Source organism: Eulemur rufifrons, chromosome 7 (assembly GCF_041146395.1).
Source record: "Eulemur rufifrons isolate Redbay chromosome 7, OSU_ERuf_1, whole genome shotgun sequence".
NCBI classification, from domain to species: Eukaryota; Metazoa; Chordata; class Mammalia; order Primates; family Lemuridae; genus Eulemur; species Eulemur rufifrons.
The window spans coordinates 212,854,002-212,926,090 of record NC_090989.1 but is presented as its reverse complement, the minus strand read 5'-3'; positions in this window follow the sequence as shown (position 1 = coordinate 212,926,090).

The following is a 72,089-nucleotide window of genomic DNA, read 5'->3' as shown; positions in this document are numbered from 1 at the left end:
ATGAGAGAAAAGACAAGTGTCTTAAGGTTTATATCCCCTGGAAGTTACCCAAGGATCCTAGTTTCCTGCCTCTTTGAAATATAGAGACATGTTAAAACAAACAAAGATATCATCAGGTAAAATTTGGACTGAAATAAGACTTCCATATACACATGAAAACGTAGTGTTTTATCTACATTCCACAACCTAAAATAAAAAGAGAAACTTGCTGCTAGGCATAGATTGGCACAGGCACAAAATTAAATTATAAAGAAAAATGAGAAATCTCCTGTGCAACAAGAACAAAACAAAGGTTAGAAAAAGTTAACCATTGGTACAACCAATGTTTTCACAGTGGCTACAACATCTCAGACTTTTGACGTTAAGTACGTGGTGCTTGCCTTCAGGAAATTTATTCAGATTTTGGATTCAGACGGTTATAACAATGACAAGACAATGAGTAAGTGCTAGGGGAAAAAGTACAAGGGGCAGCAATCTCAGTACAGGCTTGGAAAACAGTCTGGGATTGGTGACTCTGGAAGGATGAGTCTTACGAAGACCAGGAAAGAATGTTCCAGCAGGGCGTGGAGGCAGGCACGTTTGGTTTGATGGGAGAGGGTTGTGCTGACAAATGAAGGCAGAGCCCTAAGAATGAGAAAGAATTATGGTATGCTTCAGTGTAAAATAAGTTCATTGTTGTTGAATTACAGAGTTTAATCAAGACAGGCTAAGGATATAATGCTGGAGACATAAATGTGGTCAAGATCCTGCTAATGCTGATATGAATGGTAAGGAATTTGTATTTTATCCTTATAGCAAGAATTGCTTTTGATAGATTTTAAGCAGAAGAGTGATCTGTGAGAAATTTCCATTTCCGTCCTTCTATGGTTCAAATCCTAGGCTTACCATTTGATCATGGGCAGGATATATATTTCCTGTAGGTCTCAGTTTCCTTATCTGTAGAACAGAAATAATAACAATACTTAAACAATTATATTGTTGTGAGGATTAAATGAGAATTCTTTGAAAAGTGTGTTACACATAGTAAATACAAATGACTGTTATTATTAAGGAGTTTTAAACAGAGCAATAACATGATTGAATTTTAAAGCAGTCTCTCTGGCTGCATTGTGGAGGCGGATTCCGAAATGCAAAACCGGAGGTAGAAACAACAGTTAAGAAGCTGTTGCACAAGAATTCAGAAAAGAGACGAAGATTCTCTGAGGCAGATGGAGGTAGACACATACAAGCTATATTTAGGAGGAAGAATCGATAGAGTGATTAAATGAATATAAATATAAGGATTGAGTTATTGTGCCCGATATTTCTCTATAGCATTGAAAATTGTAATTAAATAAACATTTGACAATAATTTATTGTTTATGATTGATTAATTGATTGCTTTTTAGCTTTCCCCATTGGATCCACTGGGGATTTTTTTTGTTATTATTGTATTACAGTGCACAAAAATAGTTGACACTTTTTAAATATTTTGAGTTTTTTGTGTGTAGGATGATCAGTTCAGCCCTGGGCATATAAATATAAATGTAAATATGATTTTGAAGTGCAAGATAGCAGTCTGGACAGGGGGCTGATACGAAAATTTAAGCTGTTGGAGAGAGTGTAGTTGCCAAAGAGAGAGTGTGCAGCAAAAAGAGGGCAGGATTGGAGAGAGAACCCTGAAGAATGAAGAACATGGACAGGTAAAGGAAGAAGCAGCTCAAAAGGATTCTAAGAAAGAATGTCTGAGAAGTGGAAGAAAAGCAAGGAATTTGTGGTGTCAAAAAAAAAAGTGGAAAATGGTGTCTTAAGAAGGAGCAGCGATATGAAATATTCTTTTAAGCAATTCAATAGTAGCAAATATTGTTAAGAGATCAAGTATATATATATATACAATAAATAATAAAATACTAGCTAGAGAAGTTCATATGAAGTAGCTTGAAATACAGTAGCTAAGTAATTAGAAAGAAAAATTGTGTTGTGCAGATATGTTTAAAACTGCCTCGGCCAGGCACAGTGGCTTGCACCTGTAATCCTAGCACTCTGGGTGGACAAGGCGGGAGGATGGCTTGAGCTCAGGAGTTTGAGACCAGCCTGAGCAAGAGGAAGACCCCTTCTCTACTAAAAATAGAAAAAATTAGCCGGGCATGGTGGTGCATGCCTGTAGTCCCAGCTGCTCAGGAGGTTGAGGAGGCAGAAGGATTGCTTGAGCCCAGGAATTTGATGTTGCTGTGAGCTAGGCTGATGCCTGCGGGACAGAGCAAGACTGTCTCAAAAAAAAAAAAAAAAAAAAAAAACCACCAAAACAAACAATCAAAAGCAATAACAAAAACGTGCCCCAATGCTTGTTTACTATTTTAAGCTACCTGAATGTTGTTGACAGGCTAATTACTAGAGTAAAGATCCTGAGGTCAGGATTGGAGTTGGCATATGGAAAAATTAGCACTGGACAGGAGGAGGAGTCCTTCGTCCATACAAGAAGAAAAAGGAGAAAGGGGAAAGGATGGGCAGTATGTTCTGAGGTCCAGAGGCAGAAGTTTGAGAGACATATTTCTCCACACGTTAGAAGGTGGGCCAGAAGGGGTGCAATGAGAATCCTAAGGACAGTGGATAACTCTTGAAATAGATACTGTAGAGAACGGAAGCACGAAACTTGAAGAAACAAAGATTGCTAGGCAGCACTGAAGTTGGAAACCATTGTGTGGTTTTCTCCAGTAGTGCTCAGAAACCCAGGAATAGGGAAAAAGAAGATGGACTGCCGGACTGCTGCCGGGTGTGTCTCCAGGCAATTTGTGACAGGTGGACAATGGGAAAATCAACTTAAGGATATTGGCAAGAAGAAAATGATTAATGTCACTAGTTTTCATGGGGAGCAATTTTGCCCTCACCCTCCCCCCCCCAGGGAACATTTGACAATGTCTGGAGACCTTTTTCCTTGTCACAACTTGGGAGGGGTCTACTAATGGAATCTAATGAGCAAAGGTCAGGGATGCTTCTAAAACACCCTACCATTCACAAAACAACCACTCACAACAAAGAATGATCCTGGGTTAGCAAATCTAAATTGATTTGGGAATAAGGAGAGGTAGAAGACAGGATTGAAGCACAAAGCATCTTCTGCGGTTAAAAAGCAGAATTATAGCAAGTGGAGAGAGAGGAAAGGAGGGAGGGATGGAGAGAAAGAGTAAGAGGAAATATGAATGAGAAGGAGAGAAGAAGGTCATGGTCTGAGAGTGGTTTGTCATTGCTATTGTTTCCTTATATAACATTTCAGAGCTTCTATGTGACCATAGAAGTGAATGGCTAAAGCAGAGTAGAGGCGGAAATCACTAGAGATGAGTAATTCAAGGATCATTTACATCACTCAGAATAATGGCTAATCTAGAGGGAATGAGAAAGACAATATTAATAGTATCAACGCTAAAATCTTTAGTGAATGAGGTCTTAAAGAAAAGACTGTGATGCAGCAAAACTATTTTTATGTATAAAATCCACAAAAATATAATACAGTTTATCTATAGAAAAAAATATTTGTTAAAGGAGAAGAAAATAGTGATTTTTCACTGGGTGGCATTTTCCTATACTTTCTGAAATGAATATTTTATTTATGATAAGGATAAAAATCAGTAAACATGAGAGAAAAATAAAATACTTGAAAAATAAAAGAAAGAGTGAAACATGGGTATGTAATTACTTCATATAGTCCATGAGCTGGAACCAGAATAGTGCCTGCATTTAAAAAATTGTGCCTGCATTTAAAAGTTTTATTTCAAATCATGTGAAAAGTTTGGTGTCAACTAGCTTATCAGAACTGATATCATAAATGACTTCTAATCTAAAAAGATAAGAATGTAGGAAATAAAATAATACAGGATACTGAAAAAAAATTGTACCATATGTCTGAAAGGCCAAATGTGTTATACAATTATCTTTAAACACTCACCAAACATAAAATTAAGATTTTGATGAGACTTTATGATTATTAGGGGAAAAAGAAACATTGCTGACTAGCTCGAAATACACTGTTTAGAGATGAAATTTTATAAGAAATTTGTTATCCTTGTGTAGTAGAGTTATCCCATCTATTGGTAATATTCCTCTGTTGTGGAATTCTAGCGACCAATCTGATAATCTTGAATAAATAGTTGAAGATGAAGCCCTCCACTGATGTCCCTCAATTCTACTATATTTGCCATTCATTGTTTTCCCCCCAAAGCCACCTAGTACGAGAACAATGACTATGTGGCTCAAAAATTGAGGGAAAAGTTTTCTAATTATAATTATCCATGTAACATTGGCTCTTATCAATGAGTCAGAAGAATGTCATATATATATTCTCTGTCCTCTCTTCATTTCAGTATAGAATTCTCAACTCCTTGCACTACAGATTAGAAAATGCAGAGTGAAGATTCAAGAGCATGCCAACTTGAGTCCTTTGTAATGAAGCCCAGAAACATCTTGCGGTACTGATTACCTAATAGCAAAATTACTTATATCATATTAAGACAGTTTTGGGATGGATGCCTCTGTGTTCCGCCGTATTTTATAGTTAGCATACATGACCTTGGCCTTTTATACCATAGTTTTCTGTATTGTAACAATAATCAACAAATGTATGTTTCACAACATTTTCTTTTTATCTAAACACATTCCTAAAATTGTCAATTTCCCAGAATTGAGATGGCATGATTGGAAGCCTCACTATGAGTGAGGAACATGGTTCATTCACAGAAGTGTCTATTCACTCTTACCAAGTGGGACATGAAAGGTTTTTGGTAAGATATTAACCTACCATTAGACTAGTCCAGCCAGAGTAATGTGTTGACTAAATCACTGAGATACTCTCCAAGAAACCAGAGCTTATACATACCCAGTTGCTGCCTCATTTTACCCTAAAGAGAGCAATGTACATATTGCTTTAAAATCAATAAGGAAATATAAAGAGGTTCAACAACTATTTATATAAGATTACCTTGAATTAGTTATAATACTAAGGGGGATTAAAGGATTTTTTGAAAATTGTTGTAGAGAATAAGATCAAACAGTGAATAAATGTGGTTGTCATTTATTTAAATTGCATGAAGCCAGGCAGTGTCCTCGATGACTGAAAGGGGCCTGCTTTGATTTTTCTGTTTTTAAATATAGCTCCTGACCACAAATGTTTTTAAACTCAAGGGAGATAAATAAATATCCCAACAGGACATAAAAATCATATTTAGTACTTAGAATCTATCAACTCCTTGCTGTTTCTGTGGGGAAACTGTGTTCGTAAAACTTGACCTGGACTAAGCTTATCAACAGGAGGTTGCTATAATAACACTAAAGAACCCCAAATAATCATAACTCATGCTAAAGCATCTGTTTCTTGGAGACTTTATTTTCTACTGTTAAAAATAGGTATTTACCAGAGATAATTTTAGATATATCATTAATGCCACCAAAAGGGAATATATTTGTTAGAATTTATTTTACATCCAGAAAATAAATTCACTTGTGAGCAATCTCTTTAAAAATACTTTTTTTTTTTTTTTTTTGAGACAGAGTCTCACTCTGTTGCCCGGGCTAGAGTGAGTGCCGTGGTGTCAGTCTAGCTCACAGCAACCTCAAACTCCTGGGCTTAAGCGATCCTACTGCCTCAGCCTCCCGAGTAGCTGGGACTACAGGCATGCGCCACCATGCTCGGCTAATTTTTTGTATATATATATATATATATATATATATATATTTTAGTTGTCCATATAATTTCTTTCTATTTTTAGTAGAGACGGGGTCTCACTCTTGCTCAGCCTGGTCTCGAACTCCTGACCTCGAGTGATCCACCCTCCTCGGCCTCCCAGAGTGCTAGGATTACAGGCGTGAGCCTGTAAAAATACTTTGAGCCTGTTAAAAATACTTTGACATTTTATTTCATAATTATTTACATCACACTGATTTCCATATATTATTATTTGGGACGATAAATTTAAATTTAGCTCACTTAATTTAAGAATCTTATAAGATGTACATCTTCTGCTTCATAAATCTTGTGAAGACCAGGTTGAACAGACAGCATCATGGATTAACATTGTTCTGAAGCTGATAATCGCAACATCCAGATTTGCCAAATATCTCAAAAGTTAAACATTCTAAATGGAGAGTCAAGTACTATCCTTAACCATACCATGTAGACTTAATGGAATAACTTCAAAACAAATAAAATATTTCCAATTACAACTTAATGTGCCTTATTTACTGTTTGTTTATGTATATCTCACAGTAAAATATCACATTTTGGTCTCTCGAGGAAATTATTGCAAACCAAAGTCTTTAGTCTTGCTAATAATGAAGGTGTTATATACAAGGACCAGAATGTGGATAGGTAATACAATATCCTCAGGCTCATAGGCAGTGAGGGGTCCTACAGTGTGATGTGACAACTACAGAACATTTAGATGCATCTTTTATGGAGCTGACTGGATATGAGTACTCCATAATATCTCAGGCGATTCATCTGAATGACAATATAACAAAAACAATAATTCTTTTTTTTTTTTTTTTTGAGACAGTGTCTCACTCTGTTGCCCAGGCTAGAGTGAGTGCCGTGGCGTCAGCCTAGCTCACAGCAACCTCAAACTCTTGAGCTCAAGCGATCCTCCTGTCTCAGCCTCCCGAGTAGCTGGGACTACAGGCATGCACCACCATGCCCGGCTAATTTTTTCTATATATATTTTTTAGCTGTCCATATAATTTCTTTCTATTTTTAGTAGAGATGGGGTCTCATTCTTGCTCAGGCTGGTCTCGAACTCCTGAGCTCAAACAATCCGCCCACCTCGGCCTCCCAGAGTGCTAGGATTACAGGCGTGAGCCACCGCGCCCGGCCCGACAATAATTCTTTAATGTCCAACACAACTGGCGATATGCAATCATTTGCTATTCTTACAAAATATATAAATTCACCAAAATTAGATAAACACATACTTTAAAAATGGTACATGATTGCTGATTAAAGGTATATTAGCTAAGAAAGGAGGGGTTTTATGCATGTCAAGGGCAGTGTAGGTTTGCAAGTTTTTATCCATGTGTTTACCTTTTAAACATAACTGAGGAAATTAACAAGAGTTGTTTTATTGAAATAAATAATTCATTAGAAGTCTTCCTCTTCTCTTCCTTTGCACTCCTACATAATTTTATACATATGCTTTTTTGTGCAAAATTTAAAAAGAATGTGTATTTGAATTATATAAGTGAATGTTATTTTGTACTGACCAATGGGATGTTACTTACTATGGAAGAAGACTAAAAAGTAAATAATAAATTATGAGAATCAAACTCCATGTATTTCAAAGCAACAGATTGGTAACAATTATAATGAAATATGACTAGACATAGTCAATATAATAAATTCTAAACCAGAGTATATCTGGTCACCTTTGTATTTTTCCCTTAGCACATTACTAAGGAATGCTTAATAAATGCTTGTTGGAGCAGATTAATTATGGATATTTCAAGTCAAGCTATGAAGAGAGTAAATGAAAATAATTTAAGCCAATTTCTTCATTAGAACACATTGTATTTTAATAGGAGACATATTTTTGAAGAGCTCTAGATCATTGTAGGCAATGATTCATTAGGAGTGTTCTTTCCTTTAAGAGGCAATTAGGTGAAAATCTAGTGTCACTATAGACATCATCTTAAATGAAGGAAAGGTATGGAGTGAGGGTGAATAGCTTGCAAAGCTGATGCTTATGAAAGTTCCCACAAATATTCTGAGACAATGACATTTTAAATTATAGGAAATTAAAACCTTTGCAATCTCTTTTAATCTCTGTTTCAGAGATAGAAGAATACATCAGGGACTCTAATATCCCAAGATTTCAAAAGTTCTCTTTCAACAGGTAAGACAATAAGCTTAAAGTAGATATAATTATGATTGCCCTCAATCCAACTTTAGGAAAAATCAAGGCAAATTTAGGCAAATTAAAACCACAATAAGATATCATGTAAGTAACATCTGTCAGAATAGCTATAAAATTATGAAAAAGATGAAAGATAACAAATGTTGGCAAAGATGTGGAGAAAAGGGAGCCCTTGTACACACTTGGAGGTAATGTAAATTAGTACAGTCATTATGGAAAACTCTTATGAAGGTTCCTCAAAAAACTAAAAGTAAAATTACTATATGATCCAGCAATTCCACTCCTGGGTATTTACCGAAAAGATTTGAAATCAGTTTGTTGAAGAGACATCTGCACTCCCGTGTTTATGGCAACACCACTCACAGTAGCCAAGTTATGCAATCAATCCAGCGTCCATCAACAGATGAGTGAATAAAGAAAATGTGGTGTATATATACAATGGAATACAATTCAGCCTTAAAAAGGAAGGAAATTCTGAAAGTTGTGACAACGTGAATGAAATTGGAGAACATTATGGTAAATGAAATAAGCCAGGCACAGAAAGACAAATACTACATGTTGTCACTTATGTGAAATTGAACTCATAAAAGCAGAGAGTAGAATGGTGGTTACAGAAGTTGGGGGTGGGGGGAATGGGGAGATGATAGTCAAAATGTACAAAATCTCAGACAAAAGGAATGCTTTTTGAGTTCTAGCACGCAGCATGATGAATGTAGTTAATAATAAGCTATTGTACATTTTAAAATTACTAAGAAAGTAAATTTCAAATGTTCTCATCACAAAAAATGTTAAGTATTTGAAGTGATGAATATGTTAACTGGCTTGATTTAATTATTTTACCTCGTATTCATAAATCATAACATCACTTGGTTCTCCATAAGTTTTTACAATTATATACTGTCAATTTTCAATAAAAAGAGAAAAAAACACAAAAATAAAAATAAGCCTACAAAGTAAGTAGAAGGAAAGATGAACCCACTTATAGATATGGTTCCCCCACTCTTCTGAACCTCTCTCTTCTGATTATGCTCTTTGTAGAAAGACCTGCACTTCCATACACCAGTGGAATTTTTGATACATTTATTTACCACCAAAGACCATAATTTTCTGTTGCTTTTGCAGATAAAATGTCACAGATCATTTCTGTCGGATGAACCTCTTTGTTATAGCTTCTGAAAAGTTTTGAAAAAAACAATAACATATTCATCTAAAGACAGAAAAAGAACTAGCATTCAACTTGATTCAACCATGATCGTTATTTCTAAGGTAGAATTAAAATAGCATAATTTCAGCAATTTTCCTTTTTACACTAATACCATAGTTCATTACTTTATACACTGAGGAACTTTAGAATCTCTCATATGCTTTTAATCTATCACTTACTAGTTGGCAATTACTACTTCATCTTCGGTTTTTATGCTCTTAAGAATTTTAACTCATAAAACAACATTGTTCTTACAACTGTGTAAAAACCACAGGAAAAAAAAAAAATTCCCTGTCTTTATCAAGCCCACTTGTGAACATTTTTACATTCATTATACTTATTATACTGTAATGTGTTTTAAAATTAAGATAGATTTGCATGCTCTCTTTGGAGGAAAGGGAAGAACTCAAGAAATCATTCTCACTGGACTATGTGGGGGAAGTATATCTAAAGGGGTTTCAAGGAAATTGTAGTAACTGGCCATGTTGCAAAGTAAAGTTTAAAAAAATGCCTGAACTAAAAGTTAATGCCATCTGGGGTCCATGCCCAGATGGAATGGAGTGACCCTTCATCATGTTTGCCTGGGGTGCCCAAGGGAAGAATTCATGTGTGAAGAATCCAGGGACATAATAGCACCTGTGAGGAGCCCTTATAAACCAAGTCAGTGAACAGTTCAAATAAAATTGATAGGAGAGAGAGAAAGCCCAGGAAACACAAGGCAATATCCAGTGAAACAGGTATTGATATGTAAGAAACCATGACAGATTAAAGAGTATTGATGACTGAAAATGTTTAAGAAGACATCAGAAACAGTCTTCTCAAAAGCAAGCTGGTCATCACTAAAAGTGGAATTTTTATAAGATACATTTTATTAATGCTGACTTTCTGCAAAGACTTCCTTTTCAGTGGATCACGTACATACTTCCCTCCAGATCAGGAGCACAGTCTTAAAAGGGCCACAGTCCACTAGGAAAATCTCACAGATAGCGCAAATCTTAATATTATGTTAAGACTATGTAGGCAGAGCACACTGTTGAGAACAGCAAATTTTGTAATGTAATTTTTAAAAGACTATATTTATTTTTAGTACTATGGAATTTTGTCTTAAGAGTTTGAAAAATTCAGCATCCATCCATGTAAGCGTCAACAAATAATTGTTAATTTCCTATTTGATGGACTTTGAGTAAAGGTCCAGAAAACATAAGGACAAAATGGGCATGGCAATGTTTTCATGTATCATACTAACAAGTGAGAAAAGCAGATATTAAACAAATGGTAAAACAGGTAACTATTACATTACAAGTGTAATCATTGTTACTAAGAAAAAGCAGTTTACTTCACCTAACTTAGAATTATCAGTATGCTGCACATTATTTAGGACTATGTGCACCTTTCCATATTTTAGTTTCTTTAACAAAATAATTTCCTTAATAAATTCTTTGATTCCAAATAGTAATACTGCTAGATAAGTACACCACCCTTTTCTTCTCAAAATGTTCTGTTTCAAACAGCAAATAGTGTGAAGTTTGAGAAACTTATTTAAGAATCAGGAAAAAAAATCATAAGAGAGTATCTTTTGCCCTTTGTTTCCCCCAATAAAAAAAATAATAATGCTATTAATATACTTCAAGGTAGTAATGGCAGTGAAAAGCATATGTTGGCCATTTTTCACTCAGAGGAAGTTTATAGGATATAGTCTTTACTTTGTGGTTTATTATCCTTACTTGAAATGAAACATAGAAAGGTCCAACAATAATCAGGCAGCGTGCCATTGAGCCTGCAGCATTTCAAGAACCACAAAGGAAGAATGAATCATTCCCATACACCCTCAAACCACCATTTCATATCTACCAATGATTTTTATAGCACTTGGGATTTGTTAATAGCTCATTAAAGTGATTTCAGCATTCAAATCTCCCATTTACAAATGTTGATACTTCATACCCCAGAATGACTGGTTAGTCTAGCCAAATCTTGATTCACATCCTCCCACAAAGGATCTCTATTCCCACTAACTTTTGCTGGTTTGCTTTATTCTTACTGATCGTTGCATTAACAAGTCCAATTTTCATCTTTACTGGTCCTGATTTAGTCAATAAAAATACTTAGCTAAGACAGTGAACTTGGCAAGAGAGCTGTTTTCTAGGATCTGGACAACCTGGGAAGATTCCAGGGATGTGTTAAATTACATACAAGACCATGAAGACCATGGCCATTGCTTGTCTGAGATTCAGACAGATAGGAAAATTGAGACCAAACACAGTAGGGCTGCATTTCAAATTAAATGATTTCAAGTCATGCTAATGTCTGGCATCAATTTGAAATTCCTTAAATATAACCACATGATCTCAGTTTTAAACAAGGTCTATCACTTTTAATGATCCAAAAGAAACCTTTGATTAAAGCTCCACAGAGCAATCCAGTGAAAGTCTTACAGTACTATTTTTTTCGTCTAAAACCAAGAATTAGGCAGCAATTAATGATAATCAAGTGCAGATGCTATTAATTCCTTATGTATCAATTATATTTTAAAGTAGAGTGTTTTTTAAGATTAGATAGTCATAGGAAGTCTTCAGGAAGAATGGAAAGACCTAAAAATCAAATTAGTTTGAGACTTATTTTTCCAATGTGGAAAAAAAGAAAACAAATATATATGTAGATGTGTGAAATTGACATTATTATTGTACACAGTGTCTGGGTTATACAGTACCTTCAATAACAATAACATCTTGGATTTATGTGGTGATATGCCTCCAGAGAGTCCAAAATTCCTTTTTTACATTAAGGAATACATTATTACTATCGGTGGCAATCATGTTTATAGATGAAGATTTTAATGCCAAAAAAAAACCCCATAATTTATTCAAGGTCACAAGTTCATCAACATTAAAGTCAGATAAGAATCTAAGTTTGCTGATTTATAATCAAAGGTTCCATTCATTTGAGTAAGAGTTCTTAACCTGGAGCCAAGAGTTTCAGGGATCTTTGAACATCTTGAAATTAAATGCAAAATATCATATATATGTATGTTTTTCTCTCTTAGGGAAAGAATCAGATTATCACAAGGGTCATGATGCAAAATATATTAAATACTACCTATTTGACTAAGCCACTTATGTATTAGATTTCAGTAAAAAGGGATATTTATATCCATAATAAATTTAAACCACCCAAAATTTTTAAATCATATGCTAATAGTTGGAGCAAATTAATGTAGCTTAGTAAATAACCTCACAGTGAACAACTTAGGTGATGAGGGCTTGAATTCTTAGTTAACTTTCACACCACTTGACGTTTAGTCTTATTGCATTGCATCATTCACATAGGCAAATGCTATACTTAAACCATTAAATGTGTTTGAACTATCATTCCTGATTTATAACTTTTGGTACATAATGAAAACTTCATCTTTTGCACGAAAATTGTTCAAGCAGGGTGCAATATTTTTCTCCACAGATGTGTAACATCAGATCAGCTGTTTTTTATTTTTGAGAACACAATCTAATTTGTTTTCTTTATCTTTCAGAAATTTTACATACAAATACACATACACATACATGCAAATACTCTAATTCAGAACATAATAAAATATTAAGTATATTTTATTAAATTTTCAGAGTGGAAATATCACAGTTAATTTTTAATACTAAAATGTAAGAGTTAAAAGTAATTTAAATGTTGATTTTCATGTGTGCCTATAGGCAATCTGGATTTGGCTCTAAGATGACTATATTTACCATTGTTCCATTAGAAATAAAAAGGTATAGCCTTTATATGAAATCTTCATATCCTTTTAAATGGGGTTGTATCAATAAAGAACATCCAGACTGAGAGTTCTGGCTGAGTCATTCAATTAGTTCAATAAAACAGCTTGTTTAATGATCACTACCCAGCCCTAATAAAACCTTTTAGATTCATCTTAAATATTATGGAAGCCTTGCCATGACATTCAAGACAAGAAAGTCACCAGCATCCAATTATGCTTGGTCTGGCCTGTGAACCACACATTTCAGGCCTTCCAAGAGCTTCTCAGACTTGGATATAATCTCAAAACCAACTGATTTTTAAGTCAATATCCTAGAATCCATAGGCTCTCCATAGCTTATGTGTCAGAGATCTCTAATATGTTTCTTCTTGAGACATAGGTAGTGTTCTGATGGCCATAATCAGGCTCTCAGGAGAAGAGTAGTACAGATACTACTAGAAAGAGTAGATGTCTACTAGAGCAGATATCCACTAGGACACATCGAAGATGTGAATCAAGAAGTTCTTGTTCAGTGGAGCACAGGGTTTTCTTCTCAGCAGCTAGCTGAGGGGTAAAGTTTCACTCCTGTCCACAGTTCATGACTAAGGTAAAAATTCCCAGAGGTGCACAGTTTCTGTGTACTGGCTTGTGGTTGACAGAGAAGAGGGTTATTTCCCTCCACTCAAGACCATGTAGATCAGTTTTTTCCCCACTGGATATTTATAAAAATAAAAAAAAAAAATCACCTCCATCCCCTTTTACTGAGTGGTGGGGGTGGGGGAGTAGGGAATATTCACTTAAACAAAAGGCTGAAATTCAACATCAAATCAATCCTTAAGTATAAAAATGATCAAGGCTGCCTTCTTCCTTGAGTCTTATGAGCCATGTTAGTTCTGCTCCAATATTTTCTATGCTTTGAGAAAGAAGAAATATACTGGGCCTGCTGTCTAGCTGGAAGTTCTAACTGCCCCATTTCGGTTTCTGAAATCTGTTACTGACTGAGCAGCACACAGGCCAGTGTTCCTTGACTCTGTAATCAGTGACTGTACTGTAGACATGGATAGATAGAATAATGAGAGTGAATGTGCATGGTCAATGTCAGGAGTGGGGAAGAAATAAAAACAGCAGCTAGAAATCATAGGCTTACCTATTGTTTGATCAAGGGGTGCCTCACTCAAAACAAGAAATTCAGGAAACCAAGAATGGAGGCGGGAAAACTTTATTGGTGAAGCTAGTTGAAAGGAGGCTTCAGAAACGGAAGGCAACTTCATTGGTGCATTCTCAACAGCTGGACTTGTTCTTTTACATCTTTATTTCAGAGATGAGAAAAATTGATTTCTCTAGATAAAGACCATCTCTCTAGAACTAAAAAAAAAAAAAAACCAAAACACAAAATATATCTGCTATTGTACAGGTGGTTGCAGAAAAGGAAAACTCTCCTTCAATGTGGGAGTCTATTTAGAAAGCAAATAGTCCCAAAAAGACCAAAAGCTACTAAACCAATACAAATAAATTTTCTTTTGCTGTAGATGACCTCACCAGGATATCCAGTCTGTTAACACTAGTTGTCAGCTATGTTTGAACAATTAAAATCAGATTGAATATCTAAGTCATTCCTGAACTACAATTAGGCTCATCTTTGAAAAGCAATATATTTTCCAATCTATTAAAATTCATGGCCATAATTTCTACTGCATTTCTCATCTTTATCCTTACGAAACCTCCATTTCATCAAACATGTATATTTGTTTTCTCGTAAAGACATCTGGAAAGTCTGTGATCCTCTTGTTTATGCCATTCTTCACTCACGGAATACCCTTGATTGTTTCCCTGTTGATTTCAATTCTTCCCATTTCTAGTCTCAGTGAAGCCTTCCTAGAACGCTTCAGCCCTCTCTGATTTCTTCTTTGCTCTACAATCCTATATATTTCTACATTTGGTGGTGGTGGGGTGTGTGTGTGTGTGTGTATCCTACTTTGTTGGACATTTACTAATTCCTCCTGCATTGTTATGGGAAGGGCTCCATATTAGAGTCAGATTATAGTATTTCTTTTTTAAAAGCTGTATTTCTAGTCTCTAATTTGCCACATAGTATTTCTATTTTATTGAGCAAGTCAATTAACATTTCCAACTTTTACTCTCCTTGCTTATATGATTTTTTTTTTTTTTTTTTTTGAGACAGAGTCTCACTCTGTTGCCCAGGCTAGAGTGAGTGCCGTGGCGTCAGCCTAGCTCACAGCAACCTCAAACTCCCGAGCTCAAGCGATCCTCCTGTCTCAGCCTCCCGAGTAGCTGGGACTACAGGCATGTGCCACCATGCCCGGCTAATTTTTTCTATATATATTTTTAGCTGTCCATATAATTTCTTTCTATTTTTAGTAGAGGTGGGGTCTCGCTCTTGCTCAGGCTGGTCTCGAACTCCTGAGCTCAAACGATCCGCCCACCTCGGCCTCCCAGAGTGCTGGGATTACAGGCGTGAGCCACCGCGCCCGGCCAGCTTACATGATTAAAAGAAAAATACTTTCTTTCCTTTCCTTGGGGAACTGTTAGAAGTACAAGTTAAACTAGGAACAAATGGAGTTTATCATCATGATCAACAACATTGCATTTTTGGTGTTTTAGCTATTTTCCATCTGTATTATTAGCACTTTTGGAATAACATTCTGTAATAATTAACCTTCCTCTGTGCTTTTCTAACACCTTTATTAAAGTTTATTTTTGCACTTATGACAATTTAAAACACCACTTCTGTATCTATCTCACTCACTAAACTAAGCTCCCAAAGCTGAATCTACATTATTTTCCATGAATCTCCATCTCAAGCACTTACTACCTGGCAAATAATATATCTCAAAACATGTGATAAACTGAACCAAATTACTGTCTATACCACAATGCTTTGCATGTAATAGGTGTAAGACGTTTTTATTTTATTTTATTTTATTTTTGCTGACTGATTAAACTAGAAATCATCCATTACCCCAGTTTATCTTAGAACTTATTCTTGCTCTAGATCAGTTCATTGACATATGTGGTAGGTGACAAAACAACTCTTTTTTTTTTTTTAATAACAAATCAAGTATTTTAAAAACAATGAGAAAACTCTTTCCCATATAATTATAAAACAATTGTTTATAATTATGCAACACATCATTATAAAACAATTATAAAATATTTCAAATGACATGCTAATGCAAATCATCAATATGTAAAAGAAAGCAAATACCTAGTAGTTCAACCTCATGGGCAATATTTAAGTTACAGGAATATAAAAGTTGCATTATGACTACTTTGCTGAGAGTTTGCGTCTTTAAATTATGCAAAAGCAATCTATTACAGCATGTAACAAGAATCCATTCTCCAGCTCCTTTCTTATCACTCTTGTTATCTCCCTAAATCACCCTCATACCTCATGCCTCAGTGTTATATGATCTGAGAAATAAACATAGTAATGCCTGCACAAAGTCCTAAATCTTACTTTGGTTTAAAAAATAAAAAGGAACAATTTCTGGCGGAAGGGAAATATCTGACTCCAGCATGCTCTAGACTCCTAACCTGGAAAAGGAGAAATAGTCAACTTCAGCCCCCTCTAACCCTCCATGTGGAACAAGAGAAATATTCAACACCTACTTCATCTAGCCTTTTGTCTCACCTAAAGGGGGTAAAAGTCACTGAGAACTACTTGTAAGGATTCACTAAAAGACTGAGACTAAATCATGGATCTGTAGAATACTATCCTTTGTTCACACCTTATCAGCATATTAAATGCTAAAAAGTCTACACATAGGCATATCACATTCAAATTACAGAAAATCAAAGACAGAGAAAAAGTCTTTAATGAAGCCAGAAGGAGGAAAAGGAACCTTACTTACGGAAGATAAAGAGTAAGGATTATATCATTTTTCTCTTCAGAAACCACGCAAGTAAGAAGAAAGTGGATGAAAGATTTAAAGTGTTGAAGAAAACCCCATCAAACTAGAATTCTTTAACCATAGAAATTATCCTTCAAAAGTAAAGTATAAATAAAGAATTTCTCAGACAAACAAAAATTGAAGAAATTCATCACCAGTTGATCTGTCTTAAAAGAATGTCAAAAGACGTTATTTAGAAAGAAGAAAAATTAAAAAAGGAAGAGCAATAGAGAAAGAATAAGTGAAAGTAAAATGAAAACTTTTATATTTCTTATTCTTAATTGACATAAAAGTTAACAGTTTGTTAAAAAATATGCTCAATCCATAATTATAGCTATGGATAAATGGAATGAATGAAAGCATTGATATAAGGGACAAGAGAAAGAAATTAGTAATGTTTTGTTACTAGTTACTTACACTCCCCATATAGTGATAGATATAATGATATCTGAAAGTAGAATTACATTAGCTGGAAATATATATTACAAACTCTAGAGCAACCACTGAATGGGTAAAAGTAAAAGTATAATTGATATCCTAAGAAAAGAAAGAAAACAGAATTAGATGAAATGTTCAATTAAAACCAAAGAATGCACAAAAATAGTGGAATACACAAATACAGACAAAGAACAAGGCCAACAAACAGGAAATGGCAACAAATACATTAAATATAAATCCAATACATCACTAACTCCTTTAAATGTGAATGGTCCAAACATAGCAATTTAAAGAGAGAAACTGTCAGAGTCAATGTCAAAAGACACAATTGTATGTAGTCTAGAAGAAACTCACTTTAAATGTAATGATATGTACAGATTAAAAGTAAAGGGATGAAGAAAATATACCATGCTTGTAAACATTAATCAAAAGAAAGTTGGACTAGCTTTTTATTATTTTCTGACAAAGGTAACTTAAGAACAAGAAAATTAGTGGGGATAAAGAGAGTTATTACATAAGGATAAAGGAGTTAATTCTCTAAGAAGACATAGCAATCCTTAATGTGTATGCACCTAACAACAGAACATCAAAATATGTGAGGCAAAATTGATAGAACTGCAAGGAGAAATAGATGACTCCACTATTATAGTTGAAGACATCAACATTTCTCTATCGGTGATTGACAGATCCAACAGGCAGAAAGAAGTAAGGACATGGTTGAACTCAATAGCACCATCAATCAACTAAGTATAATTGACATTTATAGAATGCTTTACCCAACAATAGCATAATACACATTCTTCTCATGCTCACATTGAACATTCACCAAGATAGACCACATTCTGGGATATACAACACATCATAACAAATGTTAAAGAATAAAAATCACACAATGTATGCTTTAGATTACTAGGAAATTAAATTAGAGACTTATAATGTAAATATAGCTGCAAAATCCCAAAATACTTGGAAATTAAGCTGCACAGTACTACACAAAACATAGGTCAAAGAAGTCTCAAGAGAAATAAACATATGTTTAAATAAAAGTGAAGATAAAACTTATCAAAATTTGTGGGCTGCAGCAAAAAGCAGTGGTTAGAGGAATATTTATAGTATTGAATTCATATATTTTAAAAAAGAGAAACATCTAAGATCAATTATCCAAACTTCCACCTGAAGAAACTTGGAAGAATGAGTTAAATCCAAAGCAAGTTGAAAAAAATAATAAAAATTAGAGCAGAAATTAATGAACCTAAAAACAGAAAAGTAATAGAGACAATTTATAACTGCAAAGATGTGGAATCAACATAAGTACCCATCAATGGATTAACAAAATGTAATATGTGTATACCATGGAATACTACTCAGCCATGAAGAAGATGAATTAAGGCCTTTTTACAACAATTTAGATGGAACTGGAGACCATTATCCCAAGTAAAGTATGTAAAGAATGAAAAAACAAATACCACATGTACTTGCTATTAAATTGGAACTAACCAATGAGCACACATGTACACAGAGGGTAGTAAAATTCAGTGGAAATCAAGCATGGGGGAGGGGGGAGGAAGCCTACCTAATAGGTACAATGAACACTATCTGGGTGATGGGCACACTTATAACCCTGACTCAAGCATTACAAAAACAATCCATGTAACTAAAAACATTTGTACCCCCATAGTATTTTGAAATGCATAAATAAATAAATAAATAAATAATTAAGAGAAAACTTTCTCTGGTCCCCTATATGGTAATAAAATTCTGTACTTGTTTTACACTTTTTTTTGTTTGTTTGTTTGTTTCCATCACTTCAGCTTCTTTTCCATCCCTTCCTATCTCCTTCCTGATTTTCTGCTCATAATTTTCTTTGGCCTAGAAAACCAGATAAAAGTACAGCTTGTTAAGACATATGTGTCATATATGAATTAAAAAGATTCTGCCAGATTAGAATCTCAGAGGCCTTTTTAGATTATTAAAAATTATCTTATTAATTTAAAAAAAGAAAAGAAAAGTAATAAAGTTGACAAAACCAAAAGCTTGTTTATTGAAAACAACAATAAACTGATAAACATCTAGCTAGGCTAAGAGAAAAAGAGAGAAGACAAAAATAGTAAGTTTCCAAAACAAACATGGGCCATCAATACTGATCCCATGTACATTAAACAGATACTACAGGAATATTATAAACAACTCTTTGTCCACAAAGCTAATAACTTGGATTAAACTGACAGATTCTTTGAAAGATAAAATCTACAAAACTTAACAAAAACATAAATACATCATGTGAATAGGTCAAAATCTATTGAAGAAATTGGATCAACTATAAATAACCTAAAAAGCAATAAACATCAGGCCTACATGGGTTCACTGATGAATTCTACCAAACACGTAAGGAAGAAATTTCACTAATTTTCTGCAATTTCTTCCAGAAAACAGAAACAGAGAGCATATTAACTAACACACTCTATGAAGCCATCAATACCTTAATGCCAAAATCGAAGACATCCCAAAAAAGGAAACAAACAGACCAATATCTCTCATGAACATAGATGTAAAATCTTCAACAAAATAATAACAAATAGAATTCAACAATGTATAAAAAGAACTACACACCATAACCAAATGGGATTTGTTCTAGTTATTTTATACAGGTTCAAAATTTGAAAATCAATTAAAATAATCTTTTAAATCAATAGGCTACAAAGAAAAATCATGTGATGATATCATAGCTACAGAAGAAGCATTGACAAAGATCCAACATCCTTTCACAATCACCTAAATACAAATCTGGGAATGACACCAATTGGACATCAGACTGAGGTGGGGGGTGGGGGAGGGGATGGGGGTATGCCTACACAATGAGTGCATTGCACACCGTTTGGGGAGTGGTAACACTTGAAGGTGCTGACTCGGGAAAGGGGGGGTGGGGAAAAAATATGAAACTATTGTTTTTAACTTGCACTGTTCACTTAATAATTTATCATGAATATTTCCCATATTATTTCATATCATTGTACAAGAAATAATGTATACATTATGAGGACATACTGTATCTAACAAGATATACTGTTAGACTCTTTGATTCTGTAAAATTAAATTGAAAAAAAAAAAAAATAAAAAATAAAAAAAAAAAACTGAGAAAACTAATACTAAAGTGAAACCACCTCAACTAGATAAAAAACATCTACAAAAAGCCTGCAGCTAATATCATATTCAATAGCGAGAACCTAGAAACTTTCCCTCTCAAATTAAAAACAAGACAAGGACGTTCCATCTCATCACTCCTTTTTAGCATTGTAATTGAAGTCATAGCTAATGCAATAAGGCAAAAATTAAATAAAAGGGATAAAGATCGGGAAGGAAGAGAGTAACTGTCTTTGTTTGCAGATGATGTAATTGTCTACATAGAAAATTTCAAAGAATGAACAAATAATTTCCTGGAACTAATAATTGACTATAGTGAGGTTGAGGTATACAAGGTCAGTATACAAAAATCAGTTGCTTTGCTATATACTAGCAATGAACAAGTAGAATTTAACATTTAAAACATTATACTATTGGACAGAGGGGAGAGAAGATGGCTAACTGGAGACATGATTGTCAGATCATCTTAGAAGAAGGAAAAGTTTTAAATGAAAAAATAATACCTAGGTGTAATTCTGAGGGAAAAGTAGCCATAACCTATCAGAGATTCCACAGAAAGAAGTCACAGAACAGAAGAAGAAGAAGCAAGATTTTAGCAGAGATCAACCTCTGAGGAATTTGAAGCTCCATGGAAAGGATGGGTGAGGGTATTTTTTTTTACTCCCCTTACACTGCAAACTGCAGTTTCCCAAACTGTTAAAAAGCTTCTTTATACTCACAAGGCCAAAATCTGCTGCTACCAGTGAACTGTGAGCTTCTTGAGAATAGAGCACTAGGCTGCCAGCCCCCATTGGGTTGCTCTCCCTGACCACAGACTGGACTGAGGTGTTGGGTGCCATGTTGCTTTTCTACTCATTGTGTGCCTTTGTCCTGCCCAGGGGTCTTCAGTCCTTCAGTTTTCTTATCACTGGTGCCCACATAAACATTTCCCCACAATTGCCCAGACTGCAGTGGCCAAGGAGGGCTGGTGAGCCCCAAGCAAATTGTGTGATTCCAGAGCTTGGACATTCAGGGCAGGCTACCTTCAGGGCAGAGGAGAGTTCAGCAATCCAGGGGGCCACCTCAGGACAAATCAGACCAGAGTGCCAGCTCTCCTCCATTCAGACACTTCTCCTACCTTCTTCCCCTCTCTCAAAGCTGTTGAAGCTGCTATGGCAGGTCCCACTTGAGTCAGAAGGGGTACTCCAAGGGACAACTCATCCAGGGCTCTCAGGAGCAGCTACTTCCCCTGTTGGCATGCCCACCACACCCTGGCTTCCACAGAAGGTGGGGCTCACATCTTTGCTCTTAAAGACCTGCAGAAGAGGAGCTCCCTACCCTCTGGGTACTTCAGCAGAGCAGATCATACCCTGAAGCAAACAGACATTAAGCCTACTTAAGCACTCCATGGGCAACTCAGGACCAGCACACTTCTCCCTGGCATGGTCAGGGATTGAACTTGGGGGAGGGGGTCAGAGGACAGGCCTGCAGGCCAGATACCATACCCCAAGGACTTGATTGTGTTGCCTGGGGGCATGGAGGGGAGTTTTATAAACTAATTTGGGAAGTGAGGGAGCCCAAGTGGGCAGAAATGAAATGAGAATGCAGTGTGGGTCCCAGCCACACTGCACTCATGGAGCAGCCCTACCCCCACCGGAAAGTTGAACATTTTTTCCCAGATGGGATCTCAGGCAGGGAAGCTCCCAGCTTGTGGCATCATTGCTGGCGAACTCAGCTAGTTTGAGTTGCTGCTTGCAAACAGACACTGGGAGGTGATCCACAGGGCATGGGAAAAGGGAGGAGTGGAACGCACTCCCAATAGCCAGACTGTGAATCCCAAACTGCCCCTCCCTAACAAGCAGCTTTGATGGGCCCACTTCAGCCCCTCCCTTGTGATTTTCCCAGCAGCCTGGGAGTTGGCCCTCAACCTCTCCTGAGACAGTTCTTGTGCCCACATTTATGGAGCCCAAATGCAGGCTACTCAACCCAGCCTCACTCTTCCACCCACTTCTGCTGCTGTGGAGGCTCCCTGCTCACTGTCTGGGGCATCTTTGTGCTTCTCCTGATTGACTACTGCCAGATGAAGGTCACAGAAAACACCACTGCAGCTGGCTCTTTCCTAAAAGCACCACCTACTGGCAGGGAGAGCAACTTATACAGCCCATTACAGCATTTAATGATTCAATCAAAAAGGGCATTGTTGACTCTTAACCCTAAGTGCCCCTTGCTGACTTAGAGATTAAACTGGGCATCCCAATATAATTCATACTGTTAAGAAAACCACAGGGCTGGGGGAAGAGAAAGGATTTTAAGACCTCCATCTCCTCTTGTTAACAAGAGACAGGGAATCTGCATTGTACACCACTGCTGCATCCTACATATAACCAGCAATTGAGAAAACACCACACTAAGCATATCTATAACCAAGGTGTCTATCCATAACCTAGACTGCCATCAAAGTACCAACAAGAAAAATCAAAGGTCCTTACCAAAAATATGCCACAGGCACACCCTTAAAGGAGAGGAGGAAAAAAAGTCCCATCTAAACAAAAGAAATCCAAAAACAAGAAGGAAAAGTTGCTCCAGATGATAAGGAATCAGTGTAAGAACTCAAGAAGCATGAAAAATTAGAGCAAAAGGACCCCCACCAAAAGATCACATCAGCTGTCTAGTAATGGATCCCACACCAAAATGAAATCCAAGAAAATATGGAAAACCAACTCCAAGAATCCAGAAAAAGAATTCAGGAAATGAATAAAAATTCACTAAAGAGACTGACCTATTAAAAAAATAGAAATTCTGGAAATTAAAAAGTCATTTAAGGAAATACAAAATGCAGTGGAAAATTTTAAGAATAGGCTAGAACAGGCAGAAGAATCTCAGAGCTTGAAGACAACTCTTTTGAATTAACTCAGGCAAAAATAAAGAACAGAGAATTCAGGGGAATGAACAAAGCCTACAAGAAATATGAGATTATATAAAATGGCCAAATATAAGAATCATAGGAATCCCTGAGGTGAAGAAGACAATGCACAAAGGCCGGAAACCGTATTTGAGGGAATAACTGTGGAAAACTTCCCTTGTTTTGCCAGAGATTTAGATATCCAGGTACAAGAAGCTCAATAAACACCTGGGAGATTCATAGAGGCAATCACCAAGACACATAGTCATCAGACTGGCCAAAATCAACCCAAAGGAAGAATACCTGTGAACCGTGAAGCAACAACATCAAGTAACTTACAAAGGAAAATCCATCAGGTTAACTGCATACTTCTCAACTGAGACTTTATAAGCCAGATGGGATTGGGGCCCCATCTTCAGTCTTTTTAAATGGAACAACTGCCAGCCCAGAATTTTGTATCTTGCAAAACTAAGTTTTATATATAAAGGAGAAATAAAGAGTTTTCCAGACAAGCAAACACTGAGGGAATTTGTCAAGACCAAACCTACCCTGAAGGAAATACTCATAACCTCATTATACATGGATCAGCACAACAGACACCCATGAATGTAAAACCACAGAAAAGCAGAGCTCATATAAAACAATAGTACAAGAGGTAAAACAAATAAGGTACTACCCAGTAGGATGAACAGAACAGCATCCCAAATATCAATTACATCAATCAACATGAATGATCTGAATGCCCCATTTGAAGAGGCATAGACTGGCTGAATGGCTGAAAAAATATAACCTAAATATCTACTGTCTCCAGGAAGCACATCTAACCCACAAGGACTCATACAGACTCAAAGAGATACAAAAAAATATTCAATGCAAATGGAAACAAAAAGAAAGCAGGTGTAGCCATTTTCAAATCAGATAAAATTAACTTTAAGTCAACAATAGTAAAGAAAGACAAGTATGGTAATTATATAATGGTAAAGGGAGTAATTCAACAAGAAGAAATAGCAATACTAAATATTTATACCACTAACACAGGACCACCCAGAATCATAAAGCAAACTATACTAGATCCAAGCAAAGGCATAAATAGCAGCATCTTAATTTCCAGGGACTTCAAACCCCGCTGACAGAACTGGACAGGCAATCCAAGTTAAAAATAAATATAGAAACACTGGACTTAAATGGAACTCTTGAGCAAATGGGCCTAATAGACATTTACAGAACATTTTACCCCAAAACTACTGAATATACATTCTTCTCATCAGTATTTGGAACATTCTCCAAGATTGATCATATCTTAGGCACAAAACATGTCTCAACAAATTCAGAGACATAGAAATCATATTATGTATCTTCTCAGACCGAAGTGGAATGAAACTAGAGATCAACTCCAAGAGAAACACTCAATTCTACACAGTCATGAAAATTAACCTGCTGCTGAACTATTATTGGGTCAATAATGAAATTTAGATGGAAAGCATAAGATTCCTTGAACTGAACTACAAAGGGGACACAAGCTATCAAAATGTATGAGAGTCAGCAAAAGCTGTCCTGGGGGAAAATTCATAGCCTTAAATGATTACATCAAATAGAAAAAAAGATTACAAATTAACAAATCAAATGAAAATCTCAAGAAACTAGAAAAGGAAGAGAAAACCAAACCCAAAGCCAGTAGAAGAAAAGAAATCACTTAGGCCAGAGCAGAACTAAATGAAATAGTAAAGAAAACAAAATATAAAAGATCAATGAAACAAAAAGTTAGTTCTTTGAAAAATAAACAAAACTGATAGACCTCTTGCTATATTAACCAGGAATAGAGGAGAAAGGACTCAAATAACCTAAATCATAAATGAAAAAGTAGATATTACAACTGATACCACAGAAATATAAACATCAGCTGTGAATAGCACAAAACTCTGTACAAACATAAACTCGAGAGCACAGAGGAAATGGAAAATTCCTGGAAACACAAAAACTCAGAAGACTCAATCAGGAAGAAATGGAACTCCCGAACAGACCAATAACAAGCAATGAGATTGAAGTGGTAATAAAAAATGTTCCAACAAATAAAAGCCCTGCAACATATGGATTCACAGCTGAATTTTACCAGACCTACAAACAGGAAGTGGTAACCATATGACAGAAACTATTCCAAAACACTGAGAAAAAGGGAATCCTCCTCAACTCATTCTACAAAGCCAGTATCGCCATGATAACAAAGCCAAGAAATAATATAACAAAAAAGGAAATCTACAGACTAATATCCCTTATAAATACAGATTCAACAATCCTCAATAAAATACTAGCAAACCAAATTCAACAGCACATCAAAAAAAAAATAATAATCCACCATGACCAAGCATGCTTCATCCCAGGGATGCAAGGATGATTCAATACATGTAAATCTATAAATGTGATTTACCACATAAACAGAAACAAAAATAAAGACCATATGATCATCTTTATGGATGCAGAAAAAGCATTCAACAAAATCCAGCACTCTTTTATGATAAAAACCCTCAACAGATTATGCACAGAAGGAACATATCTCAAGATTATAAAGGTCATATTTGACAAACCCACAGCCAACATCATATTGAGTGGGGTAAAGCTGATCATTGTCACCACTTCTATTCAACATGGTGCTGGAAGTCCTAGCCAGAGTAATCAGGCAAGAGAAAGAAATAAAGGGTATCCAAATTGGGAAAGAAGAAGACAACTATCGCTTTCTGCTGATTATATGTTGTTATATCTAGAAAACCCCAAAGACTTCACCATCAGACTCCTGGAATTTATAAATAAAATTAGCAGTGTCTCAGGTTATAAAGTTAATGTACACAAATTAGCATTTCTTTACACCAATAACAGTCAAGCTGAGAATCAAATCAAAGACTCAATAACATTCACAATTGCTACAAAGTAAATTAAATACCTAGGAATATACTTAACCCAGAAGTTGAAAGAGCTCTACAAAGAGAACTACAAAACGCTGAGGAAAGAAATCACAGATGATACTAACAAATGGAAAAACATATTATGCTCATGGATCAGTAGAATCAACATTGCTAAATGTCCACACTACCCAAAGTGATTTATAGATTCAATGCAATCCCCATTAAAATACCAATGTCATATTTCATAGATCTAGAAAATAATTCTGAGCAGTATCTGAGTGATGGGCACACTTATAACCCTGACTCAAACATAACAAAATCAATGCATGTAAGCAAAAACATTTACATTTCCATAATATTTTGAAATAAAAAAAGACTGCACTTTAAATATCAAGTCTAGAGGATACTTATATGACTTATTAATTTGCAATATAAGTAGTATTGCAATCAAGATCGAAAAATGCATTTAATACAGGTGCACCTAACCTACCAAACATCATGGCTTAGCCTAGCCTATCTTAACGCTTTTATAGTTGGGCAACATTATCTAACACAATGCCTATTTTTATAATAAAGTGTTAAATATATTTCATTTAATTTACTGAATACTGTACTGAGAATGAAAAACTGAATGGTTGTATGGGTGCCTGAATTCCAATTTCTATTGAATGTCTATCACTTTTACACCATTTTAAGGTTGAAAAATTGTAATTCAATTCATCTTGTCAAGGACCATCTGTATTTAACTATATAAGAAACTGTGAAACTTTTTTCCCAAAATGGCTATTTCATTTTTCATTCTCACAAGCAATGTATATGAATTCCAGTTGCTTCACATCCTCACCAGTACTTGGCATTGTCACTTTGATGTTGTTATTGTTGTTACTTTAGTCATTACAATAGGTGTGTAGTGGTATTATAACATTGTGATTTAATTTGCATTTCACTAATTCATAGCGATGTTGAGAGCTTCTTTATGTGCTTTTTTCCATTCATAAATAGGTTTTTATTGGTAAAATGTTTGTTCAAATGGTTTACTCATTTTGAATTGGGTTGCATATTTTCTAATTATTTAATATTGAGTGTTTTTATACACTCTGGATGTAAGTCTTTTATCAATTAGGTGTTTGCAACTACATCCTCCCATATGGTGTCTTGTCTTTTTTACTTCCTTAATAGTTCTTTCAAAAATCAAAAGTCTTTAATTTTGAGGAAGTCCAATTTATCATTTTTTCTTTTATTGATCATATTTAATAAGTATCTGCCTATTACAAAGTCACAAAGATTTACTCCCATGTTTTCTTTCAGAATATTTAAGTTTTGAATTTTGCATTAGGACTATTATTCTGTGTTCATTTTGAGCTAAATTTTGTACATCATGTGAGGTATGATTTGAGTTTTGTTTTTGCTTTTCTTTTCTTTTGCATAAGTATAACCAATTGTTCCATTACCATTTGTTGAAAAGACTATCCTTTCTCCAGTGAATTTTCTTTGCACATATGTCAAAAATCAATTGACCACATGTGTGGGGGTCTATTTCTGACTGTTTCTGCTGTTTTTTCATCAATAACACACTGTCTAGCTTATGATTGCTTTATGGTAAATCTTGAAATCATTTCCTCTGTCTGAGTTCCCTGACTTTATTTTTTTTTCAATATTAGTTTGGCTAGTCTAGTTTCTTTGTCTTTCCATATAAATTTCATATTTAGCTTGTTGATTTCTACAAAAATGCCCGGATTAGGATTGCACTATATCTATAGGTCAATTGGGGGAAATTTATTATCTTAATAAATTTTAGCCTTCAAATTCAAGAATATAGTATCTCTTTCCATTTACATAGATCTCCTTTGTTTCCTTTCATCAGTATTTTATAGTTTTCACTATTCAAATCATGTACATATTTTGTTAGGTTTATGCTTAAGTATATTTCTTAGTGCTATTATAAATGGTACTTTGCAAAACTTCATTTTATTCATTGTTTATTTCTACTATATGGAAAATAATATAATTTTTGTATATTAACTTTCTATCCTACAACCTGGCTAAAATTTTGTTCTAATACCATTTCTGTAGATTTGGGGGATTTATTATGTAGCTACTCATGTTATCTGTGAGTAAAGACAGGTTTATTTCTTCCTTTCCAATCTCTTTTCCTTTCCCTTCTTTTTCTTTTTTATTGCATTGAATAAAATCTCCCGTATAATGTTGAATAGATGTAGTGAGAGCAGATGTCCTTTGATGTACCTTGACATACCTTACAGTATGTAATCTTAAGGAGAAGCATTTTATTTCCACTACTAAGTATGATGTTAATTATAGGTATTTTATACAGGCCTTTTATCGGAGTGACAGAGTTCCCTTCCATTCCTAGTTTGCTAAGAATTTTTATGATGAATTGGTGTTGCTTTTGTCAAATGTTTTTTTCTCTATCTGTTAAGATAATTGCATGCATTTTTTTCTCCTTTGATATAATGAATTGCATTGATTCAAATATTGAACCAGAGCTGGATACAGTGTCTCACACCTGTAATGCTAGCACTTTGGGAGGCCAAGGCAAGAGGATCCCGTGAGGCCAGGAGTTTGAGACCAACCTGGACAAAATAGTGAGACCCCTGTCTCTACAAAACATAAAAAAATAAAATTAGCTGGACATTGTTGTGCACATCTGTAGTCCTAGCTGCTCAGGAGGCTGAGGCAAGAGGATTGCTTGAGCCTAAAAGTTCAAGTTTACAGACAGAGCAAGATGCTGTCTCTAAATATATAGACAACCAGCTTTGCTCTTAGGAAAAGCTCACTAGGTCATGGTCCGTTCTTTTTATATATTGCTGCTTTTAATTTTCTATTATTTTCTTGATGATTTGCATACATTTTCATAGGGGTGTTAGTCAATATCTATTTTTTTTCTTACAAAGACTTTATATTAGTTTTGATAACAGAGTAATATCAATTTCATAAAAATGTTTTCTCCTTTTCTATTTTAGAAAAGTCTGTGAAATCTCTACTATTAATATTTCCTCCTTAAGTCCTTCATAGAATTCACCAGTGAAGTCCTTTGGACATGAATTTTCTTTTCAAAGATTTTTAACTGCAACTTCAATTTTTTAAATAGATATAGTCCTATTCAGCACTGAGCTTTGGTAGTTTGTGTCTTTTAAGGAGTTTATCTATGGTGTATAAAAATTAACTTCATTGACATAAAGTTTTCATAATATTCCCTCATTATCTTTTATAGATATCTGTAGGGTCTGCTGTGATATCTCCATTTTTATTGTTAACATTGCTAACTTTGTCTTCTGTCTTTTTTCTTGGTAAGCCTGGTGAGAGTTTTATTAATTTATTGATTTTTTTCATAGAACCAGCTTTTGGTTTTATTGATTTACTTTATTGGTTTTCTCTTACAAGTGTATCAATGCCCACTCTTATATTTTGTTTATTTATTTCTGCTGCCTTTGGGTTTAATTTGCTCTTATTTCTCTAATTTCCTATGTTGGAAGCTTAGATAGTTAATTTTATATTTATATATTTTTTCTAATTCAAACGTTTAATGCTACAAATTTTTTTCTAATCACTGTTGTAGTTGCACCCACAGATTTTGATATGTGTATATTTCAATTCAATTCAAAATATTTTAAAATTCCTTATTGACTTTCTTTTTGGCCAATAAATTATTTAGAAGTGTATTGATTAACTCCCACATATTTGTGGATTTTCCAGATATCATTTTATTATTGAATTATAGTTCAAATTTTTATGGATGAATATCATACTGTGTAAGACTTTAATTTCTATAAATTTATTGATATATTTTTATGAATCAGAAAATAGTATATTCTGGTAAATACTCCATATACGTTTGAAATGAAGTGTACTTTGCTGATGTCATTTGAAGTGTTCTTGAAATATCAGTTAGGTGAAGTCGGCTGACAGTTTATTAAAGTTGATAATTATGTTGAAGTTTTCCATATCCTAACATTTTTTCCTACTTATTCTATTGATTATTGAGAAAGGAATTTTGAAGTCTCTAAGTGTACTTGTGGATTTATCTATTTCTCTTTTCAGTTTGAATAGTTTTTCTTTTGTGAGACAACCCTCTTGTTAAGTACAAACACATTGAGTGTTGTCATGTTTTCTGTTATTTGACCATGGCTTTGGTATTTAATATCGTTCTTTATTCTTTTTAATATTTCTTATTGTGAATTTTAGTTTGTATTATATTAATATCACCACTTCAGCTTTCTTTTTATGAATCCTTGCATAACTGCAGCCTCCAACTCCTGGGCTCAAATGATCCTCCAGGCTCAACCTCCTTAGTAGCTAATGTATCTTTCATCATACATTTACTTTTAACATGTCTACATCTTTATTTTTAAAGTCAGTTTCTTTTAGATATCCTATAATTAGGTTATTGCATTTTATACAAATCGACAAGGTCTGCCTTTGAATAGTGTGGTTAGATTATTTGCATCTAATGCAATATTTATATGGTTAAATTTAAATCTACCATTTTGAAACTGTTTTCTACTGTCTCTAGCTGTCCTTTGTTTTTTCTGTTCTTCTTTTTCTGCATTTTAATTGAGTATTTTTATTATTCCATTTTATATCTATCCTTGGCTCATTATTTATACCTCTTTAAAGAAAATGGTTACCATAGGGTTTATAACACATATAATTTACAGTCTATAATCTTTATACATGTCTAGTGAAAAAAACTCTTAAAATTCCCAATTTATTGATACCATCCTTTGAATCAATGCTGACATATTTTTGTATTTTTTTCTTATTTTACCAGTGAGTGGAATCATTTCCCTTTATTCTATTTATAAAGTAGCAAAAATTGTGATTAATTTACCAACAGATTCACATTTATTGAAAATCTATTATGTGCCAAATATTTTGAATGAAATATACCATTTAATATACAGAATTCTATAAGGTAAATTCTCTTATTATCTCCATTTAACAGTTCAGGGAATTGAGGCATAGGAAATGTAAGTGTCTTATTAAAAGATACATATTTTTATAGTATTTTAAATCAGCCAGTCTAACTCCAGAATTTGCAATCTCAATGTGTTACAGTTTCTGGTGCATAGTAAATTTATTAAAAATTATAAAAATTGCTAGTATTTTTAGTTTGTTTTTTAAAATTCCCTATGGAAAAAATTATTTTTTTTGCAAATGTCAACTTGTTCATTTTTTCTTTTTTATTAATTTCAGAATATTATGGGTGTACAACCATCTTGCTTACATAAATTGCTTTTGTATCGTTTGAGTCAAAGTTATATGTGTACCCATCCCCCAGATAGTGTGCATTGTACTCATTAGGTGTGACTTTATCCATCCCCTTCTCCCCCTCCCATCTGCTTGATTTCCAATGAATGTTATTTCCATATGTGCACATAAGTGTTGATCAATTAGTTCTGATTTAATGGCAAGTACATGTAGTGTTTGCTTTTCCATTCTTGTGATACTTCACTTAGAAGAATGGTCTTCAATTTCCAGCCAGGTTAATACAAGAGGTATTAATTCACCATTTTTTGTTATGGCTGAGTAGTACTCTGTGGTATGCATACACTGTATTTTATTAAGCCACTCATGTATTGATGGTCACTTGGGTTGTTTCCACATCTTTGCAATTGTGAATTATGCTGCCATAAGCATGCGAGTGTAGGTGTCTTTTTTATAGAATGTCTTTTTTCCTTTAGGTAAATAACCAGTAGTGGGATTGCTGGACCAAAAGGTAGTTCTACTTTTAGCTCTTTGAGGTATCTTCATACTACTTTCCATAGTCCATGCCAGCATCTGTCATTTTTTCTTATTTATTAACCAGCTAATATTTTTATTTCATATCTTACTGCATTTGCCAGTGCCTCCAAAAAATTGCAATAATGGTAATAAATGAACATGTATTTTATTCTTGGTTTTATAGGGAATGTTTGTATGTTATTTTCAGTTTATTAGGATTTTTAACAATAAAAAAATGAGTATATTTTTGAATAGTAACCTTTTCCAATTCTTTATTTTCTCTATTTTTAAGTTTATTATAATCACATACTGCTTTATTATGGAAATTGACAAAAATTTTTAAATAGAAAAATATTAGAGACAAAACAAATATTACATAACTCAATAAAAAATCATATTTACTTAAGTGTATATAGTAGTCCTCTCTTATTTGTGGTTTCACTTTCCAAGATTTTAGTTACTCATGGTCAACCACAGCCTCAAAATAAGTAAGTACAGTGTAATAAGATAGTTTGAGAGAGAGAGAGAGATAACACACAAGAAAGAGAAGGCATATTCACATAACTTTTATTACAACATATTGTTAAATTGTACATTTTATTATTAGTTGTTGTTAATCTCTTTTGTGCCTAATTTACACATTAATCTTTATCAGAGGTATATATGTATAGAAAAAATATACTATAGATAGTGTTTGATACTATCTACAGTTTCTTGCACCCACCGGGGGCTTGGAATGTATTCCCTGTGGATAAGAGGAGACTACTGTAATGGCATATGATTTGGAAATTCTTTCTAGTAGAGATGAAATATTAATAATAAAATTCAATAAAATTTTACTATCTACCTATTATGGACCAGAGGATTGGCACAGCTCATAATGGCTACCATTATTTTCCATATGTCAAGTGCCAAAAAGCAGAATTTTACCCAACATTCAAATGGTGGCATTATATTACTACAATCTGTTCTATACCCAAATCCAAAACTTGGTTTGGCAACTTTAGTGAAGTGCAGTGCTGAATCCACAGCATTATATCATCAAATACAGTTTAAATTTCTTTCTTTATTCAGATGTAATTGACAAACAAGAATTGTATATATTTATTGTGCACAAGGTGATGTTTTGATATATGTGTGCATTGTGAAACGATTACCACAATCAAGCTAATTACCACATCCATTGCTTCACATATTTATCAGGGTATTTTTTGTGGTAAGAACGTTTAAGATCTACTCTCTTAGCAATATTCAAGTATATGTTATTATTAACTATGATCATCAGACATTCTCTCTCATCTCTCCATCAATATTGATGGCTTCCTAAGATGCGATCTCTCTCTCTCTCTCTCTCACACACACACACACAGACTCTCTCATACAGATATAGATATAAGTACACATGTATGCATTTTCTTTTTTCTCACAATCACTATCATTGACCTATATAATAACTGTGTGGTTGAAAATCAATGGTGGAAACCCAAATATAAAGCAAGGCTACACAGATATAGCCCCCAAAAAAATTCTGGACAAATTTTCTAGTTATCCTGTAAGGCTACATTATCCAATATTGTAGCCACTAGGCACAAGTGTCTATCTGAATTATATTTAAATTAATTAAAATTAAATAAAACTTAAACTTTATTTTCTTGTTCACACTAGCCACATTTCAAGTACTCATTGCACATGTGGCTGGTGGCTGCCATCCTGGACAGCACAGGTAGAGAACACTGTCATCATAACAGAAAGTTCTAGTGGATAGTACTGCTATGAAGATTACAGATGGTCTTCCTCCATCACTCAAAAAGAAGAAATTCTACAAAAGTGCTACAAACTTTCAAATTCTTCTTACTGATCTAATCATGAAGACTCAAGTCTTACCAAACATAGAGGGCCTTCAGCCATAGAACAATGGATTTCTCACAATACCAGATGGAAAGTGTTAGAGCAATAATGTCCCTGAGCCACTTCTGAATTAGGACTGTCTAGAGAATAGTTAATGATGCTAAAGTGGAAATTTCACAGTGCTGAAAAGATGGAGGATCAATTTTTTTGCTTGCATCTTAAATAGAAAGCAAATCTTTGTATGAAAAGGGGTTCAAAACTGCATATAGTTACACCAGTGCAAAGGGAACATATGTTGAGCAGAAATAATGCAGTTGCCAAAGAGAACAAGAGCTGAAACATCACTCAACTGGAGCCAGCATCATGCAGAGCTTATTGGAAAGAAGCAAAATTATACATAAACACAAATAAATTAAGAGTCATTACTTGAAAACAAGACTTTTAGCAAGTACGTGAGAAATGCATACATACATACATGCATATAAATATATGAGTTAGTCATAGAGCCCTAAAGCAAGAAAAGTAGATCGTGTCTTTTAGAACAAGCACAACATAGGATACAGTAAAAAAGTCCATCAATATTTTAAACCATGTGGTTTAAAATCACTTTCTAAATAAGCAAAATCAGCAAGTTGATATTAGAAAGAAATATGTATCTATTATACTTAAATTTATGGGTAAATATTTATAAAATTCTAATTTTGTGAATTAATTTCTGTCATTAGAGACATATCTCCCTTTTTTCATCTTTACACACTCCTAAGTTGAAGGATATCTAGTTATTATCCTCTAAAAAGCCCAGATTAAATGAAATCTACCTGTCTATAGGAGTCAAAATTCTTGTTTCTAGAGTAGAAAAACCAAACCAAAGTCTTTTCTCTTTTTATAGAGTTTTGGTGAGGCTTATTTCTGTGTATTGGTGTGTGCATGTGTGTATAAGCATGTGTGTGCATCTCATACATTATAATCACATAGATTTTTCTGTAATTTGTGACAATACCATTCACCTTAGCTAGTTGAACAAGGAAGCAGGTCAAACTTTGAGGAAGAGACCATAATTATACTAAGATTATTCTTTGGCAATGATGATAATTACCATTATACATACGTTCTTTCTCAAGATGTAAATTATTTTAAAATATGTTAGAGGATGTCTCCCTTATGCTCAAGAAAATGTTGAGATCCCCTTGCTTGTTTCATGAATGTGACTATACCAAAGTAGAATACAACAGGTGAAAGGAGAACAAAAAGACATCTAAGAAGGCAAGCCAAATTCACTTCATTAGTTGGAAAATCATTCAAAGAAGTTTATATTATATGGTTTTATACAATAAATATAATGATCACAACACCAATTTCAATACAACAGTAATTTCAAAATATTAATAGGATAACTTAAATATTATATGTGTACATTAGTAAATCATTTGTGTTTTACATTTGATAATTTGTAAATTACAAATTTGTACATTTCATGCACATTCAGCTTTCAGACAGTTATCAAACATATGTGAGAATGAGGTATAATGTCATTCAATGCCCTTTAAGGTAGGTAAGATTTACTATCAGCACAAATTTTATTCATTCTTATTTACTACCCTCTACAGGTATATTCTTGGCATTAACCTGTTCTTCCTTCTGAGATCAGACAATATGACTCAGAGCATAATTCCCTCCTCATTCCCTACAGTAATTAGTCTGCCTTACTCAAGAAAGTTGCTTGCCAAGGAGTATTTTAATTAGGCACTAGTTTTTGCAACTAACTAAAAGTCAAGGTTGGTGGCCCTAAAATTTGGTGCTGAAATGTCCAGATGACCCAACAAGCATATGTCTGGCTGGAAATTTTAGTTTCTTCTAATGCTATTGAATTAACTTATCTCTTTATAATAAGAAGTATGATCTGTTATCTTAGCGTCATTAAAGTCTATTGCAGTGCCCACACAAACCTCCAAGTAATTATGAAAACCTACACAGACTCTTGTCAGATTTAGGTGTTATAGGCTATAGTAACCTGCTCTGCTTAGGTTGTTTTTTTTTTTGTTTTTGTTTTTTTCTTTTTTAACACTGAGACTAATTCATCAAAAGCTCACAAAAGTGAATTGGCCTTTATATGAATTAGCATTATTTATTAACAGTAGCAGCAACACCATCAAAGCATCTATTCATGTATGTTATATTAGGTGCTATACACTTATGATATTTGATGTGCAATGATTGTGATTGCAAAATTGTAGCAAGTTACAATCTATGAATATACCTTATGCATTGTTACTTAAAGTGCAAATTTTTATTTATCTATAATCAATTATACATTAACGTGGCACTCAGAATCATGATTATCTCTTAGAAATCCTTCTGCATTTAAGACTTCAGAGGAGAAAAATGCATTGACTTTGGGGCTAGATAGAACAAGGTTTTAATTGTACTTCTGCCACTTTGTAACTGTGTGACATTGAGGAATTGTCTTAACCTTGCTGAGCCTTTCTCTTTATCTGTAAAATAGTGATATAAAATCCTACCTCACATAGTTTATAAAAAGAAAAGGAACCATATGTGTGCTGTGACTGAAATAGATCACGGCCTCTAGTAGACAGACAATATATGGTTGCTCTTGTTATTTTTTAAAAGTATCAATAAACACACACACATCCTTTTCCAAAAAGCCTATCTGGAAGCACCTCTGAACTCTAGACACACAACAGCATTCTGTTGGCCTTACATCTACTGAGTGCCACACCAAAACTATGTTTAATAAATATCTGCTAAGATCTGCTTGCTGAGCCAAATATAGATCTCCCTCTTTTTGGTCAAAGGAGATTCTTCAGATGAGCAATATGTCTTTAAAAACATTTTTTTAAGAAATTATCTTCTACATTCCTCACATTTCTATGCTTATATTTCGGGTAAACAGTAGGATCCATGGTATGTATTGCAATAATATATTCTTTTAACATGACCTTATCATGGTTACCTAAATCTAGCAGATCCATTATTTTGTAAAGGATACAAAATATACTTGCAATCATGCATACACACACATATCATGGATCAAACTTCCCAGTGATTTTATCTTTAATTTATGGGGGAGATTTTTGTCCTATTTTTCTCATTTCCTATTATATACAAAAGAGGGCTTGCATTACAAGACCTATTTTATTCCTTTAAATGCATTGAAATTACCATTTATATTTCACAAGCACTTTTTTTTTTTTTTTACATGAAACAAATCCTCCCACATCAGAACTTAGAACAGGGGAATCCTCCTATAATGCATTTGAAATACTATCACTTCACAGAATGAATTCAACCTGAGCACAAAGCTAATTTTTATCTGAACCAGCTCCTTTGCATGGAAAATGGGACTATAGAATGAGATAAGAAATGTTAGTTCTTTATCGCTCATGTAACAAATCTCTTAATAATACGGAATAGCACGTTAGTTATTTTAGTGACAATATTAGGATGGTAATGAGAAAAGAATAGTAATACATATTCATTCTCCTGACGGGTATTACAATAAGATTGGGAATGGACAAAAAAATTAATCAACTACACTTGGCCAAAAGGGAAATAGGAATGGTATGAACAGTCCTGGAAACAGGAACAAAAAAAAAAAATCCACTGTGCTGAAATAAGTTCAATTTCTGTCCACTTCTGGAGACACTTATCAAGCTCTTCTCAGAATCTAGTTAAATTCCTGTTCCTTGCTCTCAGAGTCTTTTATTGATTGCACCTCGTTGGAAAGTATCTCCACTTGGTTTTGCTTCCTTAACCACCTCTGCAATAGAACCACAGGGCATAGTTTCCCTCTAGCTCCTGGAACAACTCTAGTATCAACAGTCGCAGAATTAAAGCAAAGGAAATGGCCTGTGTTAGGAAAGAAAGGATTCCTATGTGTGAACAAAGGCTGGAGACACTTAATAATTTTCATTTCAGAAAATTAATTATGTGATGTTCCTAGTTACAATGTGGAGAAAATATTTTGCTGAATTACTTTTAGTGCATAGTAGGTGTTTATTCTTTGTGGTGATAGTAAAATTATCAAAAATGCAAATTAGAGCTATAGGTTTATGTTTATTTTTATGTTTAAAAACTTTAGCTAGTGGTTTGCCTGTGATGGCTTTAGGAATCCTGAGAGTATTGTATTACCTGGACCAAAAACCTTTTTCCTTGAGAACTTTCTGAATGGTGTTTTGAATTTTACAACATTTAACATAGGTTCCTAATATTTTTATAATATTTTTTATGTTTTTGTACTTTTTAACTGGCCTTTGTAAATTAGGGGATAGTAAAAGAATGAGATGATAATAAAAAATAATTCTGTGAATATAGCCCAGGGCTCTAAGAAATGTTCAAAATTAAACTTTTTGTGAAAAAAAAGAACAATGTCACAAGAAAAAGAAAATAAGAATAAGGAAAAATATTTTATGACACGGCTCTGCTTGAAATAGCTGGTTCTCTATTTTGGCCCAAATAAACATCAAGCAATGAGAGAATTGATTCAAAAAAATTTGTCTGGGTTCTGTCACCCATTGTTATTTTCCACTAAGAATAAGAGTAGCTTTTATGGTATCAACTGGCTCCAAATTTCCCAGTGCACTCTGAGGTGGCAATGGTTGTGGTATTTCTTTCTCTTTGATACAGACAGCGCTGAGTTCAGAATACATGAAGGGCCATGCAAACCAGTGGTTTTCAAAGTGCGGGAAGAAAAGAAAATGAGCAAACTCACAGCCATTAGAGAAAATGAGGAAGTACTGGGAGTTTTAGAAATGTGCACAGGACATAAGACTGTATCTATATGGGAAAGGCATCTGTATACAACAGCATCGAAAAATCAGAATTTTCTTAGTGATATTCTTGACCAGTTGTACCTTCATCATAAACATATAATCTGCCTTAGAACAGCTCCCTTCATCACTCCCATAGTCCTTTTTGTCACCAGAGAAGTTTGGCCCCAAGGTATAAGATAGTGGGATGCAAGAGTCTATCTGCAGATTTGTCAATTAAGATATGGGTGGATATGTACGGGGTCTAACTCATTCCTTTCTATCAGGAGCTTCTCTGAGAGGAAAGCATTTCTTAAAATGGACGGGCTAGTAATTTCAGAGCCAAGATCTGAATGAACTGAAGGAAGCGAGGTAACTGGAGAGGTGTGGTCCAGGCAGAGGAGAGAGGAAATGCAAATGGCCTGAGGTGCAAGGTTGCCGGATAAAGTACCAGTGCAGTATATCCCAGGGCGTTGCCAGTATATCCCATGTAATATGTGGAAAACACATACTGAAAATTTATTTGTTATTTTCCTGAAATGTAAGTGTAAATGGGTGTCCTCTGTTTTTACTTTGCTAGATCTAGCAACTTTACTGAGGTGAAAATGTGTTTGGCCTAGTACAAGGACAGCAAGGAGGCTAAGCAAGGAGGCCAAGGCAGCTGGTACAGAATGATGTGAAGGAGAGAAATATATGAGACTATCCAGTATGGTAGTTGTTAGCCTCATGTGGCCATTGAACACTTGAAATGTGGCTGGTCAACACTGAGATGTGACATATGTCTAAAATGGACCCTGAATGTCAGGCTTGGTATGAAATTTGAATATGAAATACCTCAATAACTTTCTACATGGGTTACATGTTGAATTGATAATAGTTTGGAGGTATTGTGTTAAATAAAACATAGTATTAGAATTGATTTCACCTACTTTTTCTTTTCTTTTTTTTAAATAAGACACAGAGTCTCATTCTGTCACCCAGGCTGGAGTGCAGTGGCACAATCATAACCCGTGGCAGCCTTAAACTCCTAGGCTCCAGCGATGCTCTTGCCTCAGCCTCCAAAGTAGCTAGGCCTACAGATGCACACCACCATGCCCAGCTAATTTCCTTTTTTATTTTTTTATAGAGATGGAGTTCTCACTTTGTTGCTCAAGTTGGTTTTGAACTCCTGGACTCAAGTTGTTCTCCTGCCTTGGTCTCATAAAATGCTGGGATTACAGGTGTAAGTCACCGTGTCCAGCCATTCTCAGTTTTTTAATGTTTCTACTAAAATCTGAAACATTATATATGGCTTGTGGTATATTACAATTGAATAGTGTAGAATTGGAAAGAAAATGCTGGTGGACAAAGGAGACCACAGAGCCTTGAAGACCACGGTGATGCCTGGAGTTTACTTAAATGAAATGGAAAGGTGTCAGAGGGTTTACGTGAAGGAATGGCATGATCTGACATTCTTTAAAAGAATCGCTGAAATTGCTCTCTTGACCGTGATTTAACAGCACAACTGACCTGTTGCCCTTTGTTCTAAAACCTGCTTTGTAGAGTTATCGATTCAAAAATATTCTTGGAAAACCTACCATGTCCTGGGCATTGTTCTAGGGGCTAAGGATGCTATGACAGTAAAAGTAGGGAGGAAAAAAGCAGCAATGAAAGTTATGCCTCATGGGGGTTCTATTTTAGTGCAGACAGCTTATATAAATAAACAAAATAAAAATGAACAAATGTTATATATAAGGATATTAGATTTAAAGTGGTATGGCAAAAAATAAAACAAAAGATGGTTAGGGAATGCCAGGGTGGAGTGGGTTATTTCCATTTTAAATAGAGTAATTAGTTGAAAGACTTCACATGAGTGAGGCGGGTGAGCAACCTGTTACAGTATAAATGTTTGTGTTTTCCTCAAAGTCTTGTGTTAAATCCTAAACTCGATCTGATGGTGTTAGGACATGGAGCCTTTTGGGTGATTAGGTCATGAGAGATGAGCCCTCATGAATAGGATTAGTGCCTTTACATAGAAAGGCCCCAGAGAGATCCCTCAGCCCTTTTGCCGTAAGAAGTGGCAGTGAAGAGATGGCCGTCTATGGGGAGGCAGGCCCTCACCAGACACTGAGTCTGTCAGAGCCTTGATCTTGGACTTCTTAGCCTCTAGAACTGTGAGAAATAAATTTCTATTGTGTATAAGTCACCCATTGTATGATATTTTGTTACATTAACAGTAGCTTGAATGGACTGAGTCATGACCCAGTTGGATATAGGGGAGCAGGGGAGAGCTCCAGGCATAGAAAACAGCTAATGCCAACGCTCCGAGACCAGACCATCTCTGGTATGTTGGAAGAACAGCAAAGAAGTCAAGAAGTCTAGATGGAGCCAGCAAGTGGGATAGTAGGAAATAAAGCGTGCTTTGGCGAAACTACCTACTTCAAGCCTCCTGAAGTACACCTAGAAGAAATTAGGGACTTGAACAGAGCTTTTCAAAAGAAGATAGACTAATGGCCAACAAATATATGAAAAAAATCATCAGAGAAATGCAAATCAAAACCACAATGAAATATCACCTTACCCCACTGAGAATGGCTTTTATGAAAAACAAGTCCCCAAACAATAGATGCTGGTGTGGAAGTGAAGAGAAAGGAACATTTATACATTGTTGGTGGGACTGTAAACTAGTGCCACCTCTATGGAAAACAGTATGGAGATTCTTCCAAGAACTGAAAGTAGGCCTACAATTTGACCCAGCAATCCCTCTACTGAGTATTTACCCAAAGGCAAAAAAGTTATTTTATCAAAAAGACACTTGCACTAGAATGTTTATTGCAGCACAATTCACAATAGCAAAGAAGTGTAATCACCCCAAGTGCCCATCAATTCATGAGTGGATTCATAAAATGGGATATATGTATACTATGGAATACTACTTAGTCATAAAAATAAATTAATACCTTTTGCAAAAATCTGGGTGGAACTGGAGACCATACTCCTAAGTGAAGTATCAGAAAAATGGAAAAACAATCACCACATGTACTCTATATTAAATTGGAACTAACGGCTCTACAGTCATGTCCACAGGTGGAAGTACAACTCAATGGAAATCATTGAGGGGACAGCGGGCAGAAGGGGATGGGAGAAATCATACCTAATGGGTACAATGTACACTAGCTGGGTGGTGAGTACACTTACAACTTTGACTCAAGCACTACAAAAGCAAAAGCAATCATGTAACCAAAACATTTGTACCCCCATAATATTCTGAAATTAAAAAAATAAATTAGGTGGCTTTGTGGAAATTGTGATATTCCTGAGAAAGCAAAAATAGTTCTAGTTTCTATTCATGGATAGTCTACTAGTAACCTCATCAGAGGGCTCTCCTGAAAGACGTGCAAATTTCTTGGATTGCAAAGTTCATTTAAGTGGGCTTAGTGAAATCTGAAGAAAGCCAGAACTGTCAAGCCAGACACATTCCAAATTAATGTAACTGTCATGACCTAGCTTTGCAACTCCAGAACTCACCTAGTAGGTGCCACAACAGGGATGTGGGATGGATGTATTATTAGTGTCAATATCAGAACTTTTAAATAAATGTACCCTGAGCTTGCCTCATCCTCTGGGGAGATGGGCAAAAAGTAAGCAAGGCTAGAATTAAGGGTATAGTTTTCCAGAGAAAGTTTCATATAAGAGAGGCAAAAAGAGCAATTGTGGTTTGTAAGGGAAGTGGATAGAAAACAAAGGATTTCAAAAAGATTTTATATTCATAAAATGAGACCAGGCTAATATGAAAAAAGAACCAATTAGAGAATTGAGAAATTAAACATATTACTGTCTAAATATGAAATTCACTAAATAGGTTGATTAACATCAATAGTGTGTTTTAGATGCTAATAAGTGGTAAGAAAAAAAATCAAAGCAGGATAAGTGAAACCAGGAGTGCCAGGTGCAAGAGGGGAAAGGGCAGGCGGGAAGAGCTGGGCAAAGACCCTCAGGCAGGAACAGGATGAACTTTGCTCAGTAGCTAACCAGCCCTCAGGTTCTGGCTCTGTTTCACAATTTAAAAAGCCAGAGGGAAGCAGAGGATCTCAATGGGGCCTCAGGGTAATCAGGGACCCCCTACTTGTGCATTTGTTTGAATCAAGAGGAGGGAACAGGTATAGGAAGACATTACACAGAGGGAGAGCTATTTGGGAGAAATGGAAGAAAAATTTGGGAAAACAAATAGGAAAGTAAATAAGGTGTATGCATTTTAACTGTCACAGTGCATGTTGACCTGATGACCCATTGACAGTTATCCATTGGACATGCAGTAAGTGTCATGCTGCCTTGCTCTCGGGGAAGTCCCACACTAACTTTGGAGAAGGACATGCATGTTGGGTCTGCCCCTGGAGACGGAAAGACGGCACCACTGCAGAATGAATTCAGAATTCACACACCTAAATTCAGAATTTCCCAGATGTGTTCTGGGGATGCTTGTCCCATTCTGTGCTATGGGATATTAATAAAACCATTCAATGATCCAGAATGTTTAGGAAACCACCACACTCTTTCTCTGTCTTAGTGATTCCTGGTATACACTGGCAGGCTAAAAGCTTTGACAAGTCCTGAGGTAAGAAATCTGTGGAGACTTGTTTCACCAAACATTTTCCAAAGTTAGTTGAATAAGAAACTCTTTTACTCCTGTAACACATGTAGGTATCAGAGTTAATGATCTACAGAGTCTGTGCTATGGGAAAACAGCCTCTGGGTGAACTTTCTGAGCACAGCGACCTGGGCGCGCCTGAGGGAGAAATGCCCTCCTTCATTCTGTTGTCTTTGCAGGCACCCTTCATCCTACCACCCTAAGTTTTTATAAAGTCTTAGCCCTGCCTAAGAGGATCTTGAACTAGAACTCATTCAAACAGGGCCTAACAGGGTGACCTGGGCCCCTCACCCACTTTTTAATCCTTTTCCTTAACACAGAAGAATTATCAGTGATGTCTCCATCAAACTCTCTCTCTCTCTTTCCTGCATTAAAAATTATCTGCTTAATCTTCTTTTTCTCTTCTTATTGCTTAGTTTTCCTTTATTAACCATTACCAAAAAAAAAAAAAAATTAAATGTAAATAGAATAAATAGGCTATGACATCACCAAAGGAACACAATACTACGAAAGAAAAACATGAAATAAGTTTTGTGGCAAGTGAGGTCTCTGGCAACTGGGACTTCACAAAGCACTGAGGCCTCATAGGGCATTTTGCAGGGCTGGGGAAACTAAAATAAACAGAGAATGGGGGGGGGTTCCAGAAAACCAGGATGCCGGCATTCTGAGCAGAGAATTAGACTATGAATATCCAAATCTTTTTCTCCTGCTCTATTAGAAATGATTTCCCTCTTAGTGGCTTTAAATAACAAATTCAGTATTTAAAATGCACAAATGTTTCTCACAAACCTTTTCCTATCTGTCTAGTCCATTAATGTTTTTTCTATATTAAATGTGCAAAAGACAGCGCTATTCTCAGATTGAAACATTTACAGAAGTGAAGGTAATGTCAAAACAGAGAGTTGTCTGGTTTTTTTTTTTTTGTTTTTTTTTTTTTGAGGCTTCTGAAGCAACAACGAGACCGTTTTATGTTTAGAAGAAAACCTGCATGTTAGAAAAGTAACAAAACATAATAAAGGATTTTGATATTTTGTGTCCTCCCACTAACTAGCCCATGACAGCAACAGACTTTTTTAACCTCTGTGGGTTTTGCTTTGCTCATCTGTAAAAGGAAGCAATGGTCTAAACCAGGAGTTAGCAAACTGTAGCTAATGAGCCAAATCCAGCCATGACAGTCTTTTATAAATAAAGTTTTATTGATGCACCAGCATGCCTACTTGTTTATGTATTGTTTATGGCTTGGCTGGTTTCATCCTACAATGGAAGAGTTGGATAGAATTGAGGTAGTTGTGACAGAGGCCGTAAGGCTTGTAAAGTTTAAAATATTTACTGTCTGGCCCAGTACAGAAAAAGTTTGCTCAATAAGGTTTCTGCCAGCTCTGACATCCTACGATACAGATTATTGCCCCACAAGAGGCTTAATTGTTGTCATTGGAGTACAGGTGTTAAGAGTTGAGCAAATGGCCTCAGCAAAACACCCCAATTTAAATATTTCATGCACCTTTAGTGATTGCTTTTGCCACCCACAGCATTTTGACAATGAACCACACACCAAATTGCTGTAACTAGTGCCAAGGAAACACAGTTTGGAAACAAAGCCTGCTTTCTGGTCCATGCCTTATGAAAATGTATGATGTGAATCGCTCTCAAATAAGGTGTGTGTTGTGCTGTGTCTCCAGCTTTGAATCCCAGAAACCACAACATTCCTCTACTGAACCTCCTTCATTGAAGAGGGAGAGCTTGCTTTGCCAACCAGATGAACAAACCCTGACATTTTATTTATTTTTCTTTCTGGAAATGCTCACTCAAAGTTAAAAGGGTTCCCAAATTTTCTGCAGCTGCTGTCTGGATCATTTCTTTAAAAATATACCCAAGGAAGCTGCCTGGGTGGCCATGGAGAATGGTTGAATCAACCTGAATTCCATATATTGGATGCTTTGAGCGGCTCACAGTGATCAGATTATTCCAGGGTCCTGACAATTACAATTCGCTCCAAACGATGGCCTGGGATCGGCTGTAACACCGAAGGGAATTTCATGGATGATGTTCTCCCCTTAACATTTAACCCAATTCATTGAAAGACAAGCTACTATTCCAGGTTTGACATCAGAGAAGAATTCATTTAGAAAAATGTCAAGAACATAAAAACTCAATCACCAAGTGATTGCAGACACTAAACCTCAGAGTCTCAAAGAGATTCTAAATTTCACAAGAGAGTATTTTCTCATCGTGTATACATGTTTGAGGGCAGGTGTGCTTGTTCCGTTAAACGGTGACATTACCAAGGTACACATTTTGAATAATTAATAATTACACATAAAATGCAAAAACTAACAATAATAGGTAAGGAAAATCAATCATACTGGAATTCTGTAGCAGTTTAATAAAAATATGCTACTGGTGGATGTTGAGAGATGTTGAAGAGTTCTTTGTGACCAAGCACTGCCCCTGCTCCTTCTCGTGCTTCATAGAGGACGTGGAAACTGGGGACAGCTCCTGCAGGATTGGGGTAGGGGTATGCCTTCATGTATATGCCATATCCCTACCCATTTTCTACATTGGGATGAGAATCCTATAAGACAAGCATTTGGTAAGAAAATGGTTTGGGAAGTGCTATGGTTTGAGTGTTTGTGACCCTCCAAAATTCATGTTGAAACAATCTCCAATGCAATAGGACTAACAGGTGGGGCCTTTACTAGGTATTAGATCATAAGAACTCCTCCCTGATGAATGGGATTAAAGCCCTTATAAAAGAGGCTTCAGACAGTGTCTGGCCTTCCCTTTTGGTCTTCTGTCCATTTGGCCATGAGAGGACACCCAGACAGCACCATCTATGAGGAACAAGCTTTCACCAGTTGCCAAACCTGCCATGATCTTGGACCTACCAGCCTCCAGAACTGTGAGAAATCTATTTCTGTTGTTTATAAATTATCCAGTGTCAGATATTTTGTAATAGCGGCACAAATGTGCTAAGACAGGAAGTTTAGGGTAATTTAGCTAAACAGGCCACGCCTTTCACACCCATGAGACTGAGCTCATTGAACACCTGTGCCCAGGAAGTCAGTCCCTCTGATTCTTCTCTCTAAGAGGAAAAGGAGGCAAGAAGGCATGTGAGGGTAGATTTAAGAAAACAAATCCTTAACTACCTCTAACCCCTGTAGGCTCCACTTCCCCCAGAAATATCCCCAGAATGTGAAGCTGCTCCTATGGAGAGGAAGAGAGCAGAGCACAACCTCAGGTTTTCCTGCAAACTTCAATTCCCCATCTCCAGTGCAGGTATTGGGAAGCTGACATTGATTGAGTGCCAACTCTGTGCTAGGTGCCTTCAATACATTATTTCATATAATGCTTATGAAGCAGCAAAGCTGGCATTACCATATGATGATTACCTTCATTTCGTGGATGAGTCAGACTAAGGAAACTGTCCAAAGTAATATATTTAGCAATAGCAAAGGAAACATTTGAACTTGGCTCTGTTCAGATCCCAAACTCTTGCTAGTCCCATTATACCCCTCTGTGAGGAGAAGGCCTTTTCCTTCAGAGCTGAGCTTTCAAGATAAAACCCTTACCATTCTCGTTTTTCCAAAGAGGATGAGAGAATCCTCTGATGTGGAGTGGGCAGGGCCTGGAGTTCTTTCCAGAAGTATGCTTGGCACATACCACAAACCCCCAAAGCTCTGACTTATAAGCTTCTGTAGTCTTGCTAGGCATGCCCACAAAAGACTTGGCAGAATCAAGAAGAGTTAGAAAATTTTACCAAATTATTGTGTTCCCAGTGTATAGTGATTTCTGAGAAGTGTTACAATGTATCCCAACCGATATGCAGATGTGTATGTAGTACTGCAGTACAGGTGACTGTGCTGTAGGTGTGTTTGTTTGCCCAGTGTGCGATTGTGGGGTCCCGGTCACCCTAAAGAGCAAAGAGCATTCACCTCTTTGGTTTTACCGTTAACTTTCCCCACTGTGCAGTGGCTAACACTTCATTGCTGTCAGAGACACAGCTGCCTCTCCTGCCTCCATCATAACCTAGAGAGGATAAGGCCCACACAGATCTCTGCAAGTCAGACACACCAGAGACAAGAGGAATCAGAACGTGGGAGAGGTTCAGACTTTATATACACAATTATATATCCTACAATCTTATATAAAATTTCAAATATATGGTTACTTCAAAGATATTACACATGTGCGCATACACATGTATTTGCATATATGTGTAGGCGAAGTAAGCATTGGAAAGTAGGCAGTTGAGATTTTAAGATCCTTGGGGAGGCTATTTTGATAAAGAACTAAGAATGATTTACAAAATTTAGCTCTTCTAAAGTGCTTGAAAGCAATTTGTTTTCAATGGTAGGTAAGAATCCCCCCTTCTGATTTTGTTTACACTCTCATTTTGCTTAGAAAATTTTAAATAGAATGTGCGTATAAATGAGATCATGAGGCACTTGCCTCTCTGTGCCTGACTCATTTCACTCAGCGTGATGTCCTCTACATTCAGCCACCTGGCCACAGATGACCAAATTTCATGTTTTCTTTAAGGCTGAATGGTATTCCATTGTGTATATGATGGTTACCAGAAGGTTGAGTAGGGAGAGGGAAGGAATAGACAGTTATTGGTCAAAGGGTACAAAGTTTCAGATGGACAAGAGTAATAAATTTGAAACCCATTGTACATCAGGGTGATTATAGTCATTAAAAAAAAAGAATCTACAAAAAGGCCTTTGGTCTAAAGTGGTTCATCACAAATTTCAAACTTGTAAGAACTTGGAAACTAAGGCATATCTGAGAAAACGTTTATAAACAACCATACTACTTCACCATTCCAAAATCAGTGTCTTAACGACTTCTCTGAGCACCCCAATCTAGCGAATATAAATTTTGAATAGATAAAGTAAGGACATTCATATAAATGGTGACATCAGCTGTCACTGTGCAGAGAAACTGAGGGACTTGGAGGGAGACTTATTTACATACTTTTGTGTCTGTTGGTTTTGAAGCAGGTGTTTTGCTCATTTAAAATAATTGAAATAACTTTAAATTAATATTCAGTGTCACCATTTTTATTTATTTCCTCTTTGACAGGTAAGCCATTTGTTTTATATTTATTCTCCTCATATATTTGTCATGACTTCCAAAATCAAGGAATCTCATCACTTCATTCCTATCTCTGCCTCATGTTCATTTCTCCACACTCATATGTTGTAGCAAAAATGTTCTTCAGCACTTGTCACACGATTATGCTGCATGTCTGTGTTTGGATTATGGTTATCCAAGGCAGATTGCCAAGAGAGGTAATATGAATGTTGATGGTTAACAGCCTAAGTAAGAATTTTTGCTTCTGCCTCTTACTAATTTTATACCCTTGGCCAAGTCACTAAAGACCTCTGAGACTCAGTTTCCTCATTTCTGATGGTGAAAATAATAATAATATTTTGTTAAGTTGTCAAAATATTAAAAAATAAATTTAAAATAGTTTGCCTAGTGCTCGGTACATAGTGTTCACTCAGTAAATAATTATTATGCCTTTGTGTTTAGTATACTTTATAATCCTCACCTTTTAAGTTCCTATGTTTCAATAAATCATGCCGTTATCAGTTTAAAATTTGTGTCTGACGAAAGCAAATAGTAAGAAAAAGTAGCACGTAGCCAGTGATGGGAACTGGAAAACATGGGCAAATGGCAATTGTCATCTACAATCACATTTCTTCTATTTATGCCCCCACAACCAAACAAAAAAGAAACATATGAACAAACCACATAAGACTGCTCCTTCCACCTTGTTTTTTTTTGGGTTGCTTTCTTGCTATGTTGCCAACCCAAGTATGGAATCCAGGCTCTGTGGGTTAGATGCTGTGTTCCCTCCGGGTTTTCCTCCATGGCCTTTTGGTTTTGATCTTTGATTCCCGGTGCTCCCAATTACTTAGAAGTAATTCCCAGCCCTAGCCCAGCCTCCATCATTAGTCACTTGCCTGTCTGGCAAGACCTGCTCCAGAGAGGAAGTGAGTGGAAATGCTTTCATGGTTTCATTCAGTAAACTTTTACTGAATGTCCAACACATGCTGAGTGGTATCCTCCAGCAGTACACGCCTACATCCTAGACATAAAAGAAATAATAGATCTGGCCCCATTCCACTGTAGGCTTGTATAAAGTCAAAATGAAATGCAGAAAGGCAAACTCTACGATAACACACGCTGCACTTTGTCTCATGCAACATTGAGTTGAAATGTACAAACTGGGCTAGTCCCCTTGCTTCCTCCTCTCTTTCTCCTGTTTCTCAGTAAATGCTTGACCCGTCTTTAATTGAAATATGTTTTGCTGGAAGGAAGATCATCTGGCACACATATTCGGACCAATTCTCAAATAAGTAAGCAAACAAATAAATAAATAAATGGGTTTGCCTCCAGCTTCATGTATGGAACAGACCATGGATGGTCATTTGGGATTAGACTCTGTGCAGGAAACACCCAGCTTATACTCTTCAAAGTGCCAAGCAGGCAATTAATTACACTCAGACATTCTTTTAATCTCCAATGCAGGGTAATTCAGCATTGCCAGATATAAATTTTATTCCACACAGACCTGGGAAAGTGTAAAATGGCCACAGATAAGGAACAAAAGAGAATTTTAAAATATGTCCACAATGAAGCATAATTGTGCTTTTTGTACTGGTCACAGATCCTGGCTCTTCTATCCACACCCACTTCATGGGCTTAATAATAATTGTAAATGCCGTCAAGAAACAGCAAACATTTTATAGCCCCTGACAGAAAGCAAAGGAACATCTTGTTTTGCTTGCTAAAACTTGGCTGTTATACCCAACAGTAAAATGTTCACAGGCGGACTGTGTAGGAAGAACACCTGAATTCTGGGGAAATGCATCATTCATCACTTTTGCTTTAAATATGCAGAAATATTTTTTCTATCGTCTGTGCCTTTTTATAGACTGTTAATGATGGGAGAACCTGATCAAATGCAGGCAGGCTTTCACATTTAGAATGGATAAGAGGAAAGCAACAAATGTTAAACATGTGTCGTTTACCACCAGCCAGGGCACAGCTTTTTATTACATTTTATAAACTTTCAGATTGACAGCACTTACATTCACATAAGCATGCCTTATTTTGCACACTATTGCTACTAATAATAAACAATGAATGGCTGGGCTAATTCCTCCACTCCTTGTGGAAAAGATTAACTTTTTTGCCATTTGTTTCATATTTGTTAGAAATTAGAAATTCCTAAGGTCACCATGTACAATTTCCCAAATATTCAAAGTCCAGATTCCTATCAAAGAATGCAGGACACATAGACGTGGACATCTTCTTCCATGAGGGATGCTTTGGGAGGGCCAGGTGTGACACTGTTTTAGCTGGTCACATATCCCCACAGGCCCCAAATGAGCATCACGGTGCCCCAGGCTGCTGCAGCCAACTCACAGAGGCTCTGCAGGATACTTTAAATTTTAAAAGGGAACCCAGCAACAGCTGTCCAACATTACACAAACTACTACTATTAAGTTGTTTGGACCTCACTATTAACAATGGAATGGTTAGGTATTTTTTTATGGTCTACAAGTGCCATAAAAAAATTTTGAGACACCAAGGGTGTGGAGAACCCAGAAAGTTGGGAACCTTTAGCATACTCCCATTTATATAATCCCCAAATTCAAGAATATGAATTTATGCATGATGTCCGACACATCATATACACCAGAAAGCACATTATGGAGGGTAGAGAAATGCTCATTTATATAACACTTTAAAAAAATGTTGCAGAGTAGGGTCTAAGCTCTCTCTTGGCTCTAGGCTGATTGCTGTTTCCAATATCTTAACGACTTCCCCACGACCCAATGACCAAACAGTTTCCAGCAAGGAAGAACCATGGAATCTGAGCTCTGTGTTGTACACTGTTTAGCAGAGGAGAGTTTGAAACAGGAAGTGAGATGACATCTGTTGCTTATTCTGTCTTTTCTTCTCCAATGCAACTCCAGAGGAGCTTGTGCAGTACCTTTGAAATAACCCGCTCTAAAAAGAATTGTGCAAGATCATGGATGCCAGTGGGGAAACAAGGATAATGCTCACTGCAGCCCTCCAGAAGCATCAAGAAGACTAATGTGAGCAATAGGGCTCTAGCGGAAACTGATTTGTTTAAGCAAGAGATTCTTAGGATTGGGAAACTTGTGAAAATGAATTTGATCCAGCATATGGTAGGCAGGCCTGGAATATCAGGACCAGTGGTTAAAAGACAAAAAAAAAAAAAAAAAAGAAAACCCAAAACGAAACAAAAAAATACAAAACTTTGGCCACAATCCTTTAAGAGATAGCTGATTGACTTGGGACACTAGGACAAAAACATTCCCAGTTTGACAACGAAGCTATGGAAGGGGGAAAATGCCTGAGGGCAGAGGCAAGCGTAATCTCTTGATTCCACTGTCATGAGACCATCTTGAAGTCCTTGGATGGATTAGCCTGTTTCTTTTGCCTTACAAGGGCTAAAGAGCCATTCCTTTCTTTGTAGTTAGTTTCACAACATTCTTGGAAGGGGAAAGAAATTGAGACTAATCTTGATCCCAGTCCTCTTATAGCTCTGTCCCAAAGACAGGAACTGATTCATGACATTCTAGCATCAAGACCAAAAGGGAGAATCATGCCAGGAACTGGGCATGTGACATGAATCTCTTCCTCTGGCTCCTTCTCTGCTGACCCCCTCAATGTGCTGGAGGCCCTGTGACTCCCTCTGCTCCTGGGCCAACTTCTCCTTAGAAATTTCATTCAGCCCTATGGCTTTGAAGGCTACACTTCTACTGCTAAGTCATAAATTTATTTCTGCACCCCAGATCTCTTTCCTGGAATCCGGATAGATATATCTAATTATCTATTAAACTATCTTTACCTGGATATCTAATAAATGTTTCAAACTCAACATGTGAAAACAGACTTCTTGATTCTCAAATCCCAAACCTGCTGCTGTCCCAGTCACTCTAAACAACATCGCCACCACTCAGTTGCTCAAACCAAAAGCTCATTGACTCCTCTTATTCTTTTACTCTCTAAGACCAATCCACCTGCAAGTTCTTATGATTCCACTGCCTACACTTCTCATAATCTCTCCCCTTCACTCCATGCCATCTGCCACCACCCATCATCATCTTCTTCTACTCTGTCCTCCCTCATCCAATTTTCTACATATAATCTTTAAAACATGACTGATATCAATTTCACCTCTATGCAAACCTTCCAGTGGTTTCCAAATGCATTAGACTAAAACTGGAATCCTCAGACACATCTGAGGAGCTTACACAATCCATCCCTACCAACTATTCAGACTTATGTATTACCACTTTCCTCTTTGGTCTCTTCAATGCCACACTCATCTTCTTCCTTTTCTTCAGAGGCACCAAGCTTGTTTCCATCTGCAAGTCTTTTAGTGCCTTCATTATCTTTCTGGAATGCTTTCGCCTCTTTTCTTCGTATGCCTGGCTCATTCTTGCCATTCAGGTGTCTTTTTAAATATCACCTCTTTTCTATCCAACCAATCTCACATACCCTCTAGTCACTTCCTATCATCATTCCAAAATAATGACCACTACTTGAGTAATCTATTTATTTGCTTACTTGATATGTTTATTATCTGTCTTACCCTCACTGAAATATGAACTCCAGCAGGGTAGAAAATTGTCTTCTCATTCAACACTTCATGATAGAGCACACTGCTCCAGCACATGGTAAATTCTCAGTGCATGTGTATTGAAAGTCCTTGAACTAATGCATGGGTATTTCCAGCTATCTCTTGCATTCCGTTGTTAGCTATGTATGTCTTCTCTAATCGTCACTTGTGGACATGATTACTAAAGCACACTTTTCTTCAGACTTATATAAATAAGAATAACTAAATAATGGAAGATGAGAAAAGGAAATTGGAAATGGTGTTGCAATTCCAGCTTATATTTAAATAGATGGTTGTATTATGATATTAAAGAAAAGGTCCTTATATATTTGGAAAATGAATAAGACAGACATATTTCATTAAAAATATATGTTTCTTGAGTTATGAAACAGTTTCCACATAGTTATTAGAAATTTTTCAAGACTAATCTCACAGGCCTTGTACAATAAACAGAACTGGCTATTTATTTCTATCTATATTTTAAAATATCAGCATAATTGAACACATTTAAATAGCTTCTATAATATAGCCCTCCTCAGAGGAGGGTAAATAGTAGCATAGGATTATGTTAAGTCAAATTAAACTCTTGTGTTTATTAGAAATTTTAAGAATGTTTATTGGCATGTTCATTCTTCTGCTTGAATAAAGTATTACTTGATTTTTAAAAAATTATAGCATAGCTATTGCTAGAGTAAGTACTTGGGTTAAAAATTTAACATATGTCTTTAAAATTTTTACAGTCTATGTATTTCAAGTGTATAACAAAAAGGCTTATAATATTTTTGGCTTTATGTATGATAAAGTAACTGCTTTTTGATTCCTAGGATGGCAAGAAACAACTTATACCAATATTTAGGTTCAAGGGCATCAGGCAATCATAAATTCCCCCTTGATTTCCTTTTACTAGATATGTACTGCCTAAATAGGTGATTTTCCAGCCAATCGAAGCCTATACATTTAAGCCTGTTACTTTATAATTTTACTAATTGGGATATAAAAAATTTATGAATGCTTTAATACTTTCCTTCTTTCTTCCCTCCTAAGGAGAGAATATATATCCTCCATTCTTTCAGTTTTCTCAAGAAAGAATTTCCCTAAGTACTTCCAGCATCTTTCCCAATCCTTTACTATTTATTCCACGTGCATTTGGAATGTATTATCTATTTAGTGGGTGTCAATGTTTCTCAACTGAATGAAGCTAATCTTTGAAAAGGACCTAAGTATGAGATAGTTGGCTATTCTTGTCCTCTCCATCACAGAGAAGTGAAAGGCAATGATTTTGTGTAACTACATCTGCTATTTCCCATACGAAGGCTGTACCATATAGAAATATGACATCCGCTTATCTAGAAGACTTTACCCATGTCCTTCAATATAGTGATATCAGTAATATAGGTGGCACTTACATCTTCACACATCTAACTCCTTTGCCAATCTCTCAGTTGGTTCTATATTTGGGTAGGGTAGAAGTAATATTGATTTGATCCTATTAAAACACATTACCCAGGAGCATTGGGAAACGGATAAGGAGTGAAATTTGGGGAGGCAAAATAATATGCAACACTTGAGGCTTTTCATGTGATGAATCTACAATACGAGGCTTTGCAACTTAGATTTTCACAAGTATGAACCATGAAAGTTCTTGATCTTGGCACATATAGCAGCTTATATTGTTTCATGCAGTCAATTATCAAAATGATGTGATTTTCTTTTCAACTGACATGATTTGAAAGGACTGCTTTAGGATTGGTTTTAGCAAGCACTGGTCACATATGATTTTGACTTTGGTGGATTACTGCAGCTTATCATGACTTAGTTCATACCAATGGCTATTTATAAGCAGGCAAATGGCTGTTTTGATGCAGCACCAGTCTCTTTAGAAGCAGATGCCACTAATGGAAATATTTCATCATTGAAAACAAGAGAGTCTAATACATGAACTTTTAAAAAATGTAATGAGTGGGAATATTTTCTTTCTGCATTTTACTGTTTCTCAGCCAAGTCTGGAGGGTGGGATGTCAAAAACTTTAATATTGAAAGAGTTGAGTGCTCCAATCACTAGATGGCCCTAGGCTCAACACAATGAAAAATAATGATGGTTCTTGGATTCATAAGATAACAGAAGTTGCAGGGCAAGCCACCACGATGAAATCTGTAGAGGAAGCAAGATGAATAGTAACAACCAAGACTTGCTTACCCAGAGCAGAAGCTAGTGGAGCTATAAACTGGTAGGAACACTGTTATGGTGGCTTAGACAAAAGTGCTGGAGGCTGAATGTGGACTAACATGAGAATAAGACATTCCTGGGCTCTAGGGTCTCAGAGGATTCCTCACAACTTTGTGGGTTTTATCTCTAGGAACCACATCAGGTTCTCACATTGAAGAATCAAAAAGATTCCTTTTGGCAACAGAGGAGAAAAGTAACTATTGTGAAATGTACTAATAGCAGTCTCCATAAAGAAGTGCTACTGTACAACTCAACCATGTAACAAAAACACTGCACCCCCCTTAATATTTTGAAATTTATAAAACAAAGTCCTACTGTATTAACCATGTCTTTTATTTTCGGTATTATGATGCTGTGACACCTTGGGGCCTTGTTAACCCTCAAGGGACTGTCCCCCCAAGGTTATTCGGTTCCTAGAGATGGCTAACAACTCACTTGAGAGTGCACTTTTCAAGTGCAAACCAACCCATCCAGAACCCAATTACCTCCTTTATCAGGCTCTCACACTCTCCACCACTATCCACCTGCCCTAATCACTCTCGGGCCACCTATGAGACATTTAGGGATAGCCTCTACACTCCAGAGTCCACTGAAATTATTCAAACTAGCCAATCCTAAGCTTGCTTACCCTGCCTCACCCATTTCTTCTCTCCAAACCGTAGTTAAGGCTCTTCCCTAAAGTTCCTCCCTCTATCTCTGTCTCCTGATGGATCACAAATTTTCCCTTCTAGTTCCCATGGCAGTGCATGCCTTCTCTTCTTGGGACCTATGAGCATTCCATAGCACTTGTCTCCTGATCTGTTGGCCTAACTATACCTCAGATTTTTCATTAGTACACTATATTTTAGAACATCTAGTCTGCATGGGAAAAAAACTTCACCAGAACCTATCCCACCTACCAGAAAGAGCAGTTACCCAACTCTAGCCTTCCTGTGTCACACAGGGATGGGTGAATAGGGGATATAAGCCAAGAAACATGTATAAATGTCACAGCTCAGGAACACAGGTCAACTAAAAGACTGAACTTTAGTCATGATATAATAGAACACTAGAACACTTCCCCTTCTAGAAATTTACCACCACATCAACAGGGCTCCTGCATAATAACCAGGGATTACAGCTGAAAGAGCTTCAAGGTGCAGATTTTACTTAAGGAGATTTTGGGGAAATGCAAAAAAGAAAACAAAATAAAACCAGGGGAGAAAAAAAATCAAAACTAGAGGAATTTGAAACTTTTGGCACCTTCAGCTACTAGAAACATTAAACATAGCCCAATTCCTAGCTATATTAATATAAAACCTCACAGTAAAGGACAAGTTACCTTAGTTCCTATTAATAAATATATCATGTCTGACGTTCAACAAAAATTTATAAGGCATTCCAAAAGGCAAGAAAAAATATAGGATGAACTTTCAAAACAAGCATCAAAACCAGACTCATATATAACATGTATTTTGAGATTATCAGATATAGAATTTAGAAATAACTATAAATAATATATTAAGAGATCTAATGGAGAAAGTAGACAGAATACAAACCATATGGGTAATAAATAGAAACTTTAAGGAAAAAGCAAAAGAAAATGCTAAAAATAAAAAACACCATAGTAGAATAAAAACTAGCTCTCACTGGTGCCTCAGTAGACTGGACACAGCTAAGGAAAGAATAAGTGAGCTTAAAGATATATCAACAGAATTTCCAAATCTGAAAGGCAAAGAAAAAATGAAAAAGAAAAAAACAGAACAGAACATCCAAGATCCATAGTACAATTTTAAAAGGTGTATATACATACAATGGAAATACCACAAGGAAAAGAAAGAGAGAAAGAAGCAGAAGAAATAGTTGATGCAGTGTACACCATCTGGGGGATGGATATGCTTAAAGCTCTGACTCAGGAAAAGCAAAGGCAATATACATAACCTAAACATTTGTACCCTCATAATATGCTGAAATAAGAAAAATTTAAAAGTAAAAAAAAGAAGTAGAACAAATATTTGATATAATAATGACTGAGAACATTTTAAAACTAATACCAGGCACCAAACTACAGATTCAGGAATCTCAGAGCATGATTAATAGTAGGAAAAAAAATTCGAACTGCAGAAAACAAAAGGCAAAAATATCTTGTAAGAAACAATCTTGAATAAAACAACCTTACCTAGAGAAGAATAAGAATTATAGACTTCTCCTTAGAAATCATGCAAGCAAGAAGAAAGGTAAAATATTTAAAATGTTGAAAGAAAAAAAGAAGCACCAACCTCAGATTCTATAATTGGTGAATTTATCTTCAAGAGTGAAAGAGAAAGAGTTTCTTAAGCAAACAAAAATGAAAGAAATTCAATGCCAGGAGACCTGTACTGCCAGAATTGTTAACAGAAGTTCTTTAAGGAGAAAGAAGATTATATAAGTCCAAAACTTGGATTCATGTAAAGAAAGAAAGACTGTCAGAGAAGGAATAAATGGAGGTAAAGTAAAAATTTTTGTTTTTCCTGTTTTTGATTGATTGGAAGGATAATTGTTTAAAGTAATAGTAGTAACAACAGGTAGGGTAATTTTAGCATATGGATAAGTGAAATCGATGACAGCAATGTCATTAGGGATGAGAGGTATACGGTACCTATACAACTTGCTTTTATCATTTCAATGCCCCTATTTTAACAGTAAGACTGAAATAATTTTTCCAAACCATTTTATTTAAGGAATTTAAATTATTTAATTATTTATTTATTATTATTTCTTTATCTATTATTATATTTAATTATTTATTATTTAAATTATTTTTTCTCTCCTTTGACCCATGATAATATAAAATCCTTAAATAAGAATCCCATTATTTTTCAACCAGTATAGTGTCATTAGAAGGTAAAATTACATTAATTATCAATGTACATTGCAAATTTTAGGGCAAGCACTAAAAAATGTGGAAAAGAATCATAATTGATTGATATACTAAAAGGATAGATAAATAAAATCGTATAAAATCTTCAACTAAAACCAGAAAAGGCAGAAAAACAGGGAAGATAAAGAATAACAAGTGCAATGACCAGAAAAGAGTTAAGAACATGGTAAATATTAATTAATCCAGATATATCAATAATCACTTTAAATGTGAATGGTCTAATACACCAATGAAAAGGCAAGGATAAAAAAAAGTGGATAGAAAAAGCAAGACCCAATTATATGTTGTCTACAAGAAAACTGCCTAAACATAAAGACTCAGACAGCTTAAAAGTAAAGGATGGAGAAAGATTTGCCATGTTAACACTAATGAAAAAACATCTGGAGTACCTATATTGATTTCAGACAAAACCAGGTTCAGAGAAAGGAAAATTATCAGAGATGAAAGGGGAACATTACAAAATGATAAGGGGCTCAATTCTCCAAGAAAGCATAATCCTTAAGATATATGGACCTAGCAATAGGGAATCAAAATACCTGAGGCAAAACCCAATAAAATTGCAAGGAGAATTAGAGAAATCCACCATATAATTGATGATTTCCATACTCTTTATTCAGTAATTGAATAGGTCAAAAAGTTGGAAAAACACTAAGGATGAAGTTGACCTGATAAACACTATCAATCATTTTGATCTAATTGACATTTATACAACAATCCATCCAAAAAATGTAGACTATACGTTCTTTTCAAGCTCACATAGAACATTCACGAAGATAGACCACATTCTGGGCCGTATATTAGTGGAACTAAAAGAGGACATAAATATTGAATCAGACACCCAAAATTCTGTACTTCATTTATTTTTTTGAAATTAGATTAGGCCCTTAACAGTTAGAAGATACCACATGATCCTCAATTGGCTTTAGATTTATTAATGCAAAAGCTCTGACTAAGGTTCTAGACCTAAAAGCCCAATATTAGAGGTCTGTTTTATTAATAAAAAAATGAAAAATAATGGGGTTCTTATTTAAGAATTTTCTATTAACATGGGGCAAAGCAGAGAAAAATATTGTTAAGAAAGTAATTTAAAATGGTACATCTATGAAATAATCCTTTACAAATCAAGTTTATTCAAGAATTTAAATAATTTAAATTCCTTAAACAAAAAGGTTTGGAAAATTTATTTCAGTCCTACTATTAAAATAGAGGCATTAAAATGATAAAAACAAAGTGAAGTCAGATACTTATTAAACCCATGGAGGAAGGAGATTTCCTTTCTTGTTATATATTCAAAGAGATATATATTTGGTAAAAAGAGATATATTTGAATCTAATTGCTCTCAAAGTGGGCATTAGAAAAGGGACAAATGTTTTAGTCAACAGCAGATCAGAAAATGTAATGGTACCTAAATAAATCTAGTAGAAGAAAGAAGTCAAGATCTCACACAGCAGACTAAAATTACTCACTCAGCAGAAGCCAGAATGCAGTAAAATATTAAGAACAGCCCCTCTAAAGTTGCATATTTAAACCTTAGTAAGAGCTACTGGGAAACTACCTTTTGAAAGTAGAGAAAACTTAGTAAATTAGTTACATTATTTAGGAATATTTGAGATTTGGAAAGTCAGCTAAAACTTCCAATGAGTTCCAGGTGAATTTCAAAAAGACACACCAGTTGTAGGTGGAGATACAAGTATCACCTTTGTCCTGGGAGCTTGTGTCTAAGGAATGTCAAATGTAAAAAAATGTACCAGAACAATGAGACATGTTCACGTGAAGCCAGTTCTCTGGTAGATGTTCTGAAGGAAAGTATGTCCTGGGAAACCCACTAAAAGAAGTAAAGGTGGACAAATATTTGTTAGGCATGCCTGTAACTCACTAGTTTCACATCAGGATGAAACCTGGAAGTATACATATGTTAGAACAAAAAATGATTGGGCTCCACAGCAGAAGAAAGTAACAAGGAAAAAGGAACACCAACCTTACACGAAGTAGAGTTGGAAAGAGACAAAAGTAAGGAATCAGCATCTTACAAACTCTGACAGGTGTTCAGGGAAAGAGAAGGGTAATGCTATGGTAAATAGAGTACATGGCTAAGGTTCTGAGCATCACAAAGCCCCCCAGGCAAAACTTTTCAAGAGCAGCTTCTCAGGAATGTTTGCAAAGGATGCTAAATGAAGGAATGTAGGAGAAACCTGACTAAAGTTCCAGAAATTCGAGAAATGTCTAATGATAATATATGATGGAGCTCTATCATTGGCAGAACTTATACCTCATTCATCCAAAAGATGCCCAGAAATATAAGTAACAAGAGAGAAATGGAACTTTAAAAGATTTTAACATTTTGGGTGAGAAGAAAATGCAACCAAAATAAGATGTGGTGGGATGCCATTTATGCAAGCATCTAAACTTTGCAATAAGAAAAGAGTATCCCCAACACCACTCTTGAAGACAGAGGTCCACATAAATGGACCGCTTCTCCCTACCCCATCCCCCAGATATTTTCAAACTTCTGCACCAAAATATCTCTGGTTGAGAATTTTTAAGTTCAAAAGTCAGAGACTTTGGTCTAGACTGACTGTTCTCTTTGCAACACAGAAACCTTGACATTTTTGTTCATTTATCTTCCTTCTCTCAGGTAACACTGAGTCTTTAATAGGGTCTTTGGCAACACTTAAGTGTTGAGTTCTAGGATCATAATTTTGACTAGGAAAACTGCTTAAGTGGCAGGAGTTCATTGCATTTAAATTTCACAGATATGAGGGGCAGCAGTATGAAAATCTCATATATCCTATTAGCTTTTGAGGTCTTTAAACTTGAGGCATGTGAAAAACTTGCATTAAAGTAATGCAGCTTTTGAGGTCCTGAAAAAATAGCAGAGGCTGAAACGCTTCTGAAGAGTTCTAAGTGTTGAGAACCTTTCTAACTGAGTCTGAGCAAAATATGAAATTTGGAAGGATATGAATTTCTCTGGACTTTGAGATTTTTAACTCACATGTGTTAAGAAGATGAGATTGTGGGTTATAAATTATTTGGGTATAATAGGACTTTAACCTCAAAGGAATTTAAATTTTGTTAATTTCTTCCTGAATTTTGATAATAAAAGAGGACTCATACTAAACTGTGGACTATCTCTAGATTGTTGGATTTTATATATGTTGATTTTTAATCTCAGTACAGTACTTCAGATAGGCTTTCTTAGATTATAACTTGACTTTTGTCATAGCAGTGTCTTAGAACTAATGCAATTATGTACTGTTTTGATACATGTTAGGGCTTTCTTGGGGCAAATCTGAAATAACCACTAGTGGACTCAAGAGAATCTAAAATGTAAAAGCTGTTGGTATTAAGCATACAAAGGTGGAAGTAGGCTGGGCTGTACTCACAGATTGCTGCTTTTGCCATTTGGTGAGTTTGGTAAAGGAAACTAAACATTTGTACCTCAAACCTCTCCTCTCCTTCTTTGGGACTCATCTCCTGAAGAAAGAATATTCTGAGCTCTTCTATAACATAAGATTTACAGGTCAGAGCCAGTTACTATCCAACTGCCAGGATTTAAGTTAGCAAACCTATCTACTTATGGGATGCCTATTAGAAATGAATTCCATCCAGCTCAAAGCTATACCGTCAATATAAAACTTATAATAACATTACTATAATATTTTGACTTTTCTGTGAATACTGTGACTATCAGTTGGTTTGAAACTCAAGAAAAAGGATTGCTATTTATTAGCCCTCTAAACTCCAATAACCTGGAACATAATTTGTCTTTTTCTGATGATTTCATGAAAACAATTTTGTTATGTTAATCAGTTAGTAGTAGTTTATGCTACAAGTAACAGAAAATCCAACTCAATGGTTTAAATGAATGTAGGTTTATTTTTCTTGTATAATAATAATATAGAGGTATTCAACAGTTGGCAATGATTGAGCAGCTCAAAACTATGAGGGATAATGTCTCGGGGATCTAAGTTTACCTCCCTTACAAGGTCACAAGATGTCACCCCAGCTCCAAACATCATAATCATGTTTATGACATTAAAAATGAAAGAAGAGAGATATGTCAGCTACTTCTATTTCTTTTATCGGGAATGCAAAAATCTTCCCAGAAATTTCCCAACATATATTTCTTGATTTCCTTTGGCCTGAGCTGTGTCACATGGTCACTTCTCACTATAAGGAATGCTGGGAAAATGAGTAATTCGCTTTTCTAGCCTTTATGGTAGAAGGTATCAAATGTGATAGGTGCTGATAATGCCTATTGTAACAGCCAACACTTAGAGTCAATCATAGTATTGGCAGTGATGCTTTCAGAGGTTCCTGACTGGGTAAAGTTCTTTCCTTCATTTTGGTAAAGATTTATTGTGGACTGTGATGTTCTATGTTTTCTTTTATTTTCTTTGTGTATTCCCATCTGTTTTTAATCTACTGCCTTACTTTCAATAACCATACGGCTTGGTGGTAATTCTTTTATGGGGAAAAAATGTTCATGAGCTTTGTGATAGTTTTTCCTCATTTTGAGGATTTTGTTTTTTCTTTTATTCTGGTTTCACGTGTCTGTCCAGGGTCATTAATGTTACTGGATGTCTGACTTAAGATAAAACAGAATTATTTCTGAAGTTAAAAAAAAAAAAAAGTCCCATTTTAAATTTTCTTCTAGTTGTTTGGTTGTATTTTGGGTTTTACAAAAGAAGAATCTTGGGATGTTCAAGATTTGGATTATTTAAATTCTGATAATACTTGGTGAAGGCTATTCAAAATGTGGTTTTCATTTTATTTTGTGTTGCCCTTGTTGTGACATTGTCACCACTGTCTTTTTATCATTCTTTGAAGCTTAGTCAAATAGAAGAAGGTGCTACCCCTACAAATTTAATTCAAATGTTTAGCCAATTTTGAATTTCATCCAGACTGACATGGGCTTCACAATAGATTTAATTCCTGCTTTTCATAAAAACTTAAAAGCATGTCCGTTAGGAATTTTGTCCCTTTCAACTCTGAAATATTTTATTAATAGAACAGTATTACATTATGATGTAATGTCTGTTGACTTTGCAGAGATTTTTCTAAAATGCCTTTCTCTGGATTAGCATTGGCAAAACTTGTTAAATCTGTGTGAGTTTGTTTATAGTATTAACTGTTATAAATATAACTCCAGTTTTTGTAAGCTTTCTGCTTTGTCTGGTGAAAAAAATTACAATGTCACATATGGAATCTAATACAAATTGCATATACAAAGATTTTAGGTCAGTCCAGAAAAAGAAATATTAAGAGAATTTAGCTTTTAAAATAATAGCTAAATAAAAATCTAATATAAATAAAACTGGCTGCTTTTCATGTATGCATTTTTCACTTAACCATTAATTTTCAAGTTTTCTACATGTTTTTTACCCACGGAGCACAAAGTGGAAAAGAAACATACCAATAATAAGCAGTCCTTGGCAAAAATACTGCACGTCACTTTGGCTCAAGCTTGCTGCCAGGATAATTAGTGCAGAATCTGCCTCTCATTATGGATACAAGACAGGCCTTTTGCTCTGTGTGTGCACCGGCTGCATCCCACCACCAGGCTAGATAAGCACACAGAACAGGCCTGGCAGTGATGCTTAGGCTCATGCTGTCTCAACTTGCTGTTTGGAACCAAGGCTGCCAGACCACTGCTAACACTGATTGGCGTTCACACTTCATTTGAGTGGGTTTGCAATTGGACGAGGTCTTCATTTTCACCTTTCTTGCTATTTCCTGAGGAAAATGAGCAATTCAGTGAGGCTGGTGTGTTTTTCAATTCTAGGATTGTTCAGTGACCCCCCCCCCTTTCTTTATAAAAGAAAGGTCTGCATATTTGAAGCATATTAGATAAAAGGGTGTTATATTCAACTCCTGAGTTTTTCAAATAGATTTTTCTTCTTTTATTATTTTTTTCTTTCCTTTCTTAGCTGAGAAGCTGTGTGAATGGTGGCTAACTGATAGCATTAGATATATAAACTTATCATTTATCTACAGAACAAAGGCAAATTTAAACTGGGGGAAATGACTGTACATCAATTTTTGGGAAGTTTGATCCAGACTTAAAAGAGGCCACTGGGGAAAAGTTGTTGACCCACCTTTGCCTGGATATGATTCTTTCCACAGAGATAGAACAATCTGTAATCCTACAAGGACCTGGCATTGGTCAGTGGATTTTAGAAATGTTACACACTGCACTCAATTCACTTCAGAGCCATGAAACAGCTTTCAAACATTAACATAAAAGTGCTATTGATGTTCATTTGATTTTCAAAAAAGCTAAAACTTATGTTCATATTGTCAGACTGGATCAGAATTCTGAATCCTTCTACACCAATCTTAGGCAATACAAACAACACACACACACATACATATATACATATATGTATGCATATACATGTGTATTTTTTCCCCATGGAAAGAACCGGGGAAAAATAAAGCTACAAAGAAAATTGACCTGAATTTTCATACTGGTTAACTGCCTTGCACACACTGTCTTGACAATTATTTAATTCTATATTTTATTTCTGCAATGTCTTCCTCCAAAACTGTGTGTGATCAAAAGACTATTTGAAAACTTAATAGCTTATTTTAGTTATGAAATGAAACCAGATCTTGTGATTAGAGCAAAAGCAGATTCTTTTTGTGTTTTTTTTTATTTCAGCATATTACAGGGGTACAAATGTTTAGGTTACATACATTGCCTTTGCCCTGCCCAAGTAAGAGCTTCAGGTATGTCCATCCCCCAGACGGTGTGCAATGCACCCATTAGGGGTGTACATACCCATCCCCTCCACCACCCTCCCCCCTGCCCGACACCCGATGAATGTTATTACTATATGTGCACATAAGTGTTGATCAGTTAATACCAATTTGATGGTATTACAGGGGGGCTACGGTTTTGGAATGATTCAAGCACATTACATTTATTGTGAAGTCAAACCTCTCTGCTAATGATAATCTGTATTTGCAGCCTCTCTCTAGTGCTACTATCACCACCTCAGCTCCACCTCAGATCATCAGGCATTAGATCCTCATAAGGAAAGCGCAACCTAGATCCCTCGCATGTGCAGTTTACAATAGAGTTCACGCTCCTGTGGGAATCTAATGCCGCTGCTGATCTGACAGGAGGTGTAGCTCAGGCAGTGATGTCCATAATGGGGAGAAGCAGTAAATACAGATGAAGCTTCCCTTGCCCGACCCTCACCTCCTGCTGTGCAGCCAGGTTCCTAACAGGCCACCTGTGTAACCTGGTTCCTAACAGGCCATGGACAGGTACCTGTATGCAGCTTGGGGGTTGGGGACTGCAGTTCTAGAGCTAAGAACAAGATGCTAACTTGCAGAGGCAAAATCATTTTAGGATTGAAACATTTGATGTCCTAAATTTTTTATATTTATTTCTTCAGATATGACAGTTTAGGAACAGTCTTGGTATTTTTTTTCATACAATTTGAATTAGTTATCTCTATATCCTGTTTGTTTGTGTCCACAAATATTTCTCCATTATTTGACCTGTGCATTATGCAGAGATGATTTTCCTCAAATGTTACCTGACTATTCAGCACAGGGCCAGACTCTGTTTGGCAGGATCACTAGCTAGAGATGTAATGAAAAAGATAGAAAGTAATAGCTTAGTGCTTGAGCAAATCTGTTCATTTACCACTGGCATTCCAGTTAGATGTCTGGGAAGCCTCAGGAGATCCCAAATCCATTTTTCATGAGTTGCATAATGGAGAACAAAATCTTCGGGAAATTTGATGTTGCTTTGGAAAGTCTAAGACATGGGTAATATATCATTTCCTATTGGCTTCTAGAATCTCAGTTTAGCCTCTTAAGACTTCAGGATTTGGGGTTTTCTTTTTCTTTTTCCTTTTTTTTTTCTTTTTTGGTTTTGGTGAGGGATGGGGAGATGAGGGCTGTGATGGAGTCTTATTAAATATTTGCTGTGATCTCAAAATAAATACCTGGTAGAGTAAAGGAGACTAATATGAAACATTAATTAAATACAGGTTGAGCATCCTTCATCTGAAAATCCAAAATCTGAAAATTTTGAACCCCAACATGATGATCCAGGTGAAAAATTTCACACCTGACCTCATGTGATGGTCCACAGTCAAAACTTTGTCTTGTGAACAAATTATTTAAAATTGGATAAAATTACTTTCAGGCTATGTGTGTGTATAAGGTGTATATGAAACATATATGAATTTTGTGTTTGGACTTGGGTCTTATCCCCAAGATATCTCGTTATGTGTATGCAAATATTCCAAAAGCCAAAAAACTCTGAAATCTGAAACACTTCTGTCTCCAAGCATTTTTGGATGAGGGATACTCAACATGTACAACAAGCAATCCTGGATTTGATCCTGGATCCAAAAAAGAATATTCATGGGACAAATTATATGATAAAATTTAAATAAAGTCTGTAAAATAATAATTCCCTTAATGTTGACTTACTAATTTGGATAATTATACTGTGATTTTTGTCTGTGCATTAACATTCATATTACTAAATCTTCAGGAAGTAAATTTTCACATTTTATAAAGTTATGAAAGCTTGACTATCTGAATTTTTCTGATTTTTTTTCTAAATTCCATTGTTATATTTTTATAATTATTTTATACTAACATATATAATTATATGATATTTACAACATATTCATATTGGATTTTCTGAACAAAAATAGCTTTATTCTGGTGACCAAGCAATATTTTTTGTGAATTATTTCAGATGATTAAAATATATGTAATATGATGGATAAGTTTATTAGCACATATTCAATGGAGTTAAACCTAATATATGTGGATTTTTCATTATGTTTGCAGGACAGATTGGAATTGCAATTGTATTTGCAACAGATGATAGGGACCATAACTAGAATAGTGGCAATAAGAATAAAACAGAGGGTCCAGTTTAAGAACCATTTCAGAGGCAGTGTCACACCATTTGAATGCACACATTGAGGCAGAGGGAATTTTTGTTTTCACTAGAGTTGCCAAGACTGGTGACCCAGAAGGTGGTGGCCCTGAGAGAAGGTGCCCAGCAAAGAGTATGTAGGGAAGATATTTTTGCATTATTTTATCATTGATCATCATTTGAAAAGTTGTTAAAGTATACTCCTTAGGCTATATTTCCATAAAATTTTAGGTATGAGTTTTTTATTCCTAAAGGCTGGGGTATTTGGTTGGAGAAATTTATGAATCCATTAAAAGGGTGTTCCTGTGAGATCAGACTCACTCACGCAAGACTGAAAATGTTTTATAAAGATCATACTCACCAGAGGCCACAGTGTTCTCTAACTTTTCAGGTTTTCCAGGGCAAGAACATACATGCTTCAGAATATTAGTACGTAAGGAAGGGGCAGCTGATATTTTCCCAAAAGGTCATAATTTATTTTTCCCTATTTACATTATATGGTAAGATACATTTACTGACAGAGGAGAAGGAAGGAAGGAAGAAACGAAGGAAGGAAGGAAGAATCATTTGTTCCAGTATAAATCACATGGAAAATAACCCAGAGAATAACTGATTGAGTCAAAGGCAGACATGAGAGCTTATAATGCTATTCACAATCAAAAGTCTTCTTTTCATCAAAAGCTGACAGCAACTGGCCAAGGCCTTCACTAAGTGATGTGCAAAAGAATCTCCAGACAAGGCGCAAAAATGAATAAAGTGAAAATTACTGCTATTACCCTGAGATGAAGATCAGGCCAAGGTGACCTATGAGGATTGAAAGTCAGTGAGCAGAAAGCTGTGTCAGAGACCTGGCCTGCTCTGAATCCCTGGGATCCTGCTTCGCCCATCAGCAGCAATCACTGCTAAAGCCACCAGCCTCTGCTAATCAACACACAGAAGTGCCCACAGAAACACCGTGTAAGACATCTGCTATCATCCTTTAAAATCTGTTCTTTATAGAGATCTACTTTCCTCAATTTCCAAATTCCCTTCACTATTAATATTTGTTTCCCACCTCAAAAATACATAAACAAAGAAAAAAAAAAACCTGATTTTGAATTAGCTAATATATCCTAATATTTTTATGTACCTTTAATGTAGATTATCTTTATTTTTTTTTATGTTTTTTTAGAGATAGGGTCTTGCAATGTTCCCCAGGCTGGTCTCCAATTCCTGGCCTCAAGTGATCCTCCCATTTCAGCCTACCACATAACTGGGATTACAGACACAAACCACTGCTCCTGGCTAGATTATCTTTACTCTCAGATGGCATTAAATCATTTTTTAATGGCTTAGTTAAGCAAACTCTTATTTTAACTCATCTTGGTACAGTGGTTTTGCCATTTATACCAACTGAGCATTTTGCTATTTTCCCGAGAACCATTCATCTCTTCATTGCCCCCATCAACACACACACACACTCACACACACACACAGAGTAATAATCCAAATGGAAACTTTTTATTCCATTATCTACTAAAGGGAGTGAGTTTGGTTTAGCAAATAGCTGACTAGATGTTGGATTTGAAGTAGTTGGTATTGAAGAAAATGCCAAGGATTTTAGACTTAGGGTTTAAGGAGGTGGCTTTAGCTCTGATTTTCTGAAAATGCATCCATTTTTGTTACGTATTTGGCAGTCATTCTCCCCTGCAAAGGGTAGATAGTTAACTCAGGCACCAGTGGGCTCTCTTGAGCTATTACATGGCAATCTCCATTAATCCTCCAGACAAGAAAAGGAGCTGCCCAAGTCCTAGTTCCAGATGTGTTTCTTTCTGCCAGCCTGTGTCCTACCTAGATGCAGATGCCAGAGTTCTGGATTGACAGGTCTGGCCCTGATACTTCCTGCATCCATGAGAATCCACTTGGCAGGGTGTAGATGCAACTGCCCTGAGAACACTCAGGTCCTGGAAGTCATGCCCTATGTCTGGGGATAATTTAGTCCCTATACCTGCCCCCACTGTGTGGCGCTGTCCTGTTCTGTCTGACTATCCCCCATGCCCAGGCTCTGTGCCAGATCTCCAATACGGCTCTCTCATCCTGGCTCCCTCAAACTGAAGCCTATTCTCCGTGATCATTTCTTGATTGATTCTGATTTTTTCTGCCAATGACACCCATAGGATTAGATCCTGCTCCTCGAATAAACCCATACTCCTGACACTGAGAACTGCCACCACTCAGAGTGCAAACAAGTCTTCTAGAATCAGACCCACCAGAGGAGTGGCTCCTAGCCCTGGGTGGATATCAGCATCAACTCAAAGTTCAATCCCATTCCCTCAAAATGAGAAACACTTCCTTCAAAAGCAAAGCCAGCCCCAGACCAGGATGATAACAAACACGTGCAATGTGTACACAATTCTTGTTTTGAAACTGTTCCATACCTTTTCAGCAGTGGTCAGGCTATAAATCATAATGTAAGTACTAAAAAGATATTTATTTTAGTATGGAAATTATTGCTGTGATAATTAATGTTAATCTTGGCATGATTAAATTATTACTTCGCCAGTTTCTTCAAATTAGGGAATCTTCCTCCTACTCCCCTAATAATTTCTCCTAATCTCCAGCTGCCTCATACTTCTCAGCTCCCATGACCCTCCAGGTCTGTAATCATGGCAGGCTACTGGAACCATATGAAAGCAAATCTTATAAACTGCTGGTTCTACCTCATCTTGCAACACAGTTACTGTTTTCTTTTTAATTTCTCTGACTTTTGACCTCAAGATTCATGTTGACTCAATACCACTTACTCAGACTCACTACCTGCAGCTTATGGAGGACCCTGTTCCCTTCTTCACCATGAATCCAACTTTCCCTCCAGATGGACAGGCTTCAACTGCCTTTGTAAACTGTCCTTAGATATTATTTTAGTCTTTTTGTGCAGCTGTAACAAAATATCTGAGACTGAGTCATTTATAAACAAGAGAAATGTATTTCTCTCAGTTCAGAAGGCTGGAAAGTCTAAGATCAAGGCACTGGCAGGTTTGGGTCTGATGAGAGTTCATTTCTCATAGATGGCGCTAACTTAGTGTCCTCACATGGCAAGAGGGATAAAAGGGCAAAGGGCAAAAAAGCCCTAGAGTGCTCCCTTTAACCTCCCTTATAAACTCGGGGCCCTCATGACTTAATCACTTCCCCAAATCCCCTACCTCTTAATACCATTACCTTGGGGTTTAAGTTTCAGCATATCAATTTTATTTTTTTTTAATTTTTATTTTTTCATTTTTATCAATTTATTTATTTTTATTATATATTTTTTATTTCAGCATATTATGGGGGTACAAGAGTTTAGGTTACGTATATTGCCCTTGGCCCCCTACCCCCCACCCCCGAATCAGAGCTTCAAGCATGTCCATCCCCTAGATGGTGCACATCCCACTCATGGTGTATGTCTACACCCATCTCCTCCCCCATCAACATCTTCCCAACACCCAATTAATGTTATTCCTAAATGTGCTCTTAGGTGATGATCAGTGAAACAAATTTGATGATGAGTACATGTGGTGCTTATTTTTCCATTCTTGGGATACTTCACTTAGTAGAATGGATTCCAGCTCTATCCAGGAAAATACAAGAGGTGCTAGATCACCATTGTTTCTTATAGCTGAGTAGTACTCCATGGTATACATATACCACATTTTATTAATCCACTCATGTATTGATGGGCACTTGGGTTGTTTCCACATCTTTGCAATTGTGAATTGTGCTGCTATAAACATTCAAGTGCTGATGTCTTTTTTATAGAATGTCTTTTGTTCTTTTGGGTAGATGCCCAATAATGGGATCAGCATATCAATTTTAAAGGGACACATGCATTCAAACCATAGCAGGTCTGAACAAATTTATCTCAAGTTATGGGAATTATTTTCTTCCTTATGTTTCTATACATAAAGATAGTTTAATAATATCATTATCATGAAAGATAGGGGAAAAAAGTTACTTCCATTTTTATAAAAAGGAAACTAAACAATATAATCCACTTAATCATCCTTTTCTCTGGAATCAAACTGTCAACTTTCTACAAGCAGAACCCTCATCAAGTTCCTCATGGCCTTCCCTCTGATGCCCAGTTTTTCTCAAACTTCTCTTGTGCACCCTCATGTAGTTAATTTAGGATGCTCTAAATGTTAGATCTTTCTTGTAGCACAATTTTTACATGTAGATTTACACTCCTGGTCCAAAAGATTCATTGATTTCTTATTTCTAGAAGTGACCCTCACTTGGCGCATGTCACGCTGAGAGAAGTGACTGAATGTTGAGGGAATATGTGCCTTCAAAAGGCTATTTCAACATTATAATTATAATTCCAAATCCTATTTTGGAAAACTTTCAAAAACCACATATTGTACATATTGCTTCCATAATAAAACTTATAGAAGAGAAAGCTAATTTATTCATCCATTTACCAACCATTCATCACATATTTTGTAAAGGCACTATTCTAGCTTCAGGGCAAAACTTTGCTGGCTTAGTCAGAGGATGCAGATAAGCTGGGGTAGTGCTAAGAAAAAATGCCAATTAAAATATCAGGAAGGTTCCACAAAGTGGAAAACTGCAGTTCTACTACATCAAATTTCAACTCTGAATGTTTTTCAGCAGCCTCCATAATAAAGCTCTAGGCCACTATTGAGGATTGAATGGTAGACCCAAAAACATGCCCATGTCCTAATTCCTGGAACCCGTGAATACTACCTTATTTGAATAAAGGGTCTTTGAAGGTATAACTAAGTTAAAAATCTTGAGATGAAATCATCCTGGTTTATCCAGGTGAGAGCTAACTCCAATGACAAGTGTCCTTATAAGAGACATCCAGAGAGAAGAGGAAGGTTCTGTGAAGACATTGGCAGAGACGGGGGTGATTGTATCCACAAGCCAAGGAACAACTGGGGCCAACAGATGCTAAAAGAGGCAAAGAAGGACTCTCCGCTAGAGCCTTCAGAGAGAGAGCATGGCCCTGCTGACACACTTTAATTTCAGACTCTGACCTCCAGAATTGTGAGAGAATAAATGTATGTTGTTTTAAGCCACCAAGTTTGTGTTAATTTGTTATGACAACCACAGTAAACTAATAAAGCCACATACTTTAATTTGCAGTCAGGTTTCTGCACCCTCTAGCAACAGAGGGTGCACATAGTTGATATACAATAAATCCTTAATGGACTCCAGACCAACTGCTTTATATAGTTTAAGGACTAGCTCTGGGGTACCAGAGATGGAGAGGGCAGCCCAAATTGATTCACAATTATTATTCCTCTCATAGAGCATTTGTAT